At 35.5% G+C, this 72,089-nt stretch overlaps 3 protein-coding genes across 4 annotated transcripts; 1 reads left to right on the top strand and 2 right to left on the bottom strand.

Annotated features, from left to right (window-relative positions):
• Positions 1–15,833: 15,833 nt before the first annotated feature.
• LOC115966744 lies at positions 15,834–17,171 on the bottom strand. Its single transcript, XM_031085913.1, has 2 exons — positions 16,863–17,171; positions 15,834–16,784 (listed from the first exon to the last, which is right to left on the bottom strand). Exons 1-2 carry the CDS (start codon positions 17,169–17,171, stop codon positions 15,834–15,836), a joined length of 1,260 nt encoding a protein of 419 aa, XP_030941773.1.
• A 20,855-nt stretch (positions 17,172–38,026) lies between these two features.
• LOC115968221 lies at positions 38,027–50,968 on the bottom strand. 2 transcript variants are annotated; one of them, XM_031087540.1, is made up of 4 exons: positions 49,570–50,968; positions 44,989–45,512; positions 41,959–42,045; positions 38,027–38,992 (listed from the first exon to the last, which is right to left on the bottom strand). In XM_031087540.1, the coding sequence occupies exons 2-4, from the start codon at positions 45,136–45,138 to the stop codon at positions 38,825–38,827; spliced, it is 405 nt and encodes a 134-aa protein (XP_030943400.1). In that variant the 5' UTR covers positions 45,139–45,512; positions 49,570–50,968; the 3' UTR covers positions 38,027–38,824. The 2 variants fall into 2 exon arrangements, 1 of the variants encoding a protein (XP_030943400.1); XR_004086703.1 differs by lacking the exon at positions 38,027–38,992 and having other exon boundaries at positions 41,833–42,045; positions 44,989–45,508.
• Positions 50,969–54,035: 3,067 nt separating this feature from the next.
• LOC115968220 (limonoid UDP-glucosyltransferase-like) lies at positions 54,036–55,870 on the top strand. The gene has a single exon (XM_031087539.1). The coding sequence runs from the start codon at positions 54,168–54,170 to the stop codon at positions 55,593–55,595; it is 1,428 nt and encodes a 475-aa protein (XP_030943399.1). The 5' UTR covers positions 54,036–54,167; the 3' UTR covers positions 55,596–55,870.
• Positions 55,871–72,089: the final 16,219 nt, after the last annotated feature.

The following is a 72,089-nucleotide window of genomic DNA, read 5'->3' as shown; positions in this document are numbered from 1 at the left end:
AAGTATTTGTTATCTAAGGTCACACAAAAAGCACACTACTCTCTAAAAAGCTCCATTTGATTTAATTGGACATTGCTTTCTAAATCATCATTCACTATTATGCATTTGACACTTGGTTTATTGAAATTGAGGGTGATTAACACATGCTTTGTTGAAAACATGTCGCCAAGATTTTGTTTTGTGTAATAGGGAGATTTCATTAAAACAAACTAACTATTAGTTGTAGAAACCCATTTTGTAACTCACATTTAACTTTAATTACATTGCATGTCATCACCATCTCATGTCTCTAGGGTTAGAGAGTAATTTTGGCTGTTTGATCTCCAAATATATTTCATGAAATGAATCTTGGGGTTATAATAATAAAAAAAACGGTTCATTAGAATTCATTGGATCACCAGATCAAAAGATATCAAAGAAACAATTTTTAACGGTAAAGTGCACCTTTATGAATCAGGTCCCCACCACACATGCATATAATCTCTTAATTTTAATTGGTCTATTTCTAGTCCAAATAAAATTTAATGAGGTGTCATAATGCTATTGGTTGAGGATAGGGTTTATAGTAAGGTTGTATACATCTAATTTAATCCACAGTCAAAACATTTATTAATTCCAGACAAAATTGGCAAAAATTGATAAATTAAATAATTGATTTTTTTTTTTTTGGAATTAATTTGCTGTCTTTGAGAACCCAGAAAATTAGGAAAATAAGTCAAAATTTGAAAGAATTAGATTACAATTGAAAACAGAAACAAATAGAACCGAAAAAGGAAATGATCTCGGAGATCTAGGACCAAGTGATAATCGACACCTTGGACCAGATCTCCTAGATTCATGATTATATTTGGGCTGGGGTTTTTGATTTATTTTAAGTAATTGAAAATAGGAAAGATTTAGTTAAATAAGTGAACATGTGATATGATTTTATTGGTGGAGTATAGAGTGGAGCAAAAAAAAAAAAAAATATATATATATATATATATATATATAGAACAAAAAATTTGGACTCCAGGTTAACACGCACAAAAAAGAAAATGAATTCGTAAGCAACTAGCTTTTTCCTTTTGCAACTCCACCGGACTGATGGCTGGGTCCACTGGTTGGTTACTTGCATGAACCAACTCAATTAAGCGAGCTATTTCTTGTTACTAGTTACCACCAAATTCTAATGTCGTTGTCACTGTCGCTCATTGGTGCCGTCTGTTGCAATATATTCGAGATTTCCACAGCTTTAACGTGGATGCTATTACAAAGTCACGGTTCTCTAAGCCTGTAATATATTGAATATTGGATCTTCTGGCTAAGTTCAGAACCAACAATTGGACCATTGATTATTTGTTTCTTTATCCGAACGTTTTGGAAGTCACACTGCTTTTTCCAGAATAACGTACATTAACATTACCAAGATGACTAAATTAACTTCTCTAACATTTTTTTTAACTATTATTTTCTGAACTTTGATATGGGTATTTGGATGGATGAACAGAATGTAGTTAGGTGCAATTGCTTATATAGTTGTCTCTTTAATTCGGTTGTAACTTATGGCACAAGCAAATTAATTGACTATATGGAGTTAGAACTTAGATGATCCTTTTTATTTTTTCCAAAAAAAAAAGGTGATTTGAGTCCGTAGATAGGATCATAGGAGTGAGTGAGCCCCACAACTCGCCTTAATTCCAAAACATGGGGTTTGAAGTCCAATATGTGAATCATCCGGTGTTTGTGTAAGATTTGAGGGTTTTTTTTTTGGTCTTTTACGTGGCCTTGAGTGTTATTTGACTGATTTAGGATAATTTGGAATTAATCTAGTGATTTTAGTAGTTCAAGCCTTCTGCGTTTTTTCGTTATTTTGATGTGATATGGGTTAATTTAGTGACTTTTTACGTTTAGGGATATTTTGATCATTTGGGAATGGTTGAGCAAATCTAGTGATTATAGGAGCATTGTTGTCATTTAGGTGTAGATTAGGGGTAATTTGGTCATTTTAATAAATTTGAGGGTGTTTTTGTAATTTAAGTAATATGTGAATCATCCGGTGTTTGTGACTTTGTGTGATATGATCATTTTAGTAGTTATAGGGACATTCTAATAAATCTTGTGAATTTTGTTGATAATTTAGTTATTTTAAAGGTTTTGGGTATTAAATAATTTTTGTAACGTCTAGGGGTAATCTAGTTAATTTAGTGGTTCTGGAGATAGAGATAACTCTAGTAATTTTGGTGAGGCTTAGGGGTTCACATTGTTATTTTAATGGTGTAGGCTCAACATCATAGCTAGACACAAGATTATTATTTAGAAAGTATGTCTTAGTCGAATAGACCGGAGATAGAGGGTTGGGAACTACCACCTAAATTAAGTCCAAGAATCTACTTGTAGTCTTAGCAAAGATCTATACCATAGATACTAGATTCGAAGCTAGGGTACGTCTTGAGAAGGCGTTTGGCACTCAAGTCAGCCTACCCAATGAGCCAACCTCCACTCTTATGTTCTCTAGTGTAATTTTGTGAAGGAATTTTCTAATGGGCTATCCTGAGTATGCAAGAAGAAATTAAAATGCACACACATGCATCACATCATCCATTCATTTCAAACTGCATTACGTCGCATTCATCACGATGATCACATGCTCATCACATCATAGCATCACATCTCTTGCTCATCATATTATGTTCACATATCATTGCATCCCATCATGCATGTTGCCACATCAATCATCACATATGCACTTACTTACCTCACAATATCACCTATATACCACAATGGTCAATGGTGTCTGCATGATGGCACATAAAGAAAGTCCTCACTTGACTCTAAATTCGTGCTGTCCTTTTAAAGACTCAACTTTTACGTCGGCTACAGTTTACTTTTTTGCAAATGCCTTCCAAGTTCTCATTCTGCAATGAACCTACCTTTTCTGGCTGCCTAGCATGAACTAGATGTGGCGTGGCAACTCATTAATTCCAATGCCAGAATTACACACATATCTCTAAGCGATGCATGCATTTACATGGTATAACAAGTCCCTCAAATACTATAAATAAAGCACCACCACATTCTTCCTTAGGCGCACATTCACACACAAATAATATATCTCCTTATTCTGAGTACCATAAACATATCTAGAATGGGTAGAGGATTCGCATTTGCTACCTTCTTTTTCATTTTTCTTGTTTCGTTCTGGTTGAGCTCCATGCATTATGTCACAGAAGCACGGCCACTAAATGAATTTGGGTTGCCTAGTAATAACGGGCACACTCAAGATGTCTTTGAAGAATTATCTAACAGGGTGACAGAGAGTAAGAGTTCAGGGCTAAGCTCCCATGGCGGAGGACATAGATACAAATATACTCAAAATACAGAAGCAATTAAGGATGGTCCTAGCCCTGGTGAGGGGCATAAGAATGTTCCCGCCAATTAATAGCCAGTAAAATCATCCATTATCAATCGTTCCCAAAAGGTTTCCTTTTCTTTGCCATATTTCTTTATAATAACACATATGTACGTTCCAAATGGTGGTGCTAGTTTAAGATTGTTGTTATTAAATAATAAATAGTACATATTCTTTCGAGGAATTATGTACTTTAGGTAGTTTAAGGTGTTGATCTACACCGAGTATCCTACCCTTGTCATGTTATGTGACCAAACGTGTTTTGATTAAGTGTCTGCTCTTTGTAACATATATATTAAGCAAAAAAAAAAAAGTATCTTTGTGACATGAAGTCGTGAAGATTCATCCAGAAATAAACATGGGGTTTTGAAGTTTAGTTGTGGAATCACCCTCAAGGGTGATTATAAATTATTGAAATCATGTGAATGTAATGTAATATTTTCTTATAAAATTAACTAGGTTTGAGGTTGAAAAATAATTTTGCTCCTTCCGTGATTACGCAATACGTGTCTCAAAAAAAAAAAAAAATATATACATATATATATATATATATATATATATTCGATAATCTTTTCCACCTTTACCGTTACTTAATAATTTTGGTCCTTCCGTGATTTCACCGTCGTCATATTCGGAAAATCAAAATCCTCCATGCATTTCGCCACCACCAACACAAAAATCCAATGGTTCATCACGATCGATGCTCAACCTCTGTACCTCATTTCATGCACTCAACAAAAACAACCACGTTTCTCAAAAAAAACAAAAAAAAACAAAAACCACAATTATCATTGTTTCATTGGTCGCAAGTTCTGACCCCACTTCTTCATTTGATTCAAACTCTTTCCAAACACCTAATTTCAGATGGGAAATATGATTATGTGCATTGGTGTGTCATGTTTTTTTTTTTTTATTATGGTGTGGGATCCACCAAAAAAAAAGACCCAAAATATGGCTTTTTTGTGACTTTCCAATTTCAATCTATAAGATTTGATACAAACATCTAATATAGGCCATCGATATTTAGAACGCCATTTCTTCGGAACTAATTAATTTTTGAGAGTCAATAGGCATTTTAGGATTTGATTGTAATTTGCTTATAAGTTTTTTTTTTTTCCATATTTGATGTAATTTGATTTGAAAATCTTATTTAAGCTATTTGATTAAATGAGAAATATTAGAACCCCTTTCTCTCTCCCTTATGTGTGTGTATTTGTTTCTCAAAAAAAAGTAAAATGAGAAATATTAGAATTTTTTTTTTTAATTTATAGAAAGTGTAGAATTTCAATTTATAGTGTCTACTCCATGATGATGACTCTTATTATCATGCTAACTAGGGGTGTCAATTCGGGTTAGCGTGTCGGGTTCGTGTCGTGTCAAGGTAAGGGTATTCGACTAAATGGCTCAACCCTAACCCGACCCATTTAATAATCGTGTCATGATCCTTCAACCCTAACCCAACCTGTTAATAAGACGGGTTGACCTGACCCAACCCATTTGACACGCTTAATAAACGAGTCGTGTTGGGTTGACATGAATGTAACACAATTCATTTCAACTTGCATAATATTAAGTATAACATCCATCTAGAAATAACTTTTTTTACATTCCAAAAAAGTGGTGCATACACTTCAAGTCTTCAACCCACATTCAAAATAATATAGTTCAATAAAAATATAACATTCATCTAGAAATAAGTTCTTTACACTCCAAAAGAAGTGCATACACTTCAACCCAAATTCAAAAGAACAAAGTTCAACAAAAATAAAATAACATAGTTCAACAAAAATATAATATCCTTGAAACTCTCCAAATACTAAGTATCAATATTGAAAGAATTTGAGTAAACAGTAGACTAATCCTAACTATGATCACGATTATCATCCATAGATTCTTTGTTGATGTTCAAATTCATAACATCTTCCACAAGCTCATCCAATTTTATTTGTGCAAGTTCTATGCCAAAAAAAAAAAAAAAAAAAGGTATTAGTAGTTCTAGGGTTTGTAAAGTTTCAATTTCCAATTGTATCCCTTGTAAATTTTTGTAATTACTTACTTTTCTTTTTAAATTTAAAATATATGTCTGATATAAAAGGTATTTGACAAATCTAAAATAAAATAAATATTTATTTGTTATATGAATTAAACGGGTTGTGTTAAATGGGTCATTTCGGGTTGACACAAATAAATTGGCATGTCAAACGTGTCTATTGCGGGTTACACGGGTTGACTCGCTTATGACATGTTTCTTATCGTGTCGCTTTCGAGCCGACCCATTTATGACCCAAATCCATTAAGACCCAACCCTAACCCGAAAAAACACGTGTCGAGTTCGTGTCGTGTTCATGGGTTGGGTCGAACATTAACACCCCTAATGCTAACACACCAATCAATTTTTTATTTCGGAGGGCTCAAACTCTAATTCTCTTATTTGAGAATACAAATAAGAGATTTTACCAATCCTTTTTTTTGAACAAAAAGAGATTTTACCAATTGATTGTATTAAATCATTTTTATTTTCATATCCAAACTCATTTTGACCGTGCCATCAAATGTTTAAATAAATATTTAAAAAATTCTGTTTTTTTACAAAGTAAAATTGATATAGTCCATAATCATTTGGTTGTATAGTTGTGGCAATTCGTTCCTTATTATTTTAGTCTAATTATTCAATAGGTTTTAGGTTTCAATTAACTTAATTAGTAAAATTTTTTGTCGATGAGTAAAAGATATAAAATTCAAATTCTACCTATATCAAAAATCAATTGATATTTTAACCTAATAATAAAGAATAATCATCATAAAATAAATATCATACCATGAGAAAATGGATTGTGAAGGTTACTAAACGTGGCTAATAGATCACAAACAGGTCAAAAGTATATTAATATTATATTCTGACTTGATTCTTAATTTATTGATGACAAATGAAGAGCCCACAATATATGTGCGATTTTGACATTTTTGATGAGTCTTGAGACACGTATGGGATAATCATAGAAAGGCCAAGAATTATTTCTCAACTTCAACCTAATTTTATTAGAAAATATTACACTCACATTTATTTTCGAGAGTTAACATTCACATTAGTTGAATGCCATACAAAATCTTCTCAAAAAAATAAAAAAATAAAAGAAAAAGAAAATGAAAAAAGAATGCCTTACAAAGATACTCAAAATAGAACACCTTACCAAGTACCAACCATCTAAAAACAGCACCACCGTTTATTGGAAGGAATGCGCAAGTGTGTATATAAGAAGACCATTTGGGAGCAATTCATAATGGTTATTACTGATAATCACCGAGAACATTCTTATGCCCTATACCAGGGCTTGGTCCTTCTTGTGTAGGCTTAGAGTATCAGTAACTGGGAACAGTCTTATGTCCTATACCAGGGCTAGGTCCTTCTTGTGTAGGCTTAGAGTATTTGTAACTGGGAACACTCTTATGCCCTATACCAGGGCTAGGTCCTTCATGTGTAGGTTTAGAGTATTTGTAACTTTGTCCTCTGCTACCCGATCTTGTCCTCTTGGATGATTCTTCAAAGACACCCCCAGTCTCCCTAGCATTAATACTAGGAACCCCTAATCCATTCAGTGCCCGTGCTTCTGTGATAAAAAGCATGGAGCTCAACCACAGGGAAACAGTAAGAATGAAAAACAAGGTTGAAAATTTGAGTGCTACACCCATTACAGATACGTTTATAAGGCTTACGACATGTATATCGCTTATAATTGAGAAAGGAATGGCATAGTGGTGCTCTATTTATATTATTTTAGTGGTCTTGTTTACAGTTGCGCTCGGTTTGTTTAAATGTTATATTTTTCTAAAAATGATTCATTATTTAGAAAATCATCTCATTTTTCTATATTTAGTAGCAATCTTAATTAAAAACTAGTTTGTAACCTCTTGCATATGTATGAATACACTTAAAGATATACAATGAGATGCACAACATAATTTCTATTGTAAGGACTAGATTTGAGTTCTTATTTCAAAGGGTGGATGGACTTTGGTCCAAAAAGCCTAATACAATGAATTTGTAGAGAGTAAGTTGAAAAACCAGGCTTTAGTGAGTTAGACAACAAGTAAAATGGATTTAGATGACAAGAAAAAGAAGATAAACTGGTTTAATCTAAAGAAAAATCGTCCTCATCATAGTCCAAGGAAATCAGTTCTTGTATATTTTTCTCAAGTTTGGTTACAAGTTCAATTCTTGATTAATACAGTATTTTTCTCTTAATTTTTCTATCATTTTTCCATGGAGAGTCTTTTACATTATATAGTTTCTTTGGACAATCTTTGCCCTCCATCTGTTGATCATCTAAGCCACCACTTGAGTGTTTGTCCCATCGGATACCCTCTCAGGCCTTTTGTGAGTTGGTGCAACCAAGGCAGCACTGTTTAGGGGTCTTCTCCACATTAATGCAGCTAGAAAGTTAACTATAGAGTATTTAATACGATGGTAGCAGCTTTCCCTTAAGATATTTTATGACCTCCCTCTGTCCTATTCCTTCTGGATACTTATCCTCATTAGTGGAATCGTCCGGAACGTTACTCTTGGTGTCAGACCACACCTTTTGACGTCGGCTTTGCTCAGCCGAGAAAGTATTCCTCCTCGGACAACCTTCTCGGATGGTTATGATCAGAACTCACCTCTTTACTTACCAACACGAATTCTTAGGAAGGTGTTTATCCGTCCTCAGACTATTCATGTCCTCAGATTAGGCCCCTAGCCCAATATATATATATATATGCACTCCTGGGCCTATCACCTCTACGCCTATATATATAATTTAAATATTATTAATAGTCATTTTTATATTTTGTTAATTCTTTAAAAAAAATTTGTAATGATATTATTAGGTATAAAATGTAAACTATCCATTTTTAAAAAAAATTATTATGAAATATATATTTTTTTTTTAACGATTCATTTATTTTAGACTTTTTGGTTTTCGTACTTAATAACTCACTTAGATGAATATTTATGATGTGGTCTCACATTTTACTCTAAAATTAAAAAATAAAATTCTTTAAGAATAAATAATTTAGGACACATGGAGCAAAATTGGAACTCTAATTTGAAATTCTAATTTGAATTTCTCTCAGTTTCACCTATTATTATTTTTTATATATATATATATATAAAAATAAGTTGAAATACTATTTTTTTACTTTTCTTATTTAGCTTTTGTATTTTTTGAGAAACTTTTTATTTAACTTGTTGTGAAATAGAGTTAGGCTATGTTTGGTAACCATTTTTATTTTCTATTTTCTTAAAAAAAATTGAGAATATAAAGAAAAAAAAATTTCTTGTATTTTTGAAATCAAAAAAATGTTTGGTTAGTTGAAATTTAAAAAAAAAAAAAAAAGTTTTTTGAAGAAAAAAATAGAAAATACTAAAATATGTTGTTACTAGGATTTGAACTTTAATACTAACTTATTAAATGAGACAAATTCATTAAATCAAATGCGCGTTTTCTTTAACTTTTAAAAACTAGAAACTAAAAACAATTTTTTGCATATTTTCAATTTCCTTCACAAATTGAGTTTTAAAAATTGTTTTTGTTTTCTGTTCATTTTGAGTCGCCAAACAAGTTTTCTAGTTTCAAAAATAGAAAATTGTTTTTGGAAACAAAAAATAAGGGAAAAAAAAAACAGTTACCAAACATATTATTTTTCAAAAAAAAAAGCATAAAAGAACCTCTAAACAATAAATCATACTTTTAATTAAGTTTTCCATTGACCATAAATAGTCTTTCATTGACCCATTTTTTATGATACTACCCAAAAAAAAAAAAAAAACGAAAACTATCTTCCCATAATGTTTTGTGAGAGAAATTCATGGGATTGGTCATCAAATCAAGGGTCTAATTTCTAGAGAAAATTATGGGATTGAGAAAATCAATGTTCAATTCAAATTTAAATCATTCTAAAAAAATATTCAAGTTCAAATTTAAATTATCATTGACTTTTATGTTTAATATCTATGAGTATAAATACGGATTCTATTGCTTAACAGCTGCATAATCACAAATTGATTTGAAGTTCAAATTAATTTGTATAATTATTATTCTTCAAATTTAAATCATTCTAAAAAAATATTTAAATTTAAATTTAAATTATCACTGACTTTTATGTTTAATATCTATGAGTATAAATATGGATTCTATTGCTTAACAGCTGCATAATCAAAGGCAAATTGATTTGAAGTTCAAATTAATTTGTATAATTCTTATTCTTTATGATAGGATACTAGTTTTTCTTTTAACTACTCCATTTTGTTTTTTGGTTTTTTTTTTTTTTAATTTTTAATTTTATAAGTGTAAGGACGCGATTTGTGATGGACCGTAACAGTGTCGGATTCGCACGTAAAAAAGCCCCTAACAATATCACTTGTAGAGCGTGGGTTTGGAAGGCTAGGCCCTGGTTGACAGGCGGTGGGTTTTCACGGTGTTCGTACGAGTTTAAGTTTTCCTTCACCCCTGGAGTCTTTCTCCTAGAGGTAGGCTGGGAGGCTTTGGTTTCTGGCCATTTTTCCCAACCCCCCCTATAGATTACTTACTCTTCCTTTTATACTAGCTCGCGTCCACTGTCCTTCGTCCACGCGTAGGGTTAAACTTTCCAAGGTTGATACTTGTCCCATCAGTCCATACTCAAAGTCGTTGGGGGTGGTTGTAAAAGTCAAAGACTGCGGTTCTGTCAGGTTCAGAGCATTGAATGGTAGTAAGAGCAGCTTTCCCTGGATATTTTAGATCTTTCTTCCAAGTTTCAGTCCTATACCGTTTTTACCCTTATTTCTTCTTTGGGGGGACCTTGGGTCTGCCGAGGATTGAGCTGTCCTCGGCGGTATCCAAAGGCTATTTTGTCGAGCTTGGGCCATAGCCCTCCTCGGCTTGGGCCTCTGGATTCTCCCTGGGTAGATGGGCCTGGCCCATAGATCATTTGGGCCCCACAATAAGAACTACTCAATTTTATTGGTTCACGTCTAGTGTCTACAACCAAATGATTGTGGACTATATCAGTTTTACTTTGTAATAAAAGTAAATAATTAGCAACTATTCAAGCTTTTTTTTTCTTTTTTTTCTTTTTTTTTGAGAAACAACTATTCAAGCATTTGATTGCACGGTCAAAATGTGTTTGGATAAGAAAATAAAAATAATTTAATACAATCAATTACAATATTTCTTCTCAAAAAAAAAAAAAAAAAAATTCCAATATTGAAAGTCTACCTTGTTTATCAAAACAAATTACAATACTCTCTCAGCTTAAGTAAGATTTTCAAATTACATCAATATGGGAAAAATAAATAACTCATAATTACAATCAAATCCTAAAAATCCTTAATGACTCAAAAATTAGTTCCGAACAAATAGAGTTTCAAATATGGATGGCCTATATTTGATGTTTGTACCAAATCTTATAGATTGCATTTGGAAAGTTCCAAAAAAAAAAAAAAAAAATCATATTTTTGGTCTTTCAACCAAAATAAAAAATAAAAAATTTCCCCTCTTTTCTATACAGTACGTACCTTCAAGGCTTCAACAAATTATTTAGGAAAAAAAGAAAAAGAAAAAAAAAAAAAACATAACACATCCAAATGCACATAATCATATATCCCATCTGAAATTAGGTGTTTGGACGAGCTTGAATCAAATGAAGAAGTGAAATCAGAACTTCAGACCAATGAATACAATGATAATTTATGTGGTTGTTTGTGTTGAGTGAAATGATGTACAGGGGTTGAGCATCGTTGAAGTATTGGAGTTTTGTGTTGGTGGTGAAATGCATGGAAAATTTTGATTTTCCAAATATGATGATGGTGAAGGTGATTAGAATTAAAAGAAGGTTGCAGAGGTGAAATAGGATGATAAAGCCAAGGGTGAATAATCTTAGAGATCATCTATAGGTGCAACGTACCGTGCAAGGTTGCTATTTGGTTTTGCAAAATATATGGGAAATATGTACATGGAAGTGGAACATAACTTCATGACTAGTGAATTAAGACCTCTTTAGAATCAAGATTTATATGCTTTTTGAAATGGGGAATATCCAAAATGCAACGACGAGTCCAAAAGTTTAAAAGTCCTAGTGCAGCATTAGATTTAGATAGCATCTCTTATGGATTATCGAGGTCAGTCAACGTGGCTAATAGATCACAAAAACGTCAATATATTATTGAGTAATTTTTAAAAAATATATATATAATTAAAAATATTTCTTCTGCAATCAAAATATAATAAAATTTTAATTTATAGTATTTGCTCAATAATAATTGATCTTTTTTTTTTTTTTTTTGAAAGTGAACTCAGATTTCCTTCATTCATTAAAATAGCAGGAATCAAAATACAAAACTTCTTGAGCAAGTGGTGGGACTCTTCCAACCAAACCTGTTCATCAACTACTTGTCTAGCATATTTGGCCAACGAATGGGCAACAGAATTAGCCGTGCGTTTTACATAACTAACAGACCAAACTCTAAAGCCTGCTGCCAGATAGTGGATATCTCCATAGATGTGACCCAGGCTTGAGTTATTCGCCCCTTTCGACTGAATGGACCGCATCACACCAACATTGTCTCCTTCCAATACCACTTCCGAAAAGCCTGAATCCAATGCAAACTCCAATGCCTTACGCCCTGCTAACACCTCAGCCTCCTCACTGTCCGTCACCAATGGCCCTCTAGTAGACAAAGCTGCCATGACTTCTCCCTTGTCATTCCGGATGACCACACCAAAACCGGAGACCTTGATATTAGCAAACACCGCCGCATCGAAGTTTATTTTGTATTGAGACCCAGAAGGTGGCGTCCATGTCTACACTGTCACAGTCTGATACGGTATAGCAAGCTGCACTTGAGAATCTTGATACTCCTCCAACAGGTCCATAGCTTGTTGCACCAATCTGTTTGGGTCCTGTAAGGTTCCTCCATGGACAATTGTGTTCCGTTGGTTCCATATAACCCAGCTCAGCACAAGAAAAAGTTCCATCTCTTCGTTCGTCAACTTTAGTATCATCTCCTCCATCAGCTTGATAAAACTGGCTTGACCACTTCCACACTTCTGCAACCTAGTCTGACTTCCAGCCCAAACATCTCTAGCCACCGCACAATCCCATAATGTATGTAACACCGACTTTGATTCTTGCTTGCATAGTTGACAGATGTCTTCCTTTAGAATTTGGTGCTTGGCCAGATTTACTCCTGTTGGTAGTATTTCATGACCTGCTCTCCACCCAAAAATTTTAACTTTGTTTGGTATATGCAGCTTCCACAACTTTGACCAAATCAGGCTGTTGGTGTTCGACTCCGAGCATTCTTCAAAACCAGGCGTTTCCTTTTGCACCAACCTGGCAATTTGGTAGCCTGACCGAGCCGAATACTCCCTATCCTTATTAGGCACCCATACTATGGTATCCGAAAGGTGTCGTTTGCTCAAGGGAATGCAGTATATAGCTTCTGCTTCTTCCCTGTGAAACATGCTGCCAATTTTCTCCCTGTCCCAGCCATGGCAAGTCCAGTCCATTAGATCACAAACCCGTAGCTCCCTGTCCACCTCACAAGGTATATGTAATATCCTATTCGTGGGGTAATTCAGAATCCATTTATCCTGCAGCACTCATATAGAAGATCCATCCCCCACCCTCCAACAACAACCCTTCTTCAAGATCGATTGGGCTGCAATAAAGCTTTTCCAAACATAAGAACTGTTTGGCACATCCTTAGCCTCCAAAAAGCTGCAACGTAGGAAATACTTCGCCTTAAAGAAGCCATATAACAGTGAATCTTTTTCCTGCAATAGACGCCACCCTTGTTTGGCTAACATAGCTAAGTTGAACAATCTTATGTCATGAAATCCCATCCCTCCTTCCTTCTTGGGTTGACATAAAACCCTCCAACTCTTCCAATGGATTTTTCTCTCATCACCCATCTGCCCCCACCAAAACCTTGCACACAAGGCGTTAAGATTATCACATAGCTTCACCAGTAACTGGAAGACCCCCATAGTATACGTAGGAATGGATTGTGCCGCCGCTTTTATTAGAACTTCCTTCCCTGCTTTAGATAATAGTTGTCCTTTCCAACCCTGAATCTTCTTCCATACTCGTTCCTTTAGAAAAGAAAAGGTCTGATACTTAGATCTCCCAACCAAAGTAGGTAGCCCCAAATAAGTGTCAAACCTATCCACCTCCCTCACTCCCAAAGCCATCTTAATGTTATCCCTCTGCTCCCTTGTTGTATTGCTGCTAAAATAAATTGATGATTTTTTGAAATTGATACATTGTCTTGAAGCATCAGCATATGTCTGTAAAACCTCTGTAACCACCTGCACCTCTTCTTGATTAGCCCTACAAAATAAGAGAGAATCATCTGCAAATAGCAAATGGGAGATAGTAGGTGCTCTCCTGCATATGGACACTCCATGCAGCCTTCTTTCCTCCTGTGCTTTGGCTAGCAAAGATGAGAACCCTTCTGCACATAAAAGAAACAAATAAGGAGAAAGAGGATCTCCTTGACGAAGACCTCTTGAGGGACGAATGTTCCCATAAGCCTTTCCATTAATCCGAATAGAAAAAGAAGCGGAAGTCACACAGCTCATAACCCTGTCAACCCATATATTAGGGAGACCCAATTTATACATAATTCCCTTCAGAAAATTCCACTCAACCCGATCATAAGCTTTGCTAATGTCCAGTTTCAAAGCTAGAGTACCTTTTTTACCAGATCTCTTGTTATGCATAGAGTGCAATGATTCATAGGCCACCAACACATTATCAATAATCAAGCGTCCAGGAACAAAGGCACTTTGTGAAGGAGATATCAGATGGGGAAGAATAGTCTTCAATCTATTTGCCAAAACTTTTGAAATAAGTTTGTACATCACGTTACAAAGACTAATAGGCCTATAGTCTGATATTTTCTCGGGCGCATTAATCTTGGGAATAAGCACAATATGAGTGTAATTTATATCAAGCAACATAAAACCAGAATTTAAAAAATCTAACACAGCATCAATCACATCATCACCCACTATATGCCAAAATTTTTGGTAAAAGAGAGCATTCATACCATCTGGTTTAGGTGCCTTTGTTGGTCCCATTTGGAACAACGTCGCTTTGATTTCATCTGCACTGTACTCTCTGGACAAATACTCCTGCATCTCTGGGGTAACTTTGTGAGGCACTGTATTAAGACACTCCTCCATCCGGTCACATCCACCTGAACTAAAAATATTCTCAAAGTATGAGATTGCCACCCCTGCTATGTCCTCAATTTCTTCCACCCAATTTTGCTGCTGGTCTTTAATACCCTTTATAAAATTCTTCCGGCGTCTTTGGGATGCCTTGGAATGAAAAAACTTGGTGTTTTTATCACCATATTTAAGCCATGGAATGCGAGATCGTTGATGCCAATAAATTTCTTGCTTAAGAAGGAGTTCATCTAACTGCTTGCTAACCCCCAAGAATTCGGCCCTACTCTCTTCAGTGGTCTCCATCATATTCAGATACTCAATCCGCTTTTGTAACCTTTTTGTTTCCTCCACATCCGGATGTGTCTTCATTGCACCCCACGCCTGAAGGTCAGCTCCACAATATACTATCTTTTCATGAACATTAGATAAGGCCGAACTTGAACCACCACTTGCTCCCCATGCTTCCTTAACTCGTCTTTCACAATCATCCCAAAGTAACCAAGCCTCCTCAAACCTGAACCCACATGCTCCTTGAGACCTAAATCTCTGATCTGTCCGGGTTTGCAAGACAAGAGAAAGATGGTCAAAAGCATGAGAGTGTAGATGAGTTACTGTACTAGCTGGGAATCTATCCCTCCGACCTATGTTTGCCACTGCCCGATCCAGTCTTTCTTTTATGTTGGACTCTCCTGGCCGTTTGTTATTCCAAGTGAACTGATAACCACGAAAACCTATATCCATCAACTTACACGTCTCTAGTGTTGAACCAAACTCCTCCATCTGCTTGGACGGAGGTGGGTGCTTGCTCTTTTTCTCTGATGCAAATAGAATTGCATTGAAGTCGCCCATGCAAAGCCAGGGCCCTTGAACAAATGTGGCAAGATGTGATAACAGAGCCCAAGACTTGCATTTTTAGCTAGCTTCGGGCCAACCATAAAAACAAGTTGAGTGCCACTCAAACCCATCCTCCTCCACCACCTTAGCCAAAATATGATTTTCAGTATAGTTTATGACATCTAGTTTAATATCGGATCTCCACAACAAGGCTAGACCACCCCCTGAATTCGGCTTCTTCACTATCAACTTATTAGGAAAAGTAATTTTTCTGCAATGTTTATCAAACCCTTTCTTGTCCAGTCGTGTTTCCATTAAAAAACACACTGTGGGAACTTGATCCTTCAGTAATTTTCGAAGGCTTCGAACTGTCCAAGGGTTCCCAAGCCCTTGGCAGTTCCAACTGAGTAGCCTCATTGTGACCGGCAAGGGTGCTCAAGCACCCCCGCCATTTCTTCTGGATTAATCTGAATCTTCTCCCGCTTCCTCAAGTGAACTTTTGACTCTGAACCCCCATCCATCTCTTCCTGAAACGAGCCTCTCTTCCCAAGCACCGTGGCTACTTCAGCTGGACTTGAATTCCCTTCCCCAAAGTCCATTCGGGCTAATCTTGTCCAGGTGGGCCTAGTTTTAGAAATCTTTGGCCCATTCAAGCCCATTCCCTCCACATGCACAATCCCATGCAAAGAAGCGTTACCCTCATCCTTTGAATTTAACCCCACGTGCACTTCCTCATGTATCGGCCCTACCTCCTTTGAATCGTCCATTAAAGCATTTGGAGTTAATTCCATATTCGTTGCAGCCCTTCCCTTAAAACCCGGAACATAATCCCCGTCTTCATGAGCGTTACCGGATTTATCGCTCTTTCCTTTCTCACTTATCACCGTTACACTAGGGTTTACGTTGTTTACTCCTTCAGCCGCCGCCGCACCCAACCTCTCAGCCTGAACTTTACCTTTCTCCGGCACTGTGTCGCCCCAGCCAGATTTGGTACGCTCCACCCGCTGTCTTCCCCCACTAGCCTTCAACCATTCTCCATACTGAAGTTGCACTTCCTTCCCCGATTTCATCAGTGCATAATAGGTGGCACAGTGCTTAATGTCGTGGCCTAATAAACCACAACAATGGCAGAACATTGGCAAGCGCTCATACCTGAAAGTGGTCCACGTTTTCTGGCCGTCTGAGCCAGCCAGGAATCCCCCTCGACGAATCGGTTTGGCTATTGGAATAGCCACTTTAACCCTCATAAATAAATTCTGCCCATCCTTGTTACGCCTCTTTTCCACCTCTTCTACCAGCCCCATACGTCTACCAATCTCTGTCGCCATAGCGGGACTAACCATGTCAAACGGAGCATCCCAAATCTGCACCCACAAAGATACCGAATCGAACCGGACATTCTTTGCCGTCATACCCTATTGCCACCTGTGTAGAAGTAGAACCTGGTTATCAAAGGTCCATGGGCCACCCTTGAACACCCGCTCCAACTCAAACTCTGTCTTGAATTTGAACTGAAACAAATTTGACCCTACTTCAACAATGTGCATCCCCTCATCCATTCCCCAAGCTCTTCGTAAAGTATCTTGGGCTGCCTTCTTATTAAATGGCTTGCAAGTTAGAAATTTTCCAATCAAACTCAAAGCACAACTCTCAATTTCTTCCTTACGCCCCTCGTTTGGAAGGGCAATGATTTCTTCTTCCTCCGATGTTAACTTCATATTCTCCAAACTATGTATTACGTCCTCAGCCATGGTGAAACTAAGTCCAAAGAAAGCAATAAAATTAGAGGCAGACCCTTAGAAAAACTAAGGGAGGGAAGAAACTCGTATTAGAACGAGAGAGAGAGCTCCTAAGACAGGAGAGACTATTGCAATAATAACTGATCTTTATTATCAAGTTTAAACACTGATTAGTTTTTTGTCTAAACGGGATTTAACTTTATATCTCTTATTTGTCAATAAGAAATTTTATCAATTGAACTAATAGGTGCCTATAGCTTATATCGAATAATTTGAATAAAATAATAAGGAAAATATAGCCTTGTGTATATTTTCTTTTAACCACCCTATTTTGTTGGGACATGTTTAGTGTCTACAAACAAATAATTGTGGACCATAAAAGTTTTAATTTTTTTTTTTACCCAAAAAAAAAAAATTTAATATAACTATTCAAGAATTAGATTGCACGGTCAAAATGAGTTTGGCCATATATATGAAAATGTTATTTTGAAAATCCATTACGTTCTTATTTGTATTTAAAGAAAAAACCAAAAATAAAAGGCAAGTGGAAATTAAAAGGCAAGGAAATAATGAGCACCTAAGCAAGACGGTGCGATATAGCCACCCGAAATATTACAATGAAAAAGATCATAAACAAAATGAGTAGAACTAGATCTTGAACTAATTGTTAAAGAAAATCTTGAAAACTTAGCATGAGGGAATACATAACAATGGATATCCAAAAACTAAACATTAGAATATTGTTTACTAAATTTTTTTACGAGGATGAGATCGACATCCCAGTTGTAAATGCCAAAGATCAGAGCTAGCTATTTTATTGTCAAGAGAAATGCAAACAGTAGATGAAGGCTCATGATGATTGATGATACTTGCCACCAATTTCTTTACTTACTCCAATTGTTGTGCTCATTGACCAAGAAAGTTTTGTTGGAATTCTCAAGCCTTTCTTGTCTTGTTTCAAATCCAAAGAAGAGTGAAGTGGAAATGGGGTTCAAGACATATTCTTAAATTTTTTTAATAAAAAAATGGTGCATGCTTTGGCCCCCCAAGCTAGAATCCCCCCTCTCTCTCTCTCTCTCTCTCTCTCTCTCTCTCAAAAAAAAAAAAAAAAAAAAAGTTACAGTCCTTATATATCGAAGGATGAACAATATATAAACAAAAGAAAATACTCAAAATAATTATTTCTCAATATATTTTAAATTAATCATTTATCAAAATGAAATTCTACACTTTTGTTAATCCTAAAAATAATTTATGATTTATTCTATTCTAAATCTACATTAATTTTACCTTTTAATGTACAAAATCATATAGTCCTTTTAAAAAATCTTCTTCTCTTTTATTGTGAAAACTAATTTTGATAATATTTATGATTGAAACTGTTCATCTTATAGTTATAGTAGATAAAAAATAAAAAATAAAAAGTAAATACAACTACAACTACTCTATAAACAAGTTGATTGATTATTAATTTTTTAACCTTACTAACCATTTGATACTGGTAAAAAAGAAATGAATAATAATAATAATAAACACAATATGTACTTATATCTACTATCAAGAGTACCATCTTCTCTCAAACAAGAAATAGAAAAAAGATGTTCTACCATCCTATAAAAATTTTGAAAAAAAAAAAAAAATGGAAACACTCACATGTGTAAATGTAGACACCCATACTGCCATACATGTACATATATATAATATGAGATAGCTAACTTATAAAAAAAAAAAAAAGTTAGTATTCGTTTAAGAACAGCTTATTTAACTTTCTGTTAAAAGTATATTAAAGTATACATATATTTTGAAAAAGTAAGAAAAAAAAAAGAGATTTAAAAAATTGTACACAACAGACACTAACTTCGCTTGAAGGCTTCTTATCTCTTAGGCTGTGTTTGGTTCAATGTAAAATGATTTCAAGGTGTAAAATATTTTCCGAAAATGAAAATGATTTCAGGTGTTTGGTCCCACCACAAAAAATATTTTGGAAAGTATTTTAAGGTATTTAGTTGTGTTTCTGACAATTCTCTAGTAAACACATTTTCTCACATTTTCTCAGCTTTCAAACAAATATTATAATAGGAAATCTAAATATATAAACCAAATCAACAATAAAACATAACCAAAAAAAAATTAGTTTTTTCTCAAATATAAGCACCGATCGTGAGAGAGGGAGAGGGAGAGATAGATTAAGAAAATATTGGTACAACACCACAGATTGGCGAATGGGTCTGAAGAAGGCAAGATGGGCGAGTGGGTCTGATAAAGGCGAGATCGGCAGGTGGGTCTGAAGGAGGCAACGGCTATGAGATTGGTTTGTAGATCAGAGATCGTGGGTGGGTCTGATAGCTTCTCGACTTTGGTTGGTCAGAGGGAAAGAGAGACGATGACGATCCGGTGAGGCGGTGTAGATCTGTGGAGGGGACGAGGGCGGCGGTGTAGATCTGTGGCAAAGACGATGAATCTTTGCGGTGAGGCTGAGGCATGAACCTGCGGCACGATCAGACTGGCGAACGTTGGGTTGTCTTCATCGAGTGTGTGAGTCCGCGTGGAGGGGACGAGGACGGTGATCTAACCGGTGATCGGGTCTTGCTGTTTCTCTCTCTCTTCTATTTTCTTGAGGTGGAAATCATTTGAAGTGAAAATAAAACTTGAAATTGATTTACAGTTGAGGCTTGTTATTTTACAGTCAACATGGAAATTGATTTCCGTTTGACCCAATTTTCTGTGCTTACCAAACACATAGGCTAGTGTAAAATGATTTCCTGAAATCATTTTCAACCAAAACAAACACAACCTTAACTTACCATTAATTTTCCACTGATCAATATATATATAGGGTCTCCATAGTATGTTTTTGAACTTCCATGTGCAAGCTTCCGTAGTCTCCGTATTTGGTTTATAGATTTAAGAAGGAGAAAAGGTAGCCGTTGCTTTAATATATTAGGTTAAAAATTATTTTTTAAATTATTTTTATTGAAAAAAAAGTATTTAATTTTTTATAATTTTTTATATTTCTCTTAAATATAGTATTAAATATTTTCTAAAATAATCTATTAATAAATATCCAAAGAGCATTCTTATCAAGAATGCTATAAAATATGGTATTTAGAGCATCCGTACTAAGGGAGGCAAAAATTTTAATATTTACCATCTCAAAATACTACTTTATTTATTTTAATATATCATTTTACAATATACCAAATATCAAAAGTTCCTTTTTTTTTTTCACTTCATTTAAATATTATTATTTTTATTCTCTCACGATGTTTCTTTCTCTCTCTTCAAATATGTGTCTCCCTTTCCCTGAACAAACGCACCACTTTCTTCTCTATCCAAGCAAACCCACAGCCATAGCCACACTCACAACTAACTGCCAGCCACCACCACCAAACACACACACACACACCAAAAAAAAAAAAAAACACCATCCAGCAGCCACCACAATTACAACAACTGCCACTGCCACCATCTCCCACAACCACAATCCCCAACCACCAAAATCACAAACCCGAACCCACAACCTCATCACCACCAAGAAGCAAAAAAAGAAAAACAACCCACCAAAATCACAACCAAATCACAAACCCAAACCCATAACCTCATCACTGCCAACAGTCGGAAAAAGAAAAACAACCCACTAAAATCACAAACCCGTAATCCTCTCCCTCCCTAAGCTCACAATCACCACTGGAAAACCCAGCCACATCCGCCAGAAACCATCCACACCCGCCAAAAACCACCGCAACTCTAATTAAAAACCCATTGCGACAGAGTGACAGAACTGGAAGTGATAGAAATGGTGAAGACTAAACAGTAAAAGAAAAAGAAAGAGCAGTGACAGAGATATGGTGAAAGAAAGAGAAAAAGAAAGAAAGGGAAATATTATTTTAATAGAAAGGAGAGAGGAAATGATATAAAATATTATTATTATTTATAACTTCGAAGCTACAGTAGGGTGTTAAAGATTATAGCAATAGCATCATTGATGTAGCCTTATTTTATGGTGGGAGTTGTTAACAAATAACTATTTTAGCATTTCACAACTTTGCTATGAATATTCTTCACATTCTAAAAAGTTATTTTATTTATTTTAACCTCTCACTTTATAATACACTTAATATAAAAAATTCTATTATCTTACCACTTTATGTAAATATTCTTTTTTTATTCTTTCTTTATGTTTTCTTTATGCTTTCAATTAACTACCATGTACCTGTTAGTTATAAAGTTTTTTTCCTTCAACTACCATGAATGTATCTTGTGCTTGATGCGTATGAGATAAGGGAAGTAAAATTAGGTTAATTGCAATAAACAAGTTAATTAAGCTTAAACATAATTATGGCTAATTGCAATTCATTTTTTTTTTTAAATACCAGAAAAGGAAACAAGTACTATACAAATGCTGGACGAACCTAGCTACATGGTCTAGGGACTCTCGTTGCAGTCTTAGCAGCACTGCATTCAGAACCTAGAATAATCTCGGGAACATTGTGGAGCTGCTGTTAATTAAGTAGACCTTCTTTTGTTGGCTAAATCCTGATAAGGCCCTTGCAAGCTCGTCCCAATTTTCAATTGTGCCTCCTTCAATGTCAAAGTCAATGCCATCTAGAACAACATCGCCTTATGGATGTGAGTCTAATTGGCCCCCAAGAAAATTGTTCCATAAGTACCCTGCAACATTACTGCAAAGTAGTATTGGAGAGAATTATTCTTAGCCTTTTTTTTTTTTTTTTGGAATTCATTCTCTTAGCATTCAATAATTGATAAGAATCCATAAAACACTAGCATCATTTATCAGAGAAACAATAATAGGAGGATCACTTATTAATTTAAATGGAACATGTCCATTTTCATTTATGTTGTTGAAATTTTGTATCAATTTAAGATATTTACAAGCTTTTAATATGTATGTGTCCTTGTTTTTCTTAAAAAAGGGAGTAAAATTTTTATATTGTTTCTCCCTTTTAATAGTCTTCACACACTACAAACAATGTAGATAACACCAACTATTATTGGAAACAAATGTGAAACATAAGTAGAGTTTTAGAAAAAGATTTTTTTTCCCCTTACAGAAAAAGCAAGTCGGAAATCCAAATTTCTCATTACTCAAAGGTGAGTAGGTAAAAAAAAAAAAAAAAAACAAACAAACAAAGAAAGGTGAGAAACAAATAAGGACTTTGCAACACAACCCCTGTTGCTTTAAGTTTGAGATGTCAGCAACCATAGTTTTTTCCTGCCAACTAGGTGTGCAACTAAAATTACAGAATTGAGCTACTCTTTTACTACTACAAAAACAAAATTCTGCAGCAACCAAGCCTTTTAGCTTTGACAGCAGCTTCCACTAAGGCTTCTTGAGTTGTTGCATTAGCTGTTGATGCTCCACTGCTGGCAACAGTGATCCAATGCAGAAATCCAAAAGTGCCGAATTAGCCTTTAGACTCCAAACGTCCTTTCGCGTTCAGGTGCCGTTTGGACTCCTCTTCTAGGGTTTTTTGGCCGGTCCTTGTACCTAGACGCGTTTTCATCCTCTGTCTATGATTTTTCATCTCTTTTTTGTATAATTCAGGCTATTAAAGAACAATTAATCTTGTAGATAAATACCTTAAAATAAATCTTGATAAAGTTCAATTATCCACAATTTTAATGTTATCCAATCATCCCTTTTATTCCTATGCATGCATCCCTATTTTAAACACTAATTATCAACCAATCATAGAAATATTTAATTAATTTTAATGATTTAACCAATCAGAATTAATTTAAATTAATCATGTGTGGTCGTCCTTACCTAGACACAATGCATGTTGACCGTGCAAACTTGATCATACGATATCTTTCAATCCGATGGTCCAATTTGGAATCCGGAAACACCGTTCTGATTGTTAGAATCTCAAGATCATTTCTATGATATGTAATGAATGAATTAATGCATGTAATATAAGAACAAATTGATGTATGTAATGAAAGAACAGATTGATATCATAATTTTTGAGGTACATGAATGGTCATTCAAGTCATTCTTCCTGATTAAATCATGGGTGCAAAATTGAGTGTTTACAGAATGCCCTTCATTGGTAGAGCTTGAAAAGCAAATGTCAATGTAAAACAAAGACACTGATTTTAGCGACCATGATTTAATTGAGGTTGAATTTTCAAAGATTGCCTAGTCCTTGAACCTAAAATCTTGGAACATAGAACTAGCCTTATCTTTTGACAAAAAATAATGAAAATACCAGACTTAGCTAGTAATTGATGATTCTGGAAATAATTCTTGACAAGTGGGGTGACCAAGAAACTTTCCAATCCGGATCTTGAAAATGGAATTGACTGGGATGACGATCAAAAGTCTTCTTCTACTACAATCTAGAATGGGATGAGGATCAAAGGTCTTTTTCTACTTTGATCTAGAATTGCTGGAATGATGATTAAATGTCCTCTTCTACTTTGATAATTTGGAATTATTGATGTCAATCAAAGGTCCTCCTCTACTTTGATCCGAAATGTTGAGATGATGATCAAAGTTCCTCTACTTCGATCTGGAATGTTGAGATGATGATCAAAGGTCCTTTTCTACTTTGATAATATAGAAGTATTGATATCGTTCAAAGGTACTCCTCTACTTCGATCTAGAATGTTGAGATAATGATCAAAGGTCCTCTTCTACTTTGATAATCTGGAATTTTTGATGTCAATCAAAGGTCCTCTTCTACTTTGATCTGAAATTATTGAAATGTCGATCAAAGGTCCTCCTCTACTTCAATCTGGAATTGTAATGTCAATCAAAGGTCCTCTTCTACTTTGATCTGGAATTGTTGAAATGTCGATCAAATGTCTTCTTCTACTTTGATTTGGAATTGTTGGAATGATGATCAAAGGTCCTCCTCTACTTCAATCTGGAATGTTGAGATGATGATCAAAGGTCCTCTTCTACTTTGATAATCTAGAATTGTATGATGATCAAAGGTCCTCTTCTACTTTGATCTAGAATATTGAGATAATGATCAAAAGTCCTCTTCTACTTCTTCTACTTTGATTTGGAATTGTTGGAATGATGATCAAAGGTCCTCCTCTACTTCAATCTGGAATGTTGAGATGATGATCAAAGGTCCTCTTCTACTTTGATAATCTAGAATTGTATGATGATCAAAGGTCCTCTTCTACTTTGATCTAGAATATTGAGATAATGATCAAAAGTCCTCTTCTACTTCTTCTACTTTGATTTGGAATTGTTGGAATGATGATCAAAGGTCCTCCTCTACTTCAATCTGGAATGTTGAGATGATGATCAAAGGTCCTCTTCTACTTTGATAATCTAGAATTGTATGATGATCAAAGGTCCTCTTCTACTTTGATCTAGAATATTGAGATAATGATCAAAAGTCCTCTTCTACTTCTTCTACTTTGATTTGGAATTGTTGGAATGATGATCAAAGGTCCTCCTCTACTTCAATCTGGAATGTTGAGATGATGATCAAAGGTCCTCTTCTACTTTGATAATCTAGAATTGTATGATGATCAAAGGTCCTCTTCTACTTTGATCTAGAATATTGAGATAATGATCAAAAGTCCTCTTCTACTTTGATAATCTGGAATTATTGATGTCGATCAAAGGTTCTCCTCTACTTCATTCTGGAATGTTGAGATGATGATCAAAGGTCCTCTTCTACTTTGATAATCTGGAATTGTATGACGATCAAAGGTCCTCCTCTACTTCGATTTGGAATGTTGAGATGACGATCAAAAGTCCTCTTCTACTTTGATAATCTGGAATTATTGATGTCGATCAAAGGTCCTCTTCTACTTCGATCTGGAATGTTGAGATGATGATTAAAGGTCCTCTTCTACTTTGATAATTTGGAATTATTGATGTCAATCAAACGTCCTCATCTACTTCAATCTGAAATGTTGAGATGACGATCAAAGGTCCTCTTCTACTTTGATAATCTAGAATTATTGATGTCGATCAAAGGTCCTCCTCTAGATCTAGATTGTTGAGATGATGATTAAAGGTCCTCTTCTACTTTGATAATCTGGAATTATTGATGTCGATCAAAGGTCCTCCTCTACTTCGATTTGGAATGTTAAGTTGACGATCAAAGGTCCTCTTCTACTTTGATAATCTGGATGTATGATGATCAAAAGTCCTCTTCTACTTCGATCTGGAATGATGATCAAAGGTCCTCTTCTACTTTGATAATCTAGAATTATTGATGTCGATCAAAGGTCCTCCTCTACTTCGATCTGGAATGTTGAGATGATGATCAAAGGTCCTCTTCTACTTTGATAATTTGGAATTATTGATGTCAATCAAAGGTCCTCCTCTACTTCGATCTAAAATGTTGAGATGATGATCAAAGGTCCTCTTCTACTTTGATAATCGGGAATTATTGATGTCAATCAAAGGTCCTCCTCAACTTCGATCTAGAATTGCAATGTCGCCTGCAAAAAGTCAAGATTCAGAATTAGACTTTAACTGATTGGTGCCTTGTGGTCCCACCATTTTTGAGATGTGTGGTTTTCATTTGCTCACTCTTGGTTCGAATTTTAACAAGAAAAGTTTAACATTTAATTTTTGAAACTTGGAAGTTTTGAAATTCTTATTTCAAATTCTAGGACTTTGGAACCTAGAAATTTTCATTTGAAATCTAGAACTTAAAATTTGAAATTTTGAGCCTTAGGATTTTGAATATTAAGCCTTGGGATTTTGATCCTGAAATCTTAAGTTTGAATTTTTGAAAACGGAAGATTTGAGTTTAAAATTTGGGCATTGAGAATGTGAAATTGAAAGCTTGGGAATGAAAATTTTTTATTTGAAAATTTGGATTTTGAAAGATACTTGAAACTTTGAAATTTTTTTTTTTTTTTTTTTTTTTGGGTTGACTCAGCTTTGGCTGACTTTAAGTGTATGGGGGCCGAAATTTTGGCCCCCCCACTTCCTTGTCTCTCTCTTTTCCTTTTTGCTTCATCTTCCATCAACTTTTTCTTCCTCCATTGGCACTATTTACCTTCTTCTTCCCCTTGATTTTTCTTCTTTATTTCACTATTTCTTCTTACAAAAAACACTTTTCGAAGTTTCTTAACTCTCCCTCATTCATCTCCATCAATATTTCTTTAGATCTTTATGTTTTGAGCATTTTCATCCCACACCCATTTTAGTGAAACCCATTTTCAAAAACTCATTTTCTTTGCATCAAAATGGCTTCTTCCTCCAAGGGATCTTCTTTTCTAGCTTCTCATGGTAAGAAATATGATCCAACATTTGAGTGGCATGATGATGATGGACTTCTTTAAGACCCTAGGACCCATGCTCCATATTGTTATGTAGACACCAATGTGAGTTTTTCTTTGGTTTTTTTGCTTGGAAAAATATTGTTGCATGTTTCATTGAAAGTTCCATGGTGAGATATTTGTCATGTGGTTATTTTGAAATTTTGGAGGCATTGTGGGATTGATCATGTTTGGAAATGTTGGCTTTGTAGCATTCTTGTAGTGTTTTTTTTTTTTCTTTATGGTAATGGTGCAATTTGGACAATGTTGGTGGCTCTTGGAATTTTGACAATGTAGGTAGATTGTGATGTTGTTGGATAAATTTTGGTTTGGACTTTGGGAGTACTGGCTTTGTGAAAAATTTGGGTTAGACTTATATGAATATGTTCATGGTGTATGTGGGAAAAGTTTATTGGTATATGTAAACTTTGTTTTAGAGACATGGCAAAATTTTGTTTCTATGTGCATGGATATATTTGTAGAGATGGGCAAATTTTGTGGGTATGAAATTTTGACTAGTGAAAAATTTTGTTGGGTATGTGATGTTGATTCTTGGAAAATTTGTATGGTTATGATTTTGGCTATGTGAGAACTTACTTGTGCATGAGCTTGTGGGAATTTTTATCTTGGTCATGTAGGAATGTTTTCTTTTTACATGGCTACGGAAAAATTTTGGTAGTTGTGTATAGATATGTCAAAAATTTTGGTTGTGGTAAAATTTGGTAGTGGTGACATTTTGGTGGGGCATTGGTTGTAAGAATATATATATATATATATATATATATATATATATATTTTTTTTTTTTTTGGTATGGAATTTTTTAGTCATGTGGGTCTTGGTCATGAAAATTGATGAGCTGAACTTTTCTATTGCAAAGTCTCAAGAGTCGAGGCAGTCTCCAAATGTTGAAAAGTGCATGGGCACCATTGTCTCCTAGCATCAAAAATATCATCAATGAAGCAGGCTTCGGTACTTTCTTCAAAGCTTTGTTAAATCATGAGACACACGAGTACAAAGATCTTCAGTTACTTCTTGCATTGGCAGAGCGCTTTTGAGACACTACCTGTACCTTCCATTTTCCGGGCATTGGGGAGGTAATGTTGACACCTTTTGACTTCTCTGTTATCACTAGTGATGCGAACCTCAATTGACACACTTTGAGACCCAACAAAAATATTGGAATACTTGCCCAAGAAAGCTAAAATTCAGATTTTTGATAGAAACCCTAACCCAACGTTTATAATCGAAACGTGAACCAAAGGTATAAGTATAACACCTTGACCCAATGATTATAATTGAATCACAAACCAAAGGTATAAAGTTTGAACGCCACAAGGAAGAATCCCTGATAAGTTCATAGTTCTTGAAGAACCAAAAGAAAAGCAGAGCCTTACCTTTTCTGATTTTTATTCAATAAATCCTCTTTATTACAATGAGTGCGTGCTATTTATATGTCATGACTGAAAATATTATTAAAAAAAAAGTACTAAATAATAAAACTCTAAATAAAAGTTGATTTGGTCTGAAATTAGCATATCCAAAATAGGAAAATAGCTAAAAAACGTTCTAAATAATAAAAGTCTAAAATTAAGGTAGATTTGGTCTGAAATTAGAAGCTTTAGAATGGGAAAAATGTCTATTAACTGATATGAAGGCTGAAAGTCAATCAGCCATTGATCCACGCCATAAATCACGACCAATCAAGCTAGATTAGCCCTTAATAGTTTGGATTAAATTTATTACTCCTTCATCTTCCTTTGGGCCAAGCTTGGAATGTCCTACGTTAGAATCAGCCCAAATCTCTTGAATCAGCCCATTAAGTGCTTCTTTGATCTTCTTGGATTTTGCTCTAGTAATACGCCCAATTGGAACATGCAATGGATCCTTGAATGCTTGTTGATTCTCGTCAACTGGTCTAAGGTTGGGTGGTAAGAGAGTTCTTGTCAATGATTCCTTTACTTCCATTGTACTCAAGAAACTTCTAGGTGTGGTGCCTTTTAAAATAAGGAGTAACAATGTTCCTTTGTCTTGGCTATATGAGAGTATTCCCCAATTTGAGGCTGTGGCAAAGGGTGCCCGCATGTTCATGCTTATTTTGATCGGGACCTTTCTGTGTCTAGATTTAGGCAGTACTGTGAATCTATGCTACTTGGGGAGCTTGGGAAAAATTGAACAAATTTGGAATTATGAATGGGGCGGCATGACCTATGCTACTCTGATGCATTTCCTGACCCAACTCTCTAGGTGAAGCCTATCAAGATTGGGTGGGGCTCCGTTTGTTTGGCAGGTGAGGTTTGGTATTTATTTTGGCTATGTGTTGGGGGTGAAAAATTATTTTGGCTATGTGGTAATAGTGTTGTGAATTTCTCAGGTTTGGATGTATGAGTATTTTGGAGTTGGTCCTGAAATTCAAGAAGAAGTTGCTGGCATTTTTCCTAGATTTCTCCATTGGTTGCCTAAACATCGTTTTTTTCTATCCTCCAAGCATTCTTTGGAGATTTGGCGCTTGGTGATTGACAACCTGACAAGTGATGATGTGAGTTCTTTCTTCTTTTTCCTTTTCAAATCTTTGGCACTTGGTTATGATTTAGTCTCTTATCTTTTTGAGTTCCTTTTTGTGATTTTTCAAATGAACTTAAATCCTTGGGCTGGATGTGAGGGGTCTGCTGAGTGTGAGCGGGCTCTAGAACTAAATGGCCGCCAAGTATTGTTTGAATGTGGGCATGGAAAGTACTGGTATCTTAGTGATTGGGTGTTGCCCCAAGTTGAACATTTGTATCCTCCTACCACAATTCCAACTCCTCCTCGTTGCATTGTTCGGTTGGCTGACTTTCTAGTTGATAAAGAGATTGCTCGAGCCTGTGATGGCTATATTGTTACAAGAGTAGAAGGAAATTATTCTGACTTTGTCTGGGATCATCTGCAAGGTTGCTTGGTTGGCAGAACGGTATTTCTCTTCCTTTCTAAAATCAAACTTTTGTTTTGGGAATTCATTTTCCATATTTCTACTTGGTAACAATATTTGCATGTTGGACTTTCAGCCTCCATCTTTTGAAGGAGAGGAAGAGGGAGAGGAAGAGGAAGAGATTCCCTCTCCTCACTAGGTAGCTCTTCTAGTTCTTTCGCAGATCCTCATTTTTTGGCATGGCAATATGATGTGATAAATCCTTATGGAACATATAGTTCCATGCCATTAACTAGGCCCAAGCACGTACCAAATGTTCCTTGGCCCAATCCAGTATGTTCTTAAATGTTCAGTTCTCTATGCCTATTTTCTTCTAAACTAGATGAATGGCTCTTAATCTAGTAGAGTTGCTTCAGGTTGATGTGGATCTTGTGGAAGAAAGCATGTGGATGATTGGAGGCTTGCAGTCATTGGCTCGCACTCAGTCCTCCCAATATGTGCTCAATGATTCGAACTGAGTATGCCATGTTGCTTTCTGAGCATCTCTTGCTTGAACTATGCTTGATGGTGAAGTTAACTCCTGATTTTGCTGACTTTTCAGGAACATTGAATGGAAACTGCTGATGCTGCCAGAAGAACTTTAGAGGAAAGGATTAAGAGCCTCGAACTTGAAAATCGTCAATACAATCCTTGCTTTTTTGCAAGTCAGGAATGAAATACTAAAGGTGGCTCCTCTTGAGGCAGATTAAGGAGATCCTCACGCAGGTGGACTCGAAGTCCTAATGATGCATGATCTATGTTGTTATTTTCCTGCAAAAGAAAAGGAAGTGTTCCTTAGACAATCTTGTATTATTTCCCATGTTTAACTCTTGGTCCTTGGCACCATGTAGAGACTTTAACTAAAACAAGTTTAGAATTCACCTGATGATATCTTGTAGTACTAATTTAAACTTATCTTGCTTGGGCTCTGTTGGAATTTGCACTTACTTGAATGAGGTGGAGCCGAATGCTCCTAGTTTAAAATGAATGCATGATTTTCTTGGGAATCTTGGTGATGATGATTTTTTTTTTTAGTAAAATGATGATGGTGATCTTTTTGAAAAATGATCCATGGGCAAATACACCTATTATACAACAGATACATGATTCTTGAAAATCTCAATGATATATATATATATATATATATTTTTTTTTTTTGGTTTGTCGTTTTTGTTTTTGTTATTGTTATATATATATATATATATATATTTTTTTTTTTTGAAAACTGAGGGACATGGGCGAATTCCCCTAGTTTGGAACATAAATCCATGAGTCTTAAAAAAATAAATAATAAAAAATAAAAATAAAAACTTGATTTGATCATTTTTTTTTTTTTGAAAACAATGGTGCAAGTGATGATTTCTAAAAACAAGTGGGTTAGGCACGTTAGAATGTCGCAATTTGATTAGAAAAAATCTTTTTGAGTGTCAAACGGTCTTAAAAATTACACGAGAATGTAAAGCTGCATGAAATTGCATGAGTGTAGGATTGAGGGGCTGTGTGCCACTTGGCAAATGAAGAGTGCCATTCGGCACTTTTGGAGATTTTTACTTCCTTTGTGATCATGAAATACTCTCCTAGTCAGCTACAAACTCTCTAAAACCTATTTCAAACCTAATTAGGAACTGATGCAGCTTATTTAAACGAATTCTCCTATGACAAATCTCTGCATAAAGGTTAGTAAAACATAATAATCACAAGCAAACATCATCCATGGCTAGCAATCATAATTTTCTCATTCAACAATTCATGATATCAACAGTTGGGTTCGTAGCTTTGATTTCAGCACCCAAACCAATTTTACAGCCTTCAAACTAGAGGGAATCAAGGCTTTGAGGAATGTCAACATCAAGTGGGACTTTCTTTATGTTGTTGTGAAATTTTGGGATCCCGAGGATCATGTGTTTCGGTTTAATATTGCTGAACTTTGTCCGAAAATTAAAGAATTTTCTGCTATTTTGGGCTATGATCCAAGCAAAAAATTTGTAGTGGTTTCTTGTGATCCTAGGCATAAGGAATCTTTGTCTGATGCTCTCAGTCTTCCTACTTCCATTACTAATAGTATGATTGAAGGTCATATGGTGAATCTTTGTGCAATTATCTCTCGACTGATTGACAAACACACCTATGGAGTGACCGACAACATGCAGAAAAACTTCGGTTTGGCTTTATGCTTTGTGGGAGAACTTTTGCTTTGCTTTGGAAGACATGGCTTTGTGGTTGCTCAAGCTATAAGTGTTATGAATCAAATTAAGGATGGTGATATCCCTGTTTCTTTGATCTTGGCAAAAACTCTTCTAGGACTGGATGCTGTATTTCATGGTGGAGAAACTCAGAACTTCTTAGGAAGTCCTTTGACTTTACAGATATGGCTGATGGAGCAACTGGGCATAATTGCCTAGCCTAAAATCGGTAATTGTGGGCCTGGCAGTTTTCTTAGCAGGGCTGTAGTTAAGATTGAATGCCAAACTGAGAGTGACTAGGTGAAATTCTTAGACAAGAAATCTAGTACCTCAATCCAATGGGACTTTTATTGGTGGAAGTGCCCACCCCCTTTACTGAGGTCTCTGGGATCAAATCATATCTTCCTTGTTGGATTGCAGAGGGCAACTTTCTACAAGGGAGACAGACTCTAGAGGCAATTCAAATATGAGTAAGGAATGCCTGGTGGTAAAAGAAGAAGACCTTTCTCTCCCGTGGACACAAATCCTACTTCTGTATAGAACATGCTATTGGGTTTAAAGATGGCTGACTGAGTGGACCAATCTTTTGTCAAGGTTCACTTTCACAAGATGATTACAAAATACTCTAATCGGTTGATAGACAAGATTGTTGACAAGGAAGCTGAAAGGATTGCTACGAGAGTACAATTTCTTAGAGACAGCAGGAAAAGACCTGATGAAGACAACTATGAATTCAAAAGAAGGGACAGGAATGATGAAGTACCTATCACAAAAGAAATTAATGACCAACAGAAAAAGAAAAAGATTGAAGACAAAGTGACCATTTTATTTTTTGGCTTTGAACATGTTTATTTTAGAGGTTGACATAAAACTATTATGTTTAGGAATTATTTAGGATTTATAGGTTAAGAATTCTGTTTAAAGTATAGGCTTTTGGGGTTTTGGAATTTTTATGGTTTGATTTAGGGTTTGGGCTTTTGGATATTGTATAATGACATGGTTTAAAGGGATGGTTGAATTTTTGGTAATTTGGTTAATGGGCAAATGGTGGGTTTAGGGAAATTGTGACCGAACCAATGCTTGGTTGTTTACGTACCCCCTTGATAAAAGGATCAGGTTATCATGTAGTTCATTTATGATGATGGGGTTTTTTATTTTTTTATTTTATTTATTTATTTATTTTTTGCCTTAACTTTTGCTTAGGTCACCCTTTCGGGTTTTCAACCTAGCAGGCTCTCTTACTCTCTTCTTTTTTTCTTTTTCTTTTTTTAACTCTCCTTTTGCATAGATTGCCCTTTCGGGTTTTCAACCTATCTTCTTCTTTTTCTTTTCTTTTTGTTTTTTTTTTTTTTAGTCAAATCTAGGAAGGGAAATAACATAATTTACAACCACTTTAGACATGGTGCTTTCAGACTACCACCTCAGACGTGGTATTTCTTCAATTAATCCATGTTAGTTGGCTTAGTGAAAGGGTTTGCATTAAAGTCCATCAATCTTATTGCTCCCCTAGAGTATATCTACTTGATAATGTATGGGTCTGCCTAATTTTGCTTGAATTTCCCATTTGCATCTTGAACCGGGGCTTGGATTTCCTTCAATACTAAATCCCCTAACTTCAAATCTCCGGTTCTCACCTTCTTGTCAAAAGCTTTCCTAATCCTCCTATAATACAAGGCCTTGAGTCTTTTCTCATCTAGCATGCACAACTGATCATATCTACTTTGCAACTGATCTATTTCAAAGATTTCACTTTCCATTATTGTCCTTAGTGAACGGACACCTATTTCAATGGGAAGGATTGCTTCCATCCCATACACAAATAAATAAGGAGTGGCTCATATGGAAGATCGAATTGATGTTCTATACCCCCAAAGTGCATAGGGCAAATGTAGGTGCCAGTCCTTGTAGTTCTTTGTGCTCTTCTGCAAGATTCGCCCTATGTTTTTATTAGCAACCTCAACTGTTCCATTAGTTTGAGGGCGGTAAGGTGAAGACTTGTGATGAATATTAAACTATCATAGTAGCTTCTCTGTTTCTCCCTTAAAATGCTGCCCATTGTCTGAGATAATTTCATGTGGTACTCCTTATCAACAGATGATATTGGTCTGAATGAATTGAGCAACCTTCTTTGAATTTAGGACTTTGTACAAGGCAGCTTCTACCCATTTAGTAAAGTAATCAATGACTACAAGTATGAATTCATGGCCATTGGATGCTATTGGCCAGGGCAAGGTCATAGTATGTAGTGGCATGGGTGGCATATGTTTCAAATCTCCATGAACTTGGCATTGATAGCATTTTCGAACATGAGCCGCACAGTCGGCTTCCATAGTGGTCCAGTAGTAACCCTGTTTCATTATCTTCCTTGACAAATGTGTGCATTCATTTGTGGCCCATAGCGGTTACACAAAGGAGATGAATTCCATCATATGATCTTCTGTAAAACTTTTCTCCACAAATAATGTAATTAGTGGACAACCTTTGGATGGTTAACCGATCATTCTTGTTTGCAGACTTCAAGTATGTCCCATCCTTGTTGTATTGTAGGATGTCTAAAAACCATTCACCTTCCTCATTCTTTTCCTCATCTTCTTCTATTGTCATGCAGTAGGTTGGTTCTTCTTTTTGTTTCAACACTATCGATCTAGCTTCATCTTCTTTTAGCCTATCCATCCTGGATGCCATGGTTGATAAAGCATCTACAATTTGATTCTGCATCCTTGGCACATACTAATATTGGATCTTGCTGAATTTTGATGCCTACTTCCAAAGACATTGGTGATAAGGCATAAGTCTTTCTTTTTTGATTTTAAGAGTCCACTCTGGCTTCATTTTTCTCAACTTCTGCTTGACTGGCTTCATGGTTGGATTTATTGGAATGCAATGCTATACTGTATCTATATCAATCCCAGGCATGTCTTCATATGACTAGGTAAAGACCTCCTTGAACTCGGTCAACAGTGCCACTAATGCATCTTTCTCTGAGGTGGTTAAGGTATTGCCCACTTGGATCATTTTAGGCTCATCATCGGTTCCCAGGTTAATGGGTTGGGTTTCTTATTTTATAGGTTCTAGGTATCCATGTTTTAATTCCTTATTATTAAGAGTTTCTTTACTAATTTCAGAAATAAAAACATTCAAAGCCAACAAATAAGCATAATCAGAAATCATATTAAAAAGGAAAGAGTTTTAACAGATTCTATAGACTCAACAGACTTAACTGGAAAACTATCACAAACAGATTTAACAGGAATAGAAACACTAGCAAAAATAGACTCAATAGGAATGGAAACAACATTCTTGGTAAAAGTGACTGGCTCAAGCGGTCTTGATCTTCTTGGCAAAGGAGACTGACATGACGGTCTTGATCTTCCTCACGGAGTCCTCCATGGGGTGGGCGGCTCCCTCCCATGCCCAGTTCTTTAACTCAGTCGTGGCTTCCACAATGGCAAGTGGTTCCCAGTAAGCTCCTTCTTCTCTCAGCATCAGTACTTTGGGATCTACATCCATATCATTTATAATTTCTTCTTCAACCTCCATGTCTATGGGCTTGTTGGTCACAAAAGCATCTAGGCATTTTGTGCTATCCATCCATTCATCGAATAGATCGCATTTGTCTCTGTCACCCAAGTCAGTGGGTTGAGGGAGATGTTCTAACTTACTTTCTTCCATTTTCTCCTCATCATGTTCAGCATTCTTAAGTGTCATAATTCTGAGACTGTGGACCATTAGTTTTTGGTCTAGAGCGGCCAGCTTGGCATCTATGTCATCCTCCTCTTCAGTATGTAGGGTTGGTGTACTTGGTTCTGAATCATAATACGACCCCAATTCTGGAAATTCTCTTCCATGCTTGTCATACCTAGGGCCAGACCTTGAATTGATATTAGTGATATCACTCTAATCTGAAAGATGCCCAAAGGGATATTCACCATGATACATTTGATTGGCTTGTGCATTCTCCTCTCTTACATCCTCTAACACATTTATCAATTTGTATTGGTCACTATCAGTGTCGCTCCATTTGTTGACTTCGGCATCGTCTTCTATGTCTTTATCATAATAGTCCACATCACTATCATATTCCTCATAGAATAGGTCCGCATCTTCATCTTCTCTATCACTAGGGAGTTCACCCCACTTATGTCCACTGTTTGGGCTATCATAACTTCTACTGCTGTTGTCATCACTATTGGTACTGCTGTCATCATCATCATGTCTACCATCATTGTTGTTGTTGTCACTACTACTATCACTCTTGTCTTCACTTTCATCTTCATCATCACTAGGGGCTGTTCCCCCTTCCTCATCTCCATCACTGGCTCTTAGTTCATATGGGCTCTTCAATGTATGCTAGCAAGCCTCCCAATATTCTTCTTCTTCTATATTCAAATAGGATCTCCAAGGAGTGTAGTCATGGCATCAGGATCCATGTGATCGGCCTAATTAGTAGGAACCCAGGTTGTATCTTCCTTCTTCAATTCTAGAACCATATAGTTGCAATCAAGTAGTATCTCAAAACTGGGCACCATTGTCTTTGTCATAGGATCAAATCTCGATTATGGGGATCCCCAATATTGTTGACTTTCTCTAGCTTTTACAAACTTTCCATTCAATGTAAGAGTGTAGGGCTTTAAAGGTTCTGGAGAACAAAGGAGTCCTTTTGCTTTGGCCTTGGCTCAAGCCATCTTTCTCGCTTCCATCTCTAACAAATCATCATCAGTGGGCTTATAGCCTAGCCTAAAAGGGGGTGTGGCAGTAGGAATCGCCAAGTCCTGAACAGTTGGTTTCTTTACAACTCTCCCCAAATTCATCCCAGGAAGGTAGTTCATTCTCCTTATCATTGCTACCACATTGTTGTTACCATAAGGAGCAAAGTCCATTAGGATCTTCTCAACTTCTTCTTCTCTCTTTTCAAAACCAGACCTTTCAATCTCAAAGCCATCCAAAGTCAATGGCTCTTTCTCAGAATCAATACCATAAACAGGTTTAGGCACAATCAAAGTATCTCTATAGATGGTCACAATGGCCCCTCCATGTGGAAACTAAACCTTTTGATATAGGGAAGAAGGTACGGCTTTTGTGTCATAGGTCCATGGTCACCCAAGGAGCATATTGAAACATTAGGCTATATTAAGGACTTGAAAATCCACCTCCTTGACCATTGGTCCTATGGTAAGCTCTTCTACTGTTGTCGTATGCCTTCACATGTCGATCAGTAGGCACAAAGTCTTCAATGCTCAGGCCAAGGCAGCTTGTAGTCTCCAAAGGACACACGTTTAAGGCACTTATATCATCTACCAAAATTATCAGTATTCTCTTCCCCATGGCATCTACAGTGATATGCAATGGATCATTGTGGTGCTTCCCTTTCTTAGTCAGATCCTTATCAGAATAGGAAATTACAAGTTCTCTATTAATGGACCCAATCATAGCATTCAGATCCTGGGAGGTTATGGTTGTAAGGACTTGGATTTGGTTGAGCAGGTCTACTAGGTTTTATCGGTGTTTGTATGAGGCCATGAGTAAACCCCATAAGGATATATTGACTTGTGTCTTCTGTAATTGCTTAAGAACTTCACCTTCCTCGGCAGGTGTTTGTTAGGTCAATCTATTTAGAGCTTCCCCTAGGTTGTCGGTTTCTAAAAGTGGGGGTTTGAAGTGTCTCCCCCCATTTGTGAGTGTTTGCCTATTCTCTAAGGGTTTAATGTGTCTCCCCCCATTTGTAGGTGCTTGGCCATTCTCTTGGGGTTTGAAGTGTCTCCCCCCCTATTTGTAGGTGCTTGGCTATTCTCTTGGGGTTTAAAGTGTCTCCCCTAATTTGTGGATGTTTGATTGTTTTCTTGTTCTAGTATTTCATTCCATATGTCATATCCCGTAGTGGTAGTAGAGGTCCTATCCATTAATTCTTCCCATGTCATCATAAAGCACTCGGGTAGGTCATAGATCAAGTCAGATAGGTCTTCCTTATTCTTTTCTTCAGTCATCAAGCAACTAATCCTTAATCCTTTACCAAAATTGTGATTGGGCAACGAATTGTTAGTGATGCTAGGCCTTGTAGGCGGCGCAATTACCATGTTGTCTATTAAGTCTTGAATTGTATGATGAAGGGTGAAACAATGGTCAGTCTTATGACTAGGGACTTGGTGGTAAGCATATCTTTTATTCACATCAAACCTTAAGGGCAAAGGGTTCGGAATTGGTCTTGGGCTTAAGGGCTTCGGTAACCATTTTGTTTTTAGCTTATCAAACACTTGGCTCGTGGGCATATACAACTTATGAAATTCTCTCTTGGGTCTACGCCTTTGGGGTACTTGCACAGGTGCAATGGGTGCAATCAATTGATAAGGATCATTTTTATGAATATTGGAAATTTCTGCAGCCTTGGAATTAGACCCTACATTCTTTCTAAACCTTGGAAGGTCATCAGTCTTTACAATGCCATTGTTTATAGCATCCTCAATTTGGGTTCCAGTAGCAATTAAAGCTTTAAAATTGGGAAAATATTGTGCAAACAAGTATTTATGGTATACAGGCAATAAATTCTTTACAACCATGGCTAACTGCTCTTCCTCACTTGGCCTACTCATCATCTATACGACCTTGGCTCTCCACTTGGTAATGAAAGTAAAGAAGGATTCTTTCGGCTCTTGCTTGGTAGTCTCCAGGTCTCTCCTTATGATATCCACTTCCATATTGTACTTGTAGTGTTTGTGAAACTCTCGACAGATGTCCTCCCAACTTCTTACTCTTGCATCATCCAAGTTGAGGAACCATCTAAGAGCGGCTCCAGTCAGTGTGTTTTGGAACATCTGAGCAAGTACTTCCTCGGTCGCACCTAAGGGCTGCATAGCCCTTATATACATCTTCAGATGGGACTTTGGGCAACTAGTCCAATCAAATTTTTCTAGGGTTGGCATCTTGAACTTGGGTGGCAACCTTGCATTGGGGAATAGGGAGAGAGAATTGTAGTCCATAAGTTCCTCCATCTTACGGGCTCTTCTAATCGTCTCCTCCATTTATTCATCCTTTCATTGATCTTTTTCTCACTTTCTACAGCTGGTGGATTATGATTAGTCTTGTCTTCCTCTTGATTACCCTTTGAATTCTAAAATTATTGCATCATACGATTCATGTTTTCCCTCAGCTAAATCTGACTAGCCATCATAGTGTTGAGTAGCTCTTGGGTATTCATGGGTTCTTCTGTGTTTGGGTGTGCTCCCTCTTCTGCCATGTTGCTAGGAGCTTCAAACTTTTTGTGGCTTGAACTGTCTTAGAGGTCAAAGATGGGATTGTGATGTTGCAGTAGTGGAGTCTCTTCTATGCTTGAAGGCTTCAGTATTGTGATGGGAGTGACGTGCTTGGAATTGGAGCTACTAGCTTGAGCGTCAAGCTTTGGTTCTCTTTGCAGCCTTCCTTCAGATCTTGACCAGATTCTCCCCTAATGATAGGCTTGGTCGGGTTAATCAAAGCTAAGACCCCATCCACATCCATCAATCAATCAAAACAAACACACATAACATGCAATGCAGTTTTAACTGGGACCGACCTAAGGGTAGGTTCTAAGTCATTATGTTGTAGGGTGGGTTTTTTTTTTTCATTGTTTCCCATAACTAGAATGTTACACCTCCCAACTTGTAACGTAATGAACATTGCGTTGGTCCAAACGGCATGGTTTTTTCATTATAGTCAATAGGAAATGATCCAGTGACTTTAGGCTATGAGTTGGTGAGTTCGCCATTGGGTACCCGAATATAATGAAGACCGGTGATCCATGGTTACTACCACCACAAAATTGTTGAAAAAGAGTGCATACATTGTTGTTTGAATGGCACACACAATGATAGTTAGGGAAAGATTTTAACAAACAATGTAAACACCAAATTCCATACATGAAAATATCATACAACATCCCATCAAACATAAATAAACAAACAACAACTATATCATGCAAAACCATGCAAAACAAAGGTATATATTTGGTCACTTAAATCTAATACAAAGCTTAGCCCTCGACATCCCCAGTGAAGTCGCCACTATGAGAGACCTCGACGAAAGTGTCCCTCAAAAAGGGAGATTCAAGTACCTTTTAGGGCACCTCTCTTTTTGGGTAAGTGGTATGGAGTCGCCGCTTATTTTTTATACAAAAAAATAAGTAAAACTAAATATATACAAATATATGACAGAATTGTTCCCTTCATTGATTGAATAAATATTACATATTTGGAAAATTGAAAAGTTACATAACTTTAGGTCCTACTTACAATCTACCAAATATTTACATGGCTTTTGTCCTAGTTATATTCTATCCAAAATAAATAAAGACATGGCTAGATCTACTTAGCCAAAGACCTAAATCCTGAGGCTAGGTTATGGAATGGGAAGGTGTTAGGCACCCATTTCGCCCAAACAAAGTTTGGTCTTCTAGACTCTTGTGACCAATGTAACATCTCATGCATGTCATGAATGATATGTTGAACATGTGACACCAAAAATTAAATCACACAAATTTATTTACGAATGAACTCTCTTCTTTTGAAAATAATCAGATTGTTTTGATTGGTAAAAAAATTGATTTTGATTTGTCAAGATACCAAATCTGTTTTATGGTATGTGGAGAAAAAAGTGGTTTTTGGAGATACAAATTCAGATTTGTGTCATGATGATAAAAAAAAATGATTTTTAATGACAGAAAAATCAAATCTATTTTTATTGTTAAAAAAGAATGAAAAAGATTTTTTTAAGAAGAGAGTTTCACTCACAATATGAATTTATGCAATCATGAATTAAAACAAACACAAACATAGTAGCATATGATCTCTTTCTTTATTTCAACAACTTGCATGTATTAAAAAATCATATTTGTATCTTAAGAAAAATACAAATTAGTTTTGATTTGAGAAAAATTTAGATCTGCATCTCATAAAGATGCAGATCTCTTTTTGTTTGAGAAAAATTCAAATCTACATCTAAGAAAAATGCAAATCTATTTTTGTATTGAGAAAAATTCAAATCTACATCTAGAAAAGATGTAGATCCGTTTTTATATTGAGAAAAATTCAGATCTACATCTAGAAAAGTTGCAGATCTGTTTTTATGTTGAGAAAAATTCAGATCTACATCTAGAAAGATGTAGATCTATTTTATTTTAATAATAATAAAAAAAATCATTCACATGCAGATTATTAACATTCAAGAAAGAGATTATAACAATCACATAAAAAATAGAAAATAAATCATGATGTAAACAAAACAATAATTAACAATTCATGTTATGGACATTTGAAAAGGAAAACGATATAACATGCATCATCACATCATAAGAAAAAGGGTTAAGAAACAACCTCTTGCATGAGCACTCTTTGTTCTTGAGATGATGTTTTATGGTTCAAAGAAATTTATGCAATTCTCTTTGAAATCTAAAAACCTTAATTTAAGTAGCAACACTCAGAGAAGGGATTAGAAAATATGGGCAATTTGAGAGCCTAAAACGTATGCCTCCAAAAGTGTAGAAAAAATGCGTTGAATTATGAAGTTTAGTCTCTATTTATAGTGATCAGAGGGCTCTAAAAAATAGGTACATACGATTAGGGTTTGAATCCGAATGCATCATTTTGCAAAAATATCGAAAAGGATGTGCCTTATCGTCACCCGAAGGCCGTTAGGCCAAAGCTCAACCAAGGAAAATTTGGCCCTTTTAGAGTGCCGTTTGGCACTCCAAAAGTGCCGAATTGGCCTTTGGACTCTGAATGTTCTTTTGCATTCGAGTGTTGTTTGGACTCCTTTTCTAGGGTTTTTTGACCGGTCCTTATACCTAAACGTGTTTTTATCATCCGTCTTTAATTTAGGTTATTTAAGAACAATTATCTTGTAGATAAATACCTTAAAATAAATCTTGATAAAGTTCAGATTATCTACAATTTTAATGTTATCAAATCATCCCTTTTATTCCTGTGCATGCATTCCTATTTTAAACACTAATTATCAACCAATCACAGAATTATTTAATTAATTTTAATGGTTTAAACAATCAGAATTAATTTAAATTAATCATGCGTGGTTGTCCTTACCTAAACACAATGCATGCTGACCGTGCAAACTTGATCATACCATATCTTTCGATCCAATGGTCCGATTTGGAAACCGGAAACATTGTTGCAACCATTAGAATCTCAAAATCATTTCTATGATATGTAATGAATGAATTAATGCGTGTAATGCAAGAACAAATTGATGTATGTAATGCAAGAACAAACTGATGCATGTAATGCAATCATGATTTTTGAGGTACATGAATGGTCATTCAAGTCATTCTCCCTGGTTAAATCATGGGTGCAAAATTAAGTGTCTACACCAATCTCAAACCTAAATTTCCCACAGGCAGGCAAAAAAAATAAGGAATCATACCTGATAAGTTGCTGTGTCACAACTCTCAGCCTTTTGTTTTTGAATCAATACTTGTGCAGTTTCACTCATCAACTTCCATTTCACAATCTGCAAGAGATACCAAAGAAAGTAGAGCATCAACTAGCATTGTAAACTTCTTTTTAGAAACAAATAAACCCAAAACCATAAAACCAAAAAATGCTTCTTGGAGGAAATAATTCATACAATGTGCTAACTTTTGTAATTTGTAAGAATGCAATGGCTAATACAATTTCTAACTGTAAAGGCCATTTGTGAAATCACAACAAAACTCAAAGCTTTCAATAAACACTCTAAAAACATCTTAATACTTTATTTGTTCAATAAGTACCATATCATATGACTAGCACATGTGGTTGGCTACCCATGACTCCAAATTCTAAAATCTAAAGTATGCAAAATAACAAGGCGAAAAACACATTTTAGTCCCTACATTTTCAGACTATTCCCATTTTAGTCCCTACATTTTATTTTTACCGCTTTTAGTCCCTATCCTGAAAAACGCTTCCCGTTTTGATCCCTGTCGTTATATCAAAAACGGAAAAAACTGACGTGGCAAACGGCAAGAATAAATAATATTAAATAATGTCCACGTGGCTAAATTAATAATAAAAAAATATTTTTTGGCATTAAAAAATGTCACGTCAGCATCTAAATTTAAAAAATTAATTTATTAATTTTAACTAAATAAAAAAAATTAAAAACTAAAAATTATATGATTTGAGGTCTAAATATGTCTTGAACAAGAACACAAACCCAGATACATGAACCCAAACCCAAAATTCAAAAAAAAAAAAAATCCAGATCTCACTCTAATCCAAATGGCAAACACCACCACGAAGGTGGTTCTCGCCTTCTCTCTCTAAAGTCTAAACACAGAAACTCCAAATCTCTTAAACCGATTCTCTTAATTTCTCCAAACACTCAGATCTAAACGGAATGGAGCTTCCAACTCCTCCACGATAAACATCAAGCACCACCACCCATGGAGGGCTTCCAAAGCTCTCTCATCTCATTTTCTTTCTCTCTACCCGAACCAAAAGCTACTCTCTTAAACCCACAATCTCAAACTTCCAAGCTTTGATCTACTACCTAGGAGATCCATACTCAGCGCGTGACCCACATAATGAAGGTGTGAAGGCTAAAGGCCTCACGAGCCGACCACGAATCACAGCGGTGGTGGAAGCGCGTGAAGAACACCTGCTCAAATGCTGGGTTTTTGTGCTTGTGTGCTTTGTGTTCAGGTGAGCAAAAATCGGAGCATGCATATAAATTAGAATTAGAATGTGTACTGTGACCCAATGATGGTGCGTGCATTGTGTACCAAAGTGTAAATGTCCCACAAAGACAATAAAATAAAGAAATGAGGGGCGAATGAGAGTGTTAGAAACAAGAAAATATCTAGAAGCAAGAAAATTTCTAGAGAAATAGAGAGAACTTTAGGATGAGAGTTTGCTAACGTGGATTGCTCTTACAATCTCAGTCCCGAAGAGCTTTGCACCAAGATCTCGCTCTGTGATTAAAACCCAGATCTTTCTTCTTCTTAGTTCAATCTCTTGATGTCTAGTTCGTTCTCTCTCTAACTCATCGTCTTTGTCTCTTTCTTTAACCCCATGGCCAATCAGTAGTGATTGGGTGGTCTATCAGTCCAAATCTGAAAGAGAGAAGCATAGAGGATCTGGGTTTTTTTGGGATTTGTTGAGGATCTGTGGCCAATCTTTGTTTGTTTGTTTTGTTTTGCTTTGCTTGCTTGCTTGCTTGTTTGTTTGTTTTTTTTTTTTTTTTTTTTTTTTTTTTTTTTTTTTTTAATTCTGGGTTTGTGTTCATGAATCTGATTTGTGTTCTTGTTGTTCTTGTTCAAGACACTTAAATCTCAAATCATATGATTTTTAGTTTTTAATTCTGTTTTTAATTTTTTTTATTTAGTTAAAATTAATAAATTAATTTTTTAAATTTAGATGCTGACGTGGTATTTTTTAATGTTAAAAACATTTTTTTATTATTAATTTAGCCACGTGGACATTAATTTAATATTATTTATTTTTGTCGTTTGCCATGTCAGCTTTTTCTGTTTCTGATGTAACGGCAAGGACCAAAACGGGAAGCATTTTTCAGGATGGGGACTAAAAGCGGTAAAAATAAAATGTAGGGACTAAAATGGAAATAGTCTGAAAATGTAGGGACTAAAATGTGCTTTTCGCCAAATAACAAATCATAACCAAAATCTCTTTTAAGTCAAACCTGTGCATATATAGTTTTCAACAACAAAAACTCACACACTTGAAGTTCCTACGACTCGCCATGTAATTACCATAAATGATTAATAAGGTCCGATTGGAGTTGAGAATGAATTTCTTGGTCTCTAATACGTTCAAAACTTTGAATGAATGCCATAAATCCATTTGCATGCTCACGTGACACTTGTATAGAAGGATTATTCACTTTATCAATTTTTTTTAATCGAAGTCTACCGCTTCATTTTCATCTTGCTCATCTTCTACAATCATGTTATGGAGAATTATGCACGCTTTCATGATTTTTTGGAGCATTTTAGGATAGAAAAATCATGCAGGTCCATGAACAATTGCGAATTGTGCCTGTAGTACTCCAAATGCATGCTCAACATCTTTCCTATACGCTTCTTGGGCTTTTGCAAATAATATTCTTTTTTCTCCTTGTGGAGCTAGAATTGTCTTCACAAATATTGCCCACTTTGGATATATGTCATCAGTAAGTAATATTTCATTGTGTAGTTATTACCATTGATTGAGTAATTAACTAGAGGAGCACGTCCTTGTGCTAGCCTAGAAAATACAGGTGACCATTCTAACACATTAATATCATTATTTGACTTAAGTAACCCAAAAAATGCATGACATATCCAAAAATCATACGATGCCACTGCTTCCAAAATAATAGTCAGCTCACAAATATGACCATAATATTGACCTTTTCACGCACATGGACTATTTTTCCATTTCCAATGCATGCAATCAACTAAACCTAACATACCTGGAAATCCACGCCTTTTGTCATGGGCCTTTTGTCTTCATTATTTGGCTTCCTCAAATATTCCTCAGAGAAAATATCAAACATCGCAGTAACAAATTTTTCCAAACTCTGTAGGGTAGTGATTTCTCCAATCTGCACATACTCATCCATAAAATCACCCGTTAATCCATATGCAAGTATCCTGAGTGCAACAGTGATCTTTTGAAGGAAAGATAACCCAAGCTTTTTGCCACCATTTCTTTTTTGGACAAAGTATGGATCATGAGCTTCTACATTAGAAATAATATTGAGAAAAAGAGAACGACTTATCCAAAATCTCCTCCGAAATACTTTCTTTGGATAAACTGATAAGTCGGCAAAGTAGTCAAGGTAAAGCCTTTCTGGCCTGCCAAATGATTACATCTAATATAGGAACGACGTTTACGTCGTAATGTTGAATCCATGACAACTTCTTTGATTATTTCATCCTCATCGGAGTCATCAAGAAGCAATTTGCGAAACAAAGAGCTACCCATGAATACTACCTTCAAGAAAAAATTGGAAAACAAAAATATATTTTTGATAAGTAATAAACTCCATTGAAAATAGATATATAGACAAAATTATAAAACAAGGTGCACATGTTGTATACATCATCAATACAATTTTTCATTAACATAATTTTTATCTTTAGCTTTGCAAATTATGAATGACTTCAATAAAACAAAAAGGAAGCACTAATTCACTTGAAGTTAAATAGGGGAAGCACTAATTTTGATTGGGCAAAAATAGAAGAAAGAATGTGTTGGACTTAGGAAGGCACTAATTGCATATATTGCTTGTGATTATCTTTCAATGTTAGCATTACACTTCACCATTGGCGATTTATCTATACAAAAACGAAAGAACTTAACCCTGGACTTTTGTCTTTAGAACTATGATCTCAATAAGAAGAGTTAATTTTTAACCATTTAAATAAGGTTAACATGGTTCAGGTAATGAACTTTTGCTATAATTCTTATAAACATCACATTCTACTCATAGATGAAAATAAAACATAAATATCTCAAAATTTACACATGCAAACCTTGCAGAAAATGTCAATTGTTCAAGATGAAAATAAAACATAAAAAGTCCTAAATATACAGATGAAAGCCCTTTCAAAAATGTTGTATTCTAAAAAGAAGTTGTTAAACTCAAACCATTTTAAAATATATCTATATAGTTATCCAAACATAGTCCACATAAATCAAAACTCCTAACATCTGCATATTCAAAAATAAAAAAGGCATATGTTAATATATAAAAGGAATATAAGCAGAGAATGTACCGGATATGCTTTGTCTAAAAGCCTTCAATTACCAAATAACAAATTTTGAGTGCAACACTACTTTATTATTTGAAACATTTTCCCTAGAGCCAAAAATTATAGCAAAATCGGCTGGCATAATGACAAAAAAATATTTTTAGTTCAAACATTTTTTTGGAAGGCTTTGTAGGGAATTGAGAAGCCAAAGAGGTGGCAAAAAAAAAAAGAGGAGAGAGAGAGAGAGATATGTTATTTAGAAAACCAAAAAATATAATCTACCAAAACTGAAAAAATCAAAGATGCATGACCTCACCAATCGTAAAACCACAAAATTTTCATATGGCTAATTGTGTGTGTGTGTGTTATTCCATTCCAATATTCAAACCATTGCACAAAAACCATAACCATCAATAAATATAAGAAACACAAAATAAGATTACTATATCTATGGGAAAAAGTAAAAGAATAAATCATAAAATAGCAAAAATGAAAAAAAAAAAAAAAAAAAAAGTTCCAACCATGGATGTAGTTTCCATTAAGAAGTTTGATTAATATTTAACTGCATTGCAAGTCAAGGGAAACCTTTTGTAAATCTCTAAGTTCTTTTAAGATATTTCAAAATCATAATGCTTCAACACAAAAATTCTTTAAGATTTCCATGACCTAAAAATTCACATTCTATGGTACAACTTAAGAGGTCCAAACTTAATTAAGTAGATCTTTGTGTCCATAAAAGCAATTAATTGATTTGAAGAAAGGAACAAAAACCAATTTGATGAAGCAACCCAACTAAAGTCCAACTTCCAACCCAACCAAATCTTAATCAAAATGAAAATGAAATGAAATCTTAAAAAAAAATAAAAATAAAAATGAAGAGAGAGAGAGAGCTGAAAGTCAAAAACTTAATGACTTACATCAAGCAAAGTACTTAATTCTGATGAGAAGAAAATTGTTTTTTTGGGGCTTTAATTTGTAGAGAGAGATCAAATTGCAGGTAATTACTAAAGCCGTAATAAATATGACAAAACAGCCTAAAGTTAATAATTTTCATCAAGCAAAGTAAACATATATGTATGTGGCCGTATATGGAAAGCAACAACACTATGAAAAAGCAATTTGCAAATGAAACTAATACATATTACTGCATAATAGGTCTATTTGAGTGCAAGCTTTCTACTAAATATGGCCATATTGTTTCTCTCACAAGGAATATGAGCCAACATCTAAAAGTAACCCCAAATACTCATAAATTGTAAGTTACAATGAAAACAAACACAGTACAAAGATGGTATAAATTTTATTCATTAAACTGCCATGGAAAAATAAAAATGAGTCCAATTACATTGCTGTAAAAAACTCACTACATAAGTCATACTATCCTAATAGCTAAAATCAATTATATATTTTTGGCTGCAATTAAATTCTATCTCCTGGTACAATTCAAGAGCAAGGTACTAATGGTAAAATCAAATTTGCTCTTCACAGATGATCTTCCTATCACAATAAAATGGCGAAACATAACATGTATGGCACCAAAACATAACATGCATCCATTGTAAGAATAATTCAGTCATCCACACAAAAAGATAAGCAAGTAAATATCAAAGAACACAATGATAAAATACATTCATTTTTCATATATAGTATAAAATAACAAAATACATCAACCATTTTCTAACGTAATAAAGTTGATTTAGGTTTCAACAAAATACATCAACCATTTTTCTAACATCACACGGTTGATCTAACACAGCAAAATACATCAACCCCTTTTCTAACATAACAAAGTTGATAAACTACTACCAAAATAAAGTCTATCCAAGACATCATTTACATGTTTTAACTATCAAACTATTTACTTGACACTTGTCTTGCAAGGATTCGCTCTTGGAGTTGTTCATAAAAAAGTTTTTGTGCCCAGAACATGCCACTTGTGTCCACACATGATTCTCTCATCCTCTATCATGCTTTTGATACAAAACTTTTCTCTTTCAATTCTAATTCCTTTCTCCTCCATTTGAATTCTTTTCTCCTCAAATCAAATTCTATCCCTATCCTTCAACTCTTCCAATCGAATTCTTTCCTTATCCCCCAACTCTTCCAATCGAACCTTTTCCGCTTTGATGCAAAGACTCTTTTTCTTGTTTGTAAGTTCTCAATAACTTTCATTTTCTTTGCCAAATATTCTCCAACATCTTTCCCACAAGCCTTTTTCTTTCGATTGGTAGTGTCATCAACTAAGGACACATCATCCCCATTGGCAATAGATATTGAATCTAGAGTTGGAGGTAGCACTACTCTCGAATTTTCCTTAGGCATGCTCCATTTTGGTTGGTGCTTCAACACATTCCAACAATGTTCAAATGGAAAGTCTTTTTTGACTCTATTTTTATACATAGCCTTTGCATTTTCAATTTAAAAAAAAAATTAAAAGAAATAGAACATAATTAGTATCTTCAAACTATTGATGAATATCTATTTTGAAACTATTGCAATTTAATTTATAATTGTGTCATGTTCAATTGTACCACTATAAGGGGTTGCTCCAAGTGTAGCTATGAACCCACAAAATCTACTTGTCTCCCTATTAATCATTCCCCATCGACTTGATAGGGAGACAACAATACGTGTGGTGTCGGATAAATTGTGTTGGCAGAAGTATTGCCAAATTTTTTTATGGAATGTTTCTTGTTTCTGCTCATTACCATGCACAACATCAATACTAGTATTGAGCCATGCCGAAACGAAGATATTATCCTCCTCTACACTAAAGTTGGTACTCCGTCTCGGTTTATTAGAGGTGTTGATCTCAACTTCAGGTGGAGAATTAGAAACAGACATTGGGTTATTTTTGGTTTCACCTAACAAAGGCAAGTTAACATCAATTTCCCCTTGTATGATACCAGTGTAAAACGGCAAGTATCCTTGTGCATCCATAAGTAGATAATGTACAAAATGACACAACCTACTTATTAAAGACACTTCTACAAGGCACCCAAATCACCAAGAGTATAAGATAATAAAAACAAGACAATCAATTGAAGTTCAATATAAAATACAATAAGTACTATAAAATTAGAACCAATAAAAAGAGAAAATAATTAGAACTAGAGTAAATCAATTATGTGATAAAAGTCAATGAACTATAACAAGAACAAGAACAAGAACAAAAACAAAAACATAATATAATGCACAGATCACAACTAGATTGAAATGTTGAATTACAATACCATATCAAAGCTCCATAAAAGATTCTAACCAAAATCATAGAAAGATTGACAAATATAACTAACCTATTTTGGAGTTGAATTGGCTAGAAGCTTTGCCCCAATCAGTGATGAAATGTTGAATTACAACATAAAAGATTCTAACCAAAAACATAACCCAGGTGGGGGCCTAACGGGGCCCGGGTCCCCCCTGGGCCCAAAAACAAAAAAATTAGTAAGTAAATTTTCCCAAAAAAAAAAAAAACAAGAAGAAGACTTGGGCCTGCCCCTTTCTTTTTAGCCCAGCCCCCCTCCAAAAATCCTAAACCATCCCACTGAGTCTGCCAGCCCATGTAAATGTTAAAAAAAGAAAAGAGTAAACCCACTAACCCAGTAGTCCAAAACAAACGGAAAAACGAATTGAAAAAGAAGAAGAGAAAGGCAGAGGTGAGACAAAGAGTGAGAGGTGAGACAGACTAAGAGAGTAGAGAGTAGTACAGAGAGGAACTGAGAGAGTGAGAGGTGAGAGAGACCCATCTTGCCGCTGCCCATGCTGTGACACTGCCACCACGCGAGACCCATCTCGCAAACCTGTCCCAGTCCCTTTCAACTGTCGCCTATCGTAGACCCAAACGGCCACTCACCAACGCCGCCACGTCGATGTGAGACCCATCTTCCTGTCGGTTGCTTGATATACCCAGCCCAGCTTCGTTGCTCTAGCCTTCATAGTTCACAAGTATTTAATCTATCCTTCAAAACCTAATATAATTTTTGATTGTTTGTGAATCTCTGAATCTAACAATCTGTGCTTGTGGACTTGTGGTATTTGTGTTTTTACTGATAGTGATGAACTGATTGTGAATTGAATCTGTGCCTGTGGTGTTTTTTTTTTTTTTTTTTTGGCTTTTTGACTTTGTGACTCTCTGTCAATCTGTGTTTGTGACTCTCTCTTATATTATATAGATGAGAGAGAGAGAGAGAGAGAGAGATAGAATATATTTGATTATTTATTGACCGGTAGTTGGGCAATAATAGGGACAAGTGAAGTGAAAGAAAAAAAATGGTAAAGTTAGGAAATTTTTTTGCTAGTAGTACATAATAAATTCATAGTGTTGGTAGTGGGTCTGGGTGAGAGTCAGAAATAAGGAGACAGGACAAAGACAAAGAGATAAATAAAAGCAGAAATACAAAGACCAAAGACAAAAGAAAAAAATAAATTATATAATATAGTAAATTATCACATAAATTTAAGAAAATAACAGTGATTCACTTGCGCTTATTGTTAAGTCATAATGCTAAATTAGATAAATTTATAAATTGAAAAGAGGTGAAAAATACTAAATTTATAATTTGAAAAGGATATAGCTTTGACATTTAGTTCGGATTCAATCATAGATGATTTTGAAGATCTAAAAGAGCATCGAGTTCCCTTTTCATAGATGATTGTATTAAGAAGCAATAGTGTTTCGTGTATTTTATTTTTGTTGGTAGTTGATTGTATCTTAATATATTAAGAAACAATGATTTTTGTGTATTTTTCTTGTTTGATAGTTTTTTAATACCATATGGATGCGAATTTGAAAAAAAAAAATTCGCTTAACTCCGACCCCCCCAGCTTGAAATCCTGGGTCCGTCCCTGCCCTAACCCAAACCAAAACCTAATAACCCATTGTTTATACCCATGGAGCTTCAGTCTGATCCAAATGGAAGCCAAATCCCCTCCCTTGAATCTTCGGTTTTGAGATGAGCAGATGGGTTTCAAGAATGGGTTTTTGGGTTCGGTCAGGGAGAGAAGAGTGGGTTCGGTCAAAGGAAGAAGACAAGCGGTTGGGTTTTTGATTGTGGGTCCAATCAGGGAGAGAAGAGCTTGAGTTTGTGATTGTGGGTTTAGTCAGAGGAAGAAGAGAAGAGGTTGTGTTTGTGATGGTGGGTTCGGTCAAAGAGAGTAGGGGAGAGCAGCTGGGTTTGGCGGCGTGGGTTGAGGGAAGGGAAGCAGCGGCTTGGGTTGAGGGAGAATGAATAAAAAAAAAAAGCAAAGAGGAGGTAGAGGCATGGGAGAAGGAAGAACCATAAAAAAAAATAATAAAATAAATAAAAAAGAAAAAAGAAAAGAAGAAGTGCGAAGAGGCAGAGAATAAAAAAAAAAGCAAAGAGGAGGTAGAGGCATGGGAGAAGGAAGAACCATAAAAAAAAATAATAAAATAAATAAATAAATAAAAAAGAAAAAAGAAAAGAAGAAGTGCGAAGAGGCAGAAAAGAAAAGGGAAAAGGTGGAGCGTGTCATGATGAAAAGAGGAAAAGGGCACACATGTTTGATTAAACAAATAAATTTTTTTTTTAACATCTTGCTACAGTGGGCTGCTATAGTAGCCCATTGTAGTTGGATGTCAAAACTTATAGCATATAGCACCTTTAATGTAGTGTGCTTTTTTAGAATTAAATGTTAAAAAATAGCATATTTAGCATTTGAAACCTTTGATGAGAAATATGCTCTAAGGATACCTATTAAATTTTTTTAGTATCTATATTATGCCTTTTCTCAAGGCCCAAGTTGTTGGTGGAGTCTGTCCATAGGACCAGAAAAAGACAGTAGAAAAATAAATGGACACAAATTATAGCAGTAGAAGGTAAATAAAGGACAAAGAAAGTAGAGCCTGTAGATCTGCTTTTAGTGGCCAAAACTGAAGTAGAATAAAAATATTCCTCCTACTAAGAAATCAAAGAGATGGTTGACACATTATTTGCTTGGAACAAATGAGACTGAGAATCAATGAATAAGAAGACAAGGGCTTTCCCATGTGCCGATACAAGAGCAGGACCGACATTCAGTGGTAGAGCCACATATTGTTGATTTTTTTTTTTTTTTTTTTGCTAGGTAATTGTTTATGCAGGTGCAGGGGCTCGAACCCCTGAGCTGAAGGTCACTAAGGAGACCGGGTACCACTTGGGCCAACAGGCCCGGTGGTAGCCACATATTGTTGATTGGGTGCAAGCAATTACACTCATTCATTATATTTATATATATATATATATATATATATAGATTCTCAAAAAATATATATATATATAATTATGTCCTCAAAACTCATTCAATATTAATTAGTTTTAATGATCGCAACTATCTTATTAACAAGTATCATCAATTATTTGACCAAAAAAAGATTGTCACCATCATCATCATTAGCCTAAGGAATTTTTTGACTTAGTTTTCTCTCGCTAATATATATTTAACTAGAAATGTCATTTACTTAACTTTTATCCTCTAGAGTTTTAAGGAGAATTTTACTATAGAATTCCTAAAATCTTATTCATTTTAAAATGAATGCAATAAATTTTGTCTCATCATCAAATAGATAGCAAAATGATAATAATTAATATTTGTTTAAATACTAATGATGTGTTAAAATCTATTCCATTCATTTCAAAATGGATGGATACCATTTCAAATATTTTATAGTGGAGCCATTCTAAGAAATCTACATGATCATAATCTTATATATCGGGTAGAATCAAGGTAAAAAAAAAATCTTATATATCAGGTAGAATGTATAGGAAAATGTGAGAAAAGCCAAGAATCAAGGTAAAAAAATAAAGGAACAAAAGAGAAAATAAAGGAAATTAAGAAGTTATCACAGCAAAATCAGGCCATTGATTTGGTATTTCAATTACTTTGTTCATTATCATAATTTTTCCATTTTTCTACTTCTCTATGATCTTTCGCAGTTTTCGTTACAATTAAGGGAAAATTATTCAATATTTTGAGAAAAATGATTTTTTCTCTGACATGAATAGTGGGTTACTCTTGAAATATTATGTAATTATTCATCATTAAGGATTCTAGATCCTCTCTAAGCAGGAAATATAAATTGATTGACTAAATGGGCAACTACATTGGGTCTCAAATTGGGAGGGGTTTAATCCATATTAGATTAGTTTACGTTTAAAAATCTTAATTAGGTTTGAAGTTTGGACATGATACTTGTTGATCCACTACCATGTCAGTGATTTAATGACGAAAGGTTGGAGGATACAAGCCGAGGCATTAGCCAAAAATTTTACTAACACAGAAAAAGTGATGAGTAATGCTATTGATATTTAAAATTTTCTACATAATCTTACATACAAATTGATATATTATCAATTATGAAAAAGAATTTAACATTTATTTATTATATTGTTGAAATGGTAACAAATTAACAATCACATTTATTGCAGTCATATCAAATTTTAAACACTTTGTAGTAAATTTGTAGTACCTTTGGCAATTTTTTAAAAGGAAAATGCTTGATCCTTTCTTGTCCTTTTGGTTGGAAAATATTAAAACTATTTCCAATTTTATTACAAAAAGTTTACAAACAAACATAACAATAAAAGTGATTGGTGCAACATTAACAACATAATAAATTATTATCTAAATTGCATTTTTGTGATTGATGAAATATCAATCTGTAAGAGCTATACAGTGATATTTATTGAATCAATCGATCCCTAATACCAATATTAATGTCTAATTAGGTTTTTGTTACTTCGCAGCCCACAACTGCGTCATTGCCTACGATAGCCGAAGTTACCTTATTCCTTATCTTATATATATCTGCCTCTACCGTTATTCATTACCAACCACCCAAATATCTCTTTATCTGAACTCATCTCCTCCTCCAAATTCTGTGTGTGCGCGTTGAATCATGGCCTTGAATGAGCAAAAAGAAGAAATTCATGTGCTAATGGTGGCATTTGCCGCTCAAGGTCACATTAACCCTTTGCTTAGACTAGGAAAACGCCTTGTCTCTAAAGGCCTGCATGTCACCCTTGCAGTCACAGAAGTATTTCAGCAACGTATGTTCAAATCTTCCTCCATCACCACCACCAATTCCATCTCCGGAATCCAACTACTATTCTACTCTGATGGCTTTACCATCGAATATGACCGCAAGGCCAATATTGATCTCTACATGGAGACCCTAAGTAAATTTGGACCCCTTAGCCTCTCAAACCTCATCAAAAATCGCTTCCATGGTGAACATAAAAAACTTTCTTGCATCATCAACAATACTTTTGTGCCATGGGTAGCTGACGTTGCTGAAGAGCATAAAATTCCATGTGCCATGCTATGGATCCAACCTTGTGCTCTCTATGCCATTTACCACCACTTTCATAACAAACTCCTCCCATTTCCTACTCCTACAAACCCAGACATGAGTGTTCAATTACCAGGCTTGCCATTGTTGCACACACATGACCTACCATCATTTGTTCTTCCATCAAATCCATTTGGTAGTGTACCAAAGCTATTCGCCCAAGTGTTCAAAAACTTGAAGAAGCTTAAGTGGGTACTGGGAAACACATTCTATGAGCTTGAGAAGGAAGCCATTGATTCCATGGCTGAGCTTTGCCCAATACGAGCTGTTGGTCCACTAGTCCCTCCTTCCATACTTGGTGAAGACCCAAATCTCGATATTGGCATAGAAATGTGGGAGCCCCTAGAATCATGCATGGATTGGCTCAATCATCAACCACCTTCGTCAGTTATCTACGTTTCATTTGGGAGTATCATAGTGTTATCAGGTAAGCAGTTAGTGAGCATTGCAACAGCCTTAAAGAACAGTAATCGTCCATTTCTTTGGGTGTTGAAACGTTCAGAAGTGCCAAAACCAGAAGGTGAAGAAGAATTCCCACCAGGGTTTTTGGAAGAAACAAAAGACCGAGGCCATATAGTAACTTGGTGTCCTCAAACAAAGGTTTTAGCTCACCCGTCTATTGCATGCTTTTTAACACATTGTGGTTGGAGTTCCTTGCTAGAAGCCACAGCTACAGGTGTGCCAATGATTGCATATCCTCAGTGGACTGACCAGCCCACAAACGCAAAGCTTATTGCTGAAGTTTTAAACGTGGGTGTGAGGCTTAAGCCAGGGAGTGATGGGTTTGTGGCAACCATGGAAGTAGAAAGATGCATTGAAGAAATTATGACTGGGCCGAGATCTGAGGAATTCAAGAAAAACGTGGCGGAGTTCAAGCGGGCGGCACGTGCGGCGGTAGCCGATGGTGGGTCCTCAGACCGGAATATCCAAGATTTTGTGGATGAGATTATTGGCCATTCTCGTGGGAGTCTTTGATGTGTTGTGTAGCATGTGTTTAGGCCGTAAGGAAGAGTCTAAATTTTCTATCTCATATATTGTGTTTTACTCATACTCTATATCGTTGTCCTAATGAATGACGTGTAGTGGGACAGTAAGGCTAGTGGTCCAGTTCTCCGGATTAAAGTCTTTAAGGACAATGATATATATGTTATAGTTACGTGCTAGAAACTTCTTGTAATAACTAATAATGCCATGAATCTTGGACATGTAATATTTATAATGAATCATGGAAATGCAATAATTAAGAAAAAGAGATGCAATGGTTTTGTGACTTTTTTTTCTTGAAATGTGTTGGAGCATTTTACTACTAAAATATTATTTTTATAAATTAATTAAATGATACGTTGGCAAATCAAATAATATAATGCGAGAGTTTTGTGTGAATACAGTTAATTAGTATTTTTGTAAAAATTTAATACGGAAAGCGAATGCTAATTTATTTGTAAGTGTGGAGAGTAATGCAAGGGAAAATGGTAAAAGTGAGAACATTAATCCTAGGAGGAGCAATATTTCTAATTGTCTCAATATATTCAAGAAATTAAATGACAAAATTTAGTAACAAATTTGGTTGTAACCAATTGCTACAACTCTCACTAAAAAAAATAATACATATTTTGAAAATTTAACAATTAGATTTCATGTTTTATGTCTATCGGATTTTATTTATTATTCATTCTATAAACTTATTTTTTCACATAATTTAATAATACAAAAAGTTGAAATTTAAACATTTAACTGATAATATAACTATTGATCTTTGATATTCTGGAAATTTTGTAAAAATTTTGTAAACATGAAAGATATAATAAAAAAATGCTATTTAATTGCAGATTTGTTCAAATTTACATCGCATACAAAAATATTGAGTACAGTTGTTGTCATTAGCTACAACCAAGTTTGTAACCAACTTTTTTCCTTCAAAAAATAATTGTTGTAATTTTTTTTATATTTTATTTGTAATTTTCTGTATTTTCACAAACAAAAGTCTCTCAATAAGAAGGGAAAACGTTTCTCTACAAACCAATGTGGAGAAAAAGTCCTCCAACCCATAATATAATGATTGATAAACTATTTACATGTACTTTTAATCATATAACATATTTAAAGAGTTATGTGAGTTATTTAAGCTATAAGCATGAATGATTTTATGATAGAGAAGAGTTTTTTCAACTGGTTTGAAAGAAAACCTTGTTACAACAACAATAACCTTTTGCATATTTAATTTGCATCTTATCTATAAACAAATTAGTGATAGTATTAGGATAAATATTTAGCATTTTATCTCTAAACAAAGTGATATTAGTAACTAGTATTTTTGAAGAAGTGAGAGTAACGAGTAAAGTAATGATTGGTGTATGAAAATCATATTATATTATATATAATAAAAGTTGGGCTTAGACGCCGTAGTTGCACCATGTGATTTCACCAAATTGCAGAAATTTTATTAAATTTTTAGATTTTTAAAGAACTAAAAAAGAATATTATACTACTAGGACTCTAATTCATTTTTATCAGCAAGCAGTTTAGTTTTATTCTATAAGTACAACAAGTAACTTGCAATGCCCTATCTCCTCCTTCAGATAAACTCTTTTCCTATAGATACTAATCTTAACTACACATTTAGGAATTAAATTCCTTGACCAGCCCTATAAAAGAAGACTTTAATTCCACCGACTGGATTTAAGTTCCAAAGAAGGATGACTTTGTCGTACCAACAGGTGAATATCTTTCTCTCTATCTACTTCTTTTTTAGTGAGGAAGGATATTTCCATGGTTAAAATTGACCACTTTTTAAAGATAGAATTGACCATTTTTTAAAATTGACCACTTTTTGGGATTGCCTACCCTAGTGGGGAGAGGAAAGAGGAAGGCTTTTAACAGGATAAAGGACCAAGTGGGAAGGAAAATAGCGGGGTGAAAGGGCAAGTTACTATTAAATGCACGGAGAGAAATTCTCATTAAAGCGATTGCCCAAGCAACTGCAACATATACGATGAGTTGTTTCAAACTCCCGGATTTCCTTTGTAGAGAGTTAAATGCCTTGGTGAGCCAATTTTGGTGGGGTCAGAAGGAGAAGGAAAGGAAGATGGCATGGATAACGTGGGAAAAAATGTGCATGCCCAAATTAGAGGGTGGTATGGGTTTTAAAGACTTAAAAGCCTTTAGTTTGGCGCTCTTAGCAAAACAAGGGTGGCGGCTGAACCAATATCCGGATTCTCTCATCCACAGAGTGTTTAAAGCTAAATACTTCGCAAAATGCACGTTTATGGAAGCACAAGTGGGAAAGAAGCCATCCTATGTGTGGAGAAGTCTAATGGCTGCTAAGGAAACTATTGAAGCGAGATCACGATGGTTGATTGGAAATGGGAGGAAAGTGAACATTTGGTGTGATAGATGGCTTCCATCGCCCGATTCATTCAAAGTTATCAGCCCCCAGAGACACAATACCGATGTGGAGAAGGTTGCACAACTCATTGACAATGAGGTTGGTACGTGGAAGGCTGAATTCCTAAGGGAGGTCTTCCTTCCCCGTGAAGTGGATATCATTCTAAGCATTCTGTTAAGCCCACAAATGCCAAAGGACTCAAATGTATGGGCTTGGACAAAAAATGGCTTCTTCACGGTGAGAAGTGTGTATGGGGTGTCACTGAAACTATTAAGGAAGACGAGTCCAACAAGACCAACTGGGGACAACTCTGACAAAACAAAAGTAGCTCAGTTGTGGAAGACAGTGTGGAAGCTCAAGTGCCCAAAGAAAATAAAGCATTTTCTATGGAGGGCTTGCAAGGAGATTTTGCCAACAAATTACCGCTTAGCTGCGAGGAAGGTGAGTAACAATGACCGTTGTGGATTTTGTGGTGAATGTGAGTCCTCGGGTCACATTCTGTGGGATTGCAGAGTTGCTGTTGAGGTGTGGAGGAAGGTGGATATTGGTCTACCAAGGCTGAACCAGCCCACGAGAGACTTTGTAGATGTGGTTTGGGCGGTGATGGAGAGAAAAGGGGATACAAATTGGGTTTTGTTTGCCATTATGGCATGGCAAATTTGGAACAATAGGAATAAATTCAAGCATGAAGGTAGGTGTAAGGAGCCGAAAAGAATTGCTAGGGAGGTTCGTGGTTTTGGCTTAGAAATCCAAGAAACTCATCTGCCATGTCCACGTACTAGTGCAAGGGTCTGCAACCAATGGAAACCATCGAGACAAGGGAGGTATAAAGTAAATGTAAATGGGGTGGTTTTTGCAAGTTGGGGATGGTACGGTGTGGGGGTAGTTATTAGAAATGAGAATGGTTTGATTATGGGGGCGATGAGCAAAAAACTACCCCTCCCACTTAGGGCCACGAAGGTGGAAGTGAAGGCTGTGGAGGAGGGAATTAAACTGGCATGGGATTTGGGGCTCAGGGATATAGATGTGGAAAGTGATGCACAGGTGGTGGTGGGTGCTGTCGTTGGAAATGATCCAGGCCCTTGCTTAATCTAGAAAGTGGTTGAAGGCATAAAACTTTGGTTGAAAGGCTTTAGATCCTGGAGTTGCGCTCATGTGCGTAAACATGGTAATAGGGCAACACATATCTTGGCTAGGGAGACCTTTAATGTTACGGGTTGTGTAGTCTGGGTAGAAGAGACCCCCAATGTAATTGCAAATCAAATTCAATTGGATGTAACCGTAGTGGACAGTTTGCCCTAAGTAATGAAAGTTATGTTTTCACTATCAAAAAAAAAAAAAAAAAAAACTATTCTAGGAATAAAACCTTTGTTTTAATTCTTTTTTTTTTTTTTTTAAATTGCAAAGTTCTACATCTAGATTACAAATCTTTCTTAGGATGCTTGAAATCTTTTTTGACAAACTTGAAAAAAAATAAATAAATAAATAAATTAAATTAAATTAAATTAAATTTAGTGAGGAAGTCTCACGGATTGGTCTTCCAAGCCAGGTGGACAGTGTTTTACTGGGGAATTGATGAATTCCATAAATGGAAATATCCATCATAAAATTCTTTTTTACGATTGATCCTCTTTCTTTTCTTTTATTTTTTGCTTAATAATCCTCCTTCTTTTTTGCACTTTGCATTTGCTCTCCAACAAAAGTAAGCGTGCAGACAATAGTCAAAGATTTAACAAAAATTATAAAGGTGGGCTTCAACTCAAGATCAGATCATTGAGATCTTCTGGCTCCAAAAAAAAGATCTTCTGGCTCCACTTCCCAAAAGAAAGAATTGATATTGCCGGGCCCAATGGTAAAGCCCTCGCATGCCTTCTAATGATGGATGGGAAATTCAAGTCCATGAAATTTAGAGCCTGTTTGGTGAGTAAGTTCAAACTCACATTTTCATATTTTAAATAACATTACATATTTTTTTACACACTTTTTCATTTACACGTATTTCAAAAAACTACAAATAATAATTCTCAAACTACTCTACCAAATATCCTCCAAGTGATGTAAGGCTTTGTTGAAATGAATTTGAAAGGGATTTTTTTTTTTTTTTTTTAAAAAAAAAATTATGACAAGTACTATTTTAGCATTTACATTTTGAAGTCACTGTATTGTTTGTGTGGATAAGCTCTCATCATGTTAATCTTAAAGCATGTGATGTGTTGTACGGTTTTCTGTCCCATGATAATAGCATCAAGTTTTGAATTTTGAGCTAAAATGCATTTTTGATTCTCGAAATTTGCCTCAAGCGCTTGTGTATCTAAATTATAGGGGAAATTATTTGATTGTCTCGGTAAAGCTGGTCTTGTAATGGAGAGTCCGGACCAATGATAAAGAAATATGACAAAGGTAAAAGAGCTAAAGTGTTATGGGCGATTCTCGAAATTTGCCTCAAGCGCTTGTGTATCTAAATTATAGGGGAAATTATTTGATTGTCTCGACAAAGCTGGTCTTGTACTGGAGAGTCCGGACCAATAATAAAGAAATATGACAAAGGTAAAAGAGCTAAAGTGTTATGGGCGATTCTCGAAATTTGCCTCAAGCGCTTGTGTATCTAAATTATAGGGGAAATTATTTGATTGTCTCGGTAAAGCTGGTCTTGTACTGGAGAGTTCGGACCAATAATAAAGAAATATGACAAAGGTAAAAGAGCTAAAGTGTTATGGGCGATGTCAATGTCATCCCACTAAAGTGATTGAGTCAAGTTTGGGGATAATCCCCCCCCACCCCCCACAAAAAAAAAAAAAAAAAAAGGTTTGGGGATAATCGAATTCAAAAAAAAAAAAAAAGTTTCGGGATAATCTGCTATGGGTTAAAGTTTTATGGGCAACGTCAATGTCATCCCACTAAAGTGTTATGGTTCTTTTTGTTTTGAACTTGTAGTGGGCTGGTTATTGGGCCTAGTCGTATGATTTGTTATAGCCTATATTGTACAGTTTGTAAGTACAATTTACTTATTTACAGAGTCATCTAAAAAGCAAAATAAATAAATAAATAAAATTGTTCAGGTTTGGCCTTTCTGGAAAATCGGTTAGCCCATTAGTAGTTGGACTACTGCTAATGGACCTTGAAATCCCGACTCAGCCGCTCACCCGAAAGATCACAGCCGATTTCAAGTGGTCAAATATTTTGTTTAGAAGTTAGAAAAGAGGACACACCTTCTTTCACCTTTCCCATGGTGCGCAGAAGCATTAAAAAAAAAAAACAACAACAACAACAAATGGGAAAGCATGTGGTTAGTCCTGACTTCTCATAGGAAGTTTTCACCATATTTGGACCTCTTGGACCATTACACATAAACCCAATATAATAAATATATCTTTAGCATCTAAAGTCAAAACATTTCAAGTTTACACAAGGATAAAAACAGTGAACAGGCATAAGGTAAAGGGAACTTCTAAACAAAATTAGTAAATTACAAACAGTAAAAACACACACAGACATCCGTGATATGTAAATCAAAATGTTTAATTCCATGGCTTCGCATTAATTACTGTCTTCTCTTTATTTTTGGGCCTTGGCAAGCATAGAATCGAGAAGAATGAGAACTAATTCTTAGACATAATTAAGTGCTTTAACATAAATGACATAATTTCATAAAAGTTTGTACTTTAAATTTCTTTTTGTCTATTTTTGAGTGTGAAAGTGCGCTTTGCAAGTTTTTTAAATAATAAGTAAATTTCATGTTATTAAAAAAAGGTTATTTTATTATTCCATTAACTATATATATATATATATATATATATAAGAAAATTCATAGAACTAGCCGAACAACCAATAGAGTTTGTTTTTGAAATTGTAGGAACTGAAATTGCTCATTTGAAATATTAAAGACTAAAAGCATTCATCGTGGAAACTTTAAAAATTAATAATATATTTTATGAGCTATTAGTAGGAAAATTGATTACATTATTTATAGTCAATGTGATCTATTATTGTTAAAAACAGAGAGACTAAATAGAATTGGGAGAATTTCATTGATTGAGAATGAATTACAATGAAATGAATTGAATGAATAAACATCTACACCTTGCTGTGTATATATAAACTGAAAAAATAACTAACTCTATTATTGGCGCCAAAAGTAGTTATTTGAACTTTCTGGAGGCTGTACACATGGCAAGCCTCAGTAACTAACTCCTAGATTTGTGGAACTAACTTCCTCAATGTTCCTGGATGAAGAACTCATGATGTGGCATGGACTCAAGCATTTCCAAGACTGCTGAGTTAATCATGTCCTTTGATGCAAGCTTGGTGGTCTGATCAGTGAGCACCTCATCAGCAAATGCTGCATTGACTGCTGCTCTTGTGGCTAAGCTAGTGCATCCTTCATCAGTACCAGCTACACCACTAGCTAGCTGTGTGGCTTGAGGTATGCAACACTTCTTTGCATTCTTAATTCTCCCCCTCAAGAGTACAGCTCTTGCCTTTTGATCTTCCATACCAGTATGAGGATATTCCACCTGAGAAGCAAAAATATTAATGACACCTAGTCTTCTAATCAGCCTTAAAAAACTTTCCACTCCCAAGGCCTTGGTAAATACATCTGCCAACTGATTCTTAGTTGAAACATGGAAGGTTTTAAGTGCACCATCAAGGATCTTATTCCTTACAATATGGCAGTCAGCTTCTATGTGTTTCGACCTCTCATGGAACACTGGATTTGCTGCTATATGAATTGCTGCCTGGTTGTCACAGTACATCAGCACAGGCTTATCATGTTTGACATGTAAATCTTGTAGCAGATGCAAAATCCAAGTCAATTCACAGGTGGTGTTAGCCATAGCTCTATATTCAGCTTCTGCACTGGACCTAGACACTATGCTTTGCTTCTTAGACCTCCAAGACACTAAGGCATCACCAAGAAATACACAATAGCCTGTTAGAGACTTTCTTGTGTCAGGGCACCCTGCCCAATCAGCATCACAGTATGCCTTTAGGTGTAGATCAGATTCAGTGGGGAAGAAAACACCTTGACCAGGTGTTCCTTTTATGTATTGAAGTATTCTAGAGGCTGCTTTCATATGTGGTGCTCTAGGTTGTGCCAAGAACTGGCTGAGTCTATGAACTGCATATGTGATGTCCGGCCTGCTCAAAGTCAAGTACATAAGCTTCCCAATAAGCCTTCTATACTGTCCTGGATTGGTAAGTAAGTCCCCACTGCCTTTAGACAACTTCAGTTGCTGTTCCATTGGGGTTTGGACTGGTTTACACCCTGTCATACCAGTTTCTTCAAGGACTTCCAAGGCATACTTCCTCTGTTTTAAGCTAATCCCACTCTTGTTTCTTGCAATTTCTAAACCCAAGAAATACTTGAGTGATCCCAAATCCTTAATACCAAACTTTTGGTCTAGAACAGACTTGAGAGAGACAACACAAGCATGATCATTGCCAGTGATCACCATATCATCAACATAGACCAATAGAGCAGTGAACAAGGACCCTTTGCTGTGCACAAATAAGGAGTGATCAACCTGAGATTGAACAAAACCAAGCTCATTTATTGTTGTTGACAGCTTAGTGTACCATTGCCTTGAAGCTTGTCTCAACCCATAAAGGGATTTAACTAATTTACACACCCTAGGAGCAATATAAGTAGCTGAAACACACTCCCCCTTACTGTGAAAACTAGGTGGCAATGTCATATAGACCTCTTCATGCAAATCTCCATGCAAAAAGACATTGTTGATGTCCAATTGGTGCAAAGGCCATTGCTTGACAGCAGCAAGAGCAAGCAAGACCCTCACTGAAACTGTTTTAGCAACAGGAGAGAAGGTTTCAAGGAAATCAAGACCTTCCCTTTGAGTATACCCCTTAGCAACCAGCCTAGCTTTGAACCTTTCAACACTACCATCAGGTTTAAGCTTGACTTTATAAACCCATTTGCAGCCAATGGGTAGCTTACCAGGAGGCAAAGTAGTCACATTCCAAGTATGATTCTGTTCAAGGGCCTGGATTTCTTTGTCCATGGCAGCCCTCCAGAGTGGATCTTGAACAGCTTGGGAAAAATTGGTAGGCTCTTTAGGACCAGAACTAACTGCCAGCAAATAAGAATGGTAGCATGGCTCCAAATGAGAATATGTAAGACATTGATCAAGAGCATAAGGAGCACCAGGTGCAATAGCAGTACAAGCATAGTCCTGCAAATAAGCAGGAGGTCTGACATCCCTAGTGGACTTCCTTAGAGGCACTAGAGGCATTGAAGCAATTAGTGGTGATGAAGAAGGCACTGGACCAGAATGACACATCTATATAGGACTAGAAGAAGAAATAGGATTAGAAGGTAAAACAATTGGAACATGCTGATGAGAAGAAGAAGGTGGATCAGTAAAATCCATGGAAGATGGTTCAGAAATGCTAACAGGAGTAACAAAATCAGCAACACCAGCTGAACAAGAAGCTCCCACATCAGAAGATAGGAAAGGATCTGCAATATGAGGTGAAATAGAAGCAAAAGGGAAAGAATTTTCATGGAAAACCACATCTCTAGAGAGGAACACCTTGTTATTAGACAAATCAAGAACTTTATATCCTTTAACCCCAAAAGGATATCCCAAGAAGACACACTTAACAGCTCTAGGGGCAAATTTAGACCTATGATTTGAAAGAGTGGAAGCAAAACATAAGCAACCAAACACTTTTAGATGTGCATAGCTGGGTGGATGCCCAAATAAAACTTCATAAGGAATCTGATTTGACAAAACAGATGAAGGGATTCTGTTGATTAAGTACACAGCAGCTAGTATAGCATGACCCCACAAATGCAAAGGTAAGTGGGATTGAAACATGAGAGCTCTTGCCACATTCAAGATGTGTTGGTGCTTCCTCTCAACAATAGCATTTTGTTGAGCATTTTGTTAAGGGGTTTCAACACAACTTAAATGATGCAAGATGCCTTTTTTTGCAAAAAAATCTTTCATGATGAATTCAGTCCCATTGTCAGACCTTAAGGTTTTAATTTTCTTACAAAATTGGGTTTCCACCATAGTGCAAAATTGTTCTAAAACAGATTGTGTTTGAGACTTATGCTTTAACAGATAAACCCAAGTGGACCTAGAATAGTCATCAACAATGGTTAAAAAATACTTGCAATGATCAATGGTAGAAACCGAGAAGCGTCCCCACAAATCACAATGAATCAACTCAAAGCAAGATTTAGACAAATGAGAGCTTTTATTAAAGGGTAAACGTTTTTGTTTTGCAAGTGGGCAAATATTACAATCAAAGTTCTCAACAGAAATGACACTAGGTATATCACTTGGTTTTATTGAAGCTAATTTGGCATTAGACAAGTGACCCAATCTGGAGTGCCAGATGTGAACCTGAGGACTATGTACAGAAGCAGCAATAGCAGGTGTAGAAGTGTAGCTCTTGTCCAGCAAGTAAAGTCCATTGCTTTCTCTACCCAGACCAAGTGTGCTCCAATGAGCAAGGTCCTGGATAAAGCATCAATGTCCAAAGAAAATAAGGCAACAAGCAGTGGACTTAACTAACTGACTGACAGAAATGAGATTGAAACTAAAAGATGGGACACAAAGAACATTGTGAAGTATAAGGTGTTCTGATATTTTCACAATGCCAACATGAGTAACAGAAGCAACTTCCCCATTAGGTAAATTGACAAAGGTGTTTAGAGTAGCAGTGATAGTGGTGAAATATGCAATGGAATGGACCATATGATCTGTAGCTCCTGTGTCTATGACCCAATCAGTGGCACAAAAGACTTCTCTATCAACTACTTTAGTAGAAAAAATTGAATGCTTCAAGGAAGGGGAAAAATGAAGCAATGAATTGATACTTGACATGGTGTCAACAAAGGTAGATTGAGCAGGTAGATTGAGCATAGTCTGAAGATGTCATAGATGTGGAAGGCACACCAGTTGCAGCAGGCACACCAGTAGCTCCAGAAAGCATGCTAGAGACAGCAGCACTTGTACTAACACTTGCAACATGGTGATTAGCACCTTGATCAGTTCCAGAATTGAAAAGAGCAAGTAAGTGCTCACACTGTGCCTTAGAAATAGGACACTGAACAGATGCATTAGAAGGAACCTCAACAGCTTGACCTTGAGGATATGAAACTTGGTTAGCATTGGAATTAGGCTTCCCTTTGTGCTTGTAACCTGGTGGATACCCGTGGAGCTTGTAACACTTGTCCACAGTGTGTCCAAGCATGTTACAATGAGTACACAAAGGTCTCTCCTTCTTGAAGCCACCTTTATTGCCTGAATATCCCCTGGTATTGGCATACATTGCCACTGAATCAGGCCTAGGTGTGAAGGTAGAGCCATGGCCAATGCCTTTGTGAGATTCTTCTTGGAGAACCAGAGCATATACCTTGCTCATTGAAGGAAATGGCTCAAGCATGAGAATGTGACTCCTCACTATCTCGAAACTCTCACTGAGCCCCATCAAGAACCTCATCACATAGGATTTCTCATGTGCAATGCTTAGAATTTTCATTGCTCCACAAGTACAGGCTGGTAAAGGTTCATAATGAATCAATTGATCCCAAAGCTTCTTGAATTTAGAGTAATACTCAGTCACTAATAATTGCCCCTGAGTTATCTGTGAAATCTCTTGCTGAAGATTATAAACCTTTGGTCCATTTCCTTGTGAAAACACACGCTGTAACTCAAGCCACATCTCCCTCGCAGTCTCACAGTACATGATACTACTTGAAACATCAACATGCATAGAGTTGATCAACCAAGAAAGCACCATTGTGTTACAACTTTCCCAATCTTCATACAGAGGAGAATCATCTTCAGGCTTTGCAATCTTGCCATTCACGAATCCTATCTTTTTCTTGGCAGTCAATGCTAGAACCATAGCCCTAGACCAAGATTGATAGTTCCTCATTCCCAAGAGTGGTTGAGTGACTAAGATATTTCCAGGATTCTCACTTGCACTAAGAAAAAAACGATTGGGAGAATTGATCTTTGTGTTAGACTGAGGAACTTGTTGTGTGGATTGATTGTGCGTAGGATCAGAGTCACTTCCTTCAGCAGAAGCCATTGATGTTTTTCACGAAGCTTGAATGGAACTTCTAATGAAATTGGAAATGGAAACGAAAAAACAAGATTCAATATCAACAGAGATGAATTGAGACCTTGCAAATCAGAATTCAAGGAAACTCTTGAAGTAATCTCCGTTTGGCAAGCAAGAAAATTTTGTAATGAGAAGCGAAGCTAGCACATGCTAGGGCTCTGATACCATGTAAAAAACAGAGAGACTAAATAGAATTGAGAGAATTTCATTGATTGAGAATGAATTACAATGAAATGAATTGAATGAATAAACATCTACACCTTGCTCTATTTATATACACAGAAAAAATAACTAACTCTACTATTGGCGCCAAAAGTAGTTATTTGAACTTTCTGGAGGCTGTACACGTGGCAAGCCTAAGAAACTAACTCCTAGATTTGTGGAACTAACTTCCTCAATGTTCCTGGATGAAGAACTCATGATGTGGCATGGACTCAAGCATTTCCAAGACTGCTGAGTTAATCATGTCCTTTGATGCAAGCTTGGTGGTCTGATCAGTGCGCACCTCATCAGCAAATGCTGCATTGACTGCTGCTCTTGTGGCTGAGCTAGTGCATCCTTCATCAGTACCAGCTACACCACTAGCTAGCGGTGTGGCTTGAGGTATGCAACACTTCTTTGCATTCTTAATAATTATCAGATGGACAATGATCATCACATATAATGTGTTTGTACATATATCATGCGAGCTAAAATCGAGTTTTCAAAATACAATTTCAAAAGAATGTGCACCACAATGTGGAAGAAGCTAGCTATGTTCAACAAGATTTATCCGATGTCAAATATGTCAAGGTGGTGTGAGTGACTGTACTAAAGTATTTATTCATGTCTGAATATTTGCAACACTTTTATTAAACTTTCTACTTTTGTAACTAAGAGTTACTTTATATGGTCAATGGTTTTTTCGTTTTGCTTTCATCATGTAGTAGTTGGGTTTTTATGTTTGACCTGTTTGTATAATATGCACTACCTTTTCTTCCTTTTTTTTTTTTTTTTTCCGAAACTTTTCAACAACTTTTCTTAGAGATAGGCTATATAGCCTCTGCTACTCTCATTTCATGCCCTTTTACCCAACAACCCTTCAACTCTAAAATTTTTTTATTTTCAAAACATTTTAATGAATAAGAAGGCATGATTCATATCACGTAAGGGAAGGGTTACTTGTTAGCCAAATATATTAGCTGCGACTTATGACTTACGAGTACAAGGTCATTTAATTGTTGTCTGCTTTGAAGTGCAAGAGCTAGCACGCGACCAAAGTTGCATCTTTGATAAATTGCATGTTCCTTGCTCCCCAATGAAATAGTTACAAGTTACAACTATTAATATTATTATAATTTTCAATATTTAGGTTGAGCACCTTTCATCTTGGTCAAATGTCACTCTGAAATAATAGAATAATCATTATACATTATATATTTATTATTTTAAGTAAATGAGATTTTTATTTATTTATTTATTTATTTATTTTTAATGTTGTAGTGTAGATCTCAAATATCTATGGATGTATTAAAAAATAAAAATGCTGGAATGTTTCGTTGTTATTTTTGAAAAGAGTTTTCTGTTTAAAAAAGGGGAAAAGCAATGGTGGGTGCGATGGTTTGCTCTTTTTCTTTTTTTTTTTAATTTAAAATTTTAAAGATAATTACTCAAAAATTATTGTGAAGAATATTCTATGGCCCTTAGGAAACTCCATATGTTTTTGGTTGTTTTCGAAAATTATTCTCAAATCATTGTTAAAACATTGGCATTTTTGTTATTTTTGAAACTGATCTTTAAAACCTATCAAGTGCACAACAATCTCTTTCTTATTCTTATTTTTTGGCTAACTTATTTTTTTCTAACTTATTTTACTATTCAGCTTATTTTTACCACTATTCATGAGTTACACTACACTATTTCAACTAACATTTACCTTTATTTACAGTACTTTCAGTAAAAAATTTTCAATTTCAACAAAATAAGCGAATCCCAAACAGACATTTCGTGTGCATTTGGCTCAGCTTAAAAAGACATCTTATTTTTGCTACTATTCATGGACCCACTGCACTTTTTGGTACTATTTATGGGTCTCATTGTACTATTTCAGCTAACTTTTACCTTTATCTATAGTGCTTTCAGCAAAAAGTTTTCAATTTCAATAAAATAAATGAATCCCAAACAGATTCTTCTTCTGGTCTTCTTTCACTTCTTCAATCTCTTCGTAACAAGGAATGTGTGTGAAGTATGACTCACAAAATACGACTCTTTGGAAATATATTTAGACCAACCACATCAATAATTGATAATTAAAGTACACTACTCATGTTTAAAAGAGTCGTGGAGTCCGTATTTTTCAATCATTTTCAAAATTAGTTTTGAAATTATATATATATAGAGATGGGTTCAAGTTACACCTAGTGTAACTTCACAAGAGTTACACCTTTTATGAACCATTAATTACTATTAGATCTAAGGGTCAAAAAACACTCATAGTAATGTCATTATTACTCCCTAGAAATTAGTGATTTAGGCATTAACTCTTATTATTAAAGAAAAAAAAATCGCAACATTAACTGATAGAGAAAGGCTGAGAGGAGAGAAAGGCTACAGCTCACCGGACTTCGTTGTCCAATTGCTCTGGTCTTTCCCGCTGCCGATATTGCTGTCCCTGGCTGCGATTTGTGGTTTTTTAATCGCAGCTGATATATGTAGTGTACACACAAAAACCATACCTACGAAAGCCTAATAAATGGAAATTGTAATTCTAATGTTTTGATCTATGCATAACCAATTGGAAAACACTAAAGTGACTGAACAGTAAACACAATCAATTAAAGGGATGAATGGATCAAATCTAAGTGAAAACAAACAACAAAAATTATATAAATATACAGAGAGATTTTGGTTACTTGTTAGTGTGATTGGTGATCTTTTACAAGAGATAGAGAGGGGTTCAATTTCAAGGCTTCATGAAGAATCTTTAACAACAACAACAGGTACATATATGGAGGTCAAGAGCAATTCTAAATGGAGGAGTACAATTTATCACTGATTCCATTCTACGGTCTAGATTGTGCCTATTTATTTATTAGTTATTGTAGGAAACCATGAAACAGTGGTGGAAGCCAAGGATGGTGAGATCAACGGCAAGAACAACGAGCAGTTGTCGGAGCAAAAGTCCGGTGAGCTAAACCTCTCTCTGTATCATTGTTGAATCCAAAATTTTCTCTCTCTCCATTGGTTTGGGCGTCTAGCTTTGGCGATCTAGTTTCACATGAGCTCCGTTAGTGAGTTTAAACGGCAAAGTAACAAATGTATTGATTTGGAAAAAGAAATACGGAAGAAGAAGATGATGATATGGAAGAAAAAAAAAAAAGAGAGTTAATGCTGTGATTTTTTTTTCTTTAATAATAATAATAAGAGTTAATGCCTAAATCACTAATTTCTAGGGAGTAATAATGACATTACTATGAGTGTTTTTTGACCCTTAGATCTAATAGTAATTAAGGGGAATGACGTCATCGTTCCCCTTCCCTTGAATCAAAACTACCATCAACTCCTACTTTGGTCGAAAGCAAGAGGGAGTTGGGTTGAGCGAAAGAGAGGCTGTTGTTAGGTTTGTGGGAGATTTAGGACGAAAATGAGAGAGAAGAGAGGGACTAAAGATAAAATGAAACAAAAAGATAAAACTACTACCATTGAATATCCAAGTTGACGTTGTTTGGTAGGCCATGGATTAACAGATCACATTATCTGAAGTGATTATCATTATCCCAGGCCTCCCAAAGTCCCCAATACATAGTAGAGTAGTAGTGGCTGCCCATCTCTACTCATATATCCAATTCTCCGAGACTCAAATCTCAGAGAAAAAAAAATTGTAAGCAAAATGTCAACAATTATGTTATTATCTTCATTGACTTCCTCCCTCTCTTCTCTCTCATTTTTGTCCCAAATCTCCCACAAACCTAACGGCCTCTCTTTCGCTCGACCCAACTCCCTCTCACTTTCAACTAGAGCAGGAGTTGATGGTAGTTTTGATTCAGGGGAAGGGGAACAACGAACGTCGTTCCCCTTTTTTTTTTTTTTTTCTTCAGATTTTTCTTATTTTCTTTTAATTCCGAATTTTTATTTTTATTTAAAAAAAAAAAAAAAAACCCTTTACAAAACGGTGTTGTTTCAGGGGTTCTAACGACAGCCACTAACTGAGTTGTAACAAAGCCCTAAATTGACAAAAACTGAAAGTTAAAGGATTGAATTGACAAAATTGAAAATTAGAGGACTGAAATGAAAAATGGTGAAAGGTAAATAGTCAGTTTTGCATTTTTGCCTATATATTATAATGAATCATTGAAATGCTATTAAGAAAAAGAGATGCAATGGTTTTGTGACTTTTTTTCTTGGAAGTGTTGGAGCATTTTACTACTAAAATATTATTTTTATAAATTTATTAAATGATCCGTTGGCAAATCAAATAATATAATGCGAGAGTTTTGTATGATTACAGTTAGTATTTTTGTAAAAATTTGATACGAAGAGCGAATGCTAATTTATTTATAAGCGTGGAGAGTAATGCAAGGGAAAATGGTAAAAATGAGAACATTAATTAATCCTAGGAGAAGCAATATTTCTAATTGTCTCAAGATATTCAAGAAATTAAATAACAAAATTTAGTTACAAATTTGGTTGTAACCAATTGGTACAATTTTCACTAAAAAAATTAATTCATATTTTAAAAATCTAACCGTCTGATTTCATGTTTTTTATGTGCTTAATACATATGTCAAAAATTCACATCAATCGGATTTTATTTAATATTCAATCTATAAACTAATTTTTTACGCATAATTTAATAATACAAAAAGTTGAAATTTAAACATTTACTTGATAACACAACTATTGATCTTTGATATTCTGGAAATTTTGTAAGCATGGAAGATATAAGGAAAAAAAAAAAAAAAAAAAAGCTATTGAATAGTGGATTTTTCCAAATTTACATCGCA

This window comes from Quercus lobata, chromosome 11 (assembly GCF_001633185.2).
Source record: "Quercus lobata isolate SW786 chromosome 11, ValleyOak3.0 Primary Assembly, whole genome shotgun sequence".
NCBI classification, from domain to species: Eukaryota; Viridiplantae; Streptophyta; class Magnoliopsida; order Fagales; family Fagaceae; genus Quercus; species Quercus lobata.
The sequence above is the reverse complement of the archived record's forward strand: the minus strand, read 5'-3'. Positions and strand labels throughout refer to the sequence as shown.

Bases quoted from the DNA above. Each gene is read 5' to 3' on its own strand.
- LOC115966744 (XM_031085913.1), bottom strand. From the start codon at position 17,171: ATGGCTGAGGACGTAATACATAGTTTGGAGAATATGAAGTTAACATCG. The intron at 16,785-16,862 runs GTTCTACTTCTA...TTGTGGGTGCAG, and splicing joins CATGGACCTTTGATAACCAG to ATTTGGGATGCTCCGTTTGA.
- LOC115968220 (XM_031087539.1), top strand. From the start codon at position 54,168: ATGGCCTTGAATGAGCAAAAAGAAGAAATTCATGTGCTAATGGTGGCA.
- LOC115968221 (XM_031087540.1), bottom strand. From the start codon at position 45,138: ATGGATGAGTATGTGCAGATTGGAGAAATCACTACCCTACAGAGTTTG. The intron at 42,046-44,988 runs GTATGTTAGGTT...TATCTCTTGCAG, and splicing joins CAAAAGGCGTGGATTTCCAG to ATTGTGAAATGGAAGTTGAT. The intron at 38,993-41,958 runs GTATGATTCCTT...GCCTATCATTAG, and splicing joins GTGACACAGCAACTTATCAG to GGGAGAATCTGGTCAAGATC.